Here is a 72,089-nt window from a genome sequence, read left to right as displayed (position 1 = left end):
TGTTTGTATTGTCCAGGTGATTTAAGGCTGTGTGAAGAGTCTTTAAGATTTACCCAATCAATTAAGATTGGGGTTTCTTCATACATCATTTAGGATATAATTCAGTCTAAACTATTTTGGGAGTTTAGATCTTGTTGAAGCAAGAAGATATTATGTTGAAGCTAGAACTTGATCTACATGTTATATAGCTTGAGTAGGAGTTTTTTGATTTGCATTCTCAGAATCAGATTTAATATCAACAGCATCTGTCATGAAATTTGTTAACTGTTGTGCTTATCCTTATTAGAACTCACACCACCAGTTTAGGAACAATTACTACCCCTCGGCCATCAGCCTCTTGAACCAGTGGGGATAACTTCACTTGCCACATGATTGAAATGTTCCCACAGCTGATGGATTTACTTTCAAAGACTCTTCAACTAATTGTCATGACACTTATTGCTTCTTTCTTTCTTTCTTTTTGTATTTCCATAGTTTGTTGTTTTGGCACACTGGTTGAACACCAAACTTGGAGCAGTCTTTCATTGATTCTATTATGGACTTATTAAGTATGCCCACAAGAAAATTAATCTCAGGTTGTATTCTGGAAGGAAATGGATCCATCAGGCAGACACAGCATGGATTCAACAAAGGCAGGTCCCGTTTGACAAGCACAGTGGATAGAGCGGAACAGATGGATGTTATTTACTTGGATCTCCAGAAGGCGTTCAATAAAGTGACGCATAAAAAATTTATCCATAAGATAAGGATTCACAGAGTTCGGGGTGATGTATTACTCCTGTATTACCCCGGCGACCCCTGTTTCCATCCAGGAGGTCAGTGTGGACATGGTGGAGGATTGCAAATGCCTGGGGATACGAATTGACAATAAACTGGACTGGTCAAAGAACACTGAGGCTGTCTACAAGAAGGGTCAGAGCCGTCTCTATTTCCTGAGGAGACTGAGGTCCTTTAACATCTGTCGGACGATGCTGAGGATGTTCTACGAGTCTGTGGTGGCCAGTGCGATCATGTTTGCTGTTGTGTGCTGGGGCAGCAGGCTGAGGGTAGCAGACACCAACAGAATCAACAAACTCATTCGTAAGGCCAGTGATGTTGTGGGGATGGAACTGGACTCTCTGACGGTGGTGTCTGAAAAGAGGATGCTGTCCAAGTTGCATGCCATCTTGGACAATGTCTCCCATCCACTACATAATGTACTGGGTGGGTACAGGAGTACATTCAGCCAGAGACTCATTCCACCGAGATGCAACACAGAGCATCATAGGAAGTCATTCCTGCCTGTGGCCATCAAACTTTACAACTCCTCCCTTGGAGGGTCAGACACCCTGAGCCAATAGGCTGGTCCTGGACATATTTCCTGGCATAATTTACATATTACTATTTAACTATTTATGGTTTTATTACTATTTAATTATTTATGGTGCAACTGTAATGAAAACCAATTTTCCCTGGGATCAATAAAGTATGACTATGACTATTAGCATGGATTGAGGATTGGTTAACTAATAGAACACAGAGAGTTGGGATACATGGGTGTTACTCTGGTTGGCAAACAGTGGTAAGCAGTGTGCTGCAGGGGTCGGTGCAGGACCTGCAATTGTTCGCGATATATATTAACGATCTGGAAGAGGGACCGAGTGTAGTGTATCTAAATTTGCTGATGATACTAAATTGAATGGAAAAGCAAATTGTGCAGAAGATATGGAGGGTCTGCAGAGCAATATAGATAGCTTAAGTGAGTGGGCAAGGGTCTGGCACGTGGAGTACAATGTTGGCAAATGGCAAGGTCATCCACTTAGAAATGAAAAATGTAAGAGCAGGTTATTATTTAAATGGTAAAAATTGCAGCATGCTGCGGTGCAGAGGGACTTGGGAGTGCTTGTGCATGAATCACTAAAGGTTGGTTTGCGGGTGCAGCAGGCTATCAAGAAGGCAAAAAGAATGTTGGCCTTCATTGCTAGAGGGATTGAATTTAAGAGCAGGGAGGTTATGCTGCAACTATACAGGGCACTGGTGAGGCTGCACCTGGTGTACTGTTCCATCCCTAGACCGCATTTCAGGAAATCTGACCATTTGGCTGCCCTCCTTCTACCTGCATACAGGCAGAGGCTAAAGTGCAAGACTATAGAGATAAGGACAACAAAGAGGTGGTCATGGGATGCAGAGGACCGGCTAGGGGATTGCTTCGAGATGGCGGACTGGGCCATTTTCAAGGACTCATCAGAGATGCGAATGTAAACATCACGGTTGTTACAAACTTTATAAAGACTGCACCCACAAAATCATTCAGAGTTTTTCCTAACCAGAAGACCTGGATGAACCAAGAAATCCGCAATCTGCTGAGGGCCAGATCAATGGTGTTCAGGAATGGTGACTAAGTAAAATAAAAGACCTCCAGGTACAATCTCTGAAAAGCCATCTCACATGCAAAGTGGCAATTCAGGACCTGAAGGAACAGTTGTGGCAGGGCTTGAATGCTACCAACTCTAACAAAGTGAAACCAAATGACATAGATGATAACAAGATGCTTCCAGATGAGCTCAATGCCTTTTATGCTCACTTTGACCATCAAACTCCCATAGCCCCCAAAGATCCTGTGATTTCAGTATCTGAGGCTGACATGAGAGCATCCTTTAGGAGGGTGAACCCACAGAAAGCATCCAGCCCAGACGGGGTACCGACCAACAATGTTCCCTTTAATTTGTAATGACCAGTGTGCACAAAAATCTTGTGCTGTGCAATTTTTTGCCAGTGCTGCCAACATGTACGCACTGAATAATTTTTTCAATAAAACAGTATAAATAAGCCAGTTCTAAAATCTGAAGGCAAATTAACACAAACTCCATGGGTAAATATGACCTGTGGAGTGAACCCTCATTCTAGATATCTAAGTTAGGAGCAACTTCATCCCAGCATCTCGTTTATTAATCCCTCCAAGAATATTTTATTCTTCAATGAGATCATGTTATATTCTTCTAAAATTAAACATGTATTGCTCCTGTGTGCTTAATCTCATTTCATGGAAATCAATCTGATAAACAGTTGTTGCAGTACCTCCAATACTATTTATGTTTATCAACCAGATGGGGATCCACGTACAATATATGCAAGTTTGTTTCTGGTAGTAGGCTGTGTCATACTGAGCTTGTGAGAAGGAAATGGAGAGGCTTCAAGGATACAATAGAAGAATCAGAATCAAGTTTAATATCACTTGCATATGTCATGAAATTTGTTAACTTTGTGGCAGCAGTACAATGATAAATATGATAAATATAGGAAAAAACAGATACATTAAGTACATACATATGTAAGAAACATAGAAAACATACAGCACAATATGGAGCATTCGGCCCACAAAGCTGTGCCGAACATGTACTTATTTGAGAAATTAGGGTTACCCATAGCCCTCTATTTTTCTAAGCTCCATGTCTCTTAAAAGACCCTATCGTATCCGCCTCCACCACCGTTGCTGGCAGCCCATTCCATGCACTCACCACTCTCTGTGTAAAAAAACTTACCCCTGACATCTCCTCTGTACCTACTTCCAAGCACCTTAAAACTGTGCCTTCTCATGCTAACCATTTCAGCCCTGGAAAAAAGCCTCTGACTATCCACATGATCAATGCCTCTCATCATCTTATACACCTCTATCAGGTCACCGCTCATCCTCCGCATCCTCTACATCCATAATATAGATTAAGTAGTTGTTGAATAAGTAATACAAAAACAAAAATAAATTTTAAAAAAGTAGTGAGGTGGTGTTCATGGGGTTCAATGTCTATTTAGGAATCGGATGGCAGGGGGGAAGAAGCTGTTCCTGAATCACTGAGTGTGAGCCTTCAAGCTTCTGTACGTCCTTTCTCATGGTAACAATGAGAAGACAGCACGGTGATGGTCCTTAATGATGGATGCTGCCTTCCTGAGTTTACAACTTTCCGCAATTTACCTCAATCCGGTGCGGTAACCCCGCCCTATCCATACCTGACTCTGATGCAGCCAGTCAGAATGCTCTCTATGGTATATCCATAGGAGGTTTCGGGTGTTTTAGGTGACAAACCAAATCTCTTCAAGCTCCTAATGAAATATAGCCACTGTCTTGCCTTCTTTATAGTTGCATCAATATGTTGTGATCATTAGATCCTCGGTGATACTGACACCCAGGAACTTGAAACTTTCACTTTTGATCCCTCTATGAGGATTGGTTTGTGTTCCCTTGTTCTACTCTTACTGAAGTCCACAATCAGCTCTTTGGTCTTACTAATGCTGAGCGCAAGATTGTTGCTACAACACCACTCAACTGGCTGGTACATCTCGACCCGAGATTCTGCCAACAATAGTTGTATCATCAGCAAGTTTTTATAGATGGCATTTGAGTTATGCCGAGTCTCGCAGACATGGGTGTAGAGGGAGTAGAACAGTGGGCTAAGCACACAGCCCTGTGGTGCACCAGTGTTGATTGTCAGCGAGGCGGAGATATTAATTCCAATCTGCACAGATTGTAGTCTTCCGGTTAGGAAGTTGAGGATTAAGTTGCAGAGGGAGCTACAGAGGCCCAGGTTCTGCAGCTTTTCAATCAGGGCTATAGGAATGATGGTGTTGAACGCTGAGTTATAGTCAGTAAACAGCATCCTGACATAGGTATTTGTATTATCAGGTGATCCAAGGCCGCGTGGAGAGCCATTGGAATCGTGACTGCCATAGACCTATTGTGGTGATAGGCAAATTGCTGAAGGTCCAGGTCCAGAAACAACAGACAGGAGTTGTTTCTATCCATGACCAACCTCTCAAAGCATTTGATCGATATTTTTATTCATATATAAAAATACAGGCTGAGTGAATGGGTGGGAACATGGCCTCATGGAATTTATTGTAGAAAAATGTGAGGTCATCCATTTTGGTGCAAAAAATAGAAAAGTGGAGTACGTTTAAATGATAATACAAGAGACTCTGCAGATGCTGTAAATCCAGAATAACAGCCACAAAATGCTGAAGAAACTCAGCAGGTTAGGCAGTACCTAGGAAAAGGAATAAAAAGTCAACATTTCGTGCTGAGAAGGGTCCTGGCCTTGAAATGATGATTCTTTATTCCTTTCCATGAATGCTGCCTGACCTGCCAAGTTCCTCCGGCATTTTGTGTACATTTAAATGATGAAGGGTTGCAGTGCTGGTGTTCAGAAAGACCTGTGTGCCCTTGTTCACAAATCACTGAAAGATAACATGCAGGTTCGTCAAGAAAGAAAGACAACCTGATGGCCTTTCTTATACAGGGCTCCGGAATATTGTGTAAAGATCCAGCCTTCCTGCCCATAGCAGGAAATACAAGGAGTGCAATGAAGGATCACCGTATTAATTCCTAGTTTGTCCCATGTGAAGAAGTTAAGTAGACCATGCTTATGTTCATTGAACTTTGGGAAAATGAGAAGTGATCTTCTTGGAACAGAATGTTCTGATAGGGCTGCCAGGATAAGTGACTCAGGGTTAAAGTGAGAGTTTGGCCGAGCTAGGACCTTATTCCTTGCAATATATGAGAATGAAGGGTGACTGTACAGAAATGTTTAAAGTTATGAGAGTCATAGATAAGGTGGATGGCCCTTTAGTTTTACTCTATTTAAATTCCTCTTCAAAGTATAAACAAAAATGCTAAACTAGTAAGGGTAATGTTATTGAAATAAACAATTTTTCACACAAACCATGTGGCTACAGCAAATATCTAAGCCAGACAAAAGAAGATGCACGTAGACATGCACTTTGTATGCTCCTGTGATTTTCATTGTAAGTGACATTTACTGCTACAAACTCAGTTTGCCCTGTTTTCCACCAGTCAACCACATACTGCAATGGCATAAGTTGCTTACATATTTAGGGCAAAGGTACATTTTAACAACGAATTTTAGAGAGAGATATGCATTCCATAGGATTGGAAATGTGGTGATATGTGATTAGCAATTAAAGATTACTCACAGTGCAGTTAACACTTTCCTAGAACTGAAGCTTTCTGGTTAGATTTTAGTGGGCAAAACATCAAACGTTGGCACATTACATTCGCACTTTCATTTCACTACAGTTAGAAATGCTTACGTATGATACTTTTTAGAAGTATGTAGGTCTGAAGTGCTGAGATGGGTCAGGAATTAGTAATGATATAACAGAAACAGAAACATGGAGTCAAGGGAGACTGCAGATACTGGGATCTGGAGCAAAAAACAAACTACTGGATAAACTCAGCAGGTTAGGCAGCATCTGTTGAAGCAAAGGGTTAATTGATATTTTGAGTTGAGGTGCTACATCAGTAAAAATGCAGAAAATGTCTTTCAGCCCAATTCAAAAGAAACATTTCCATAACTCCTCTTGCAGAATTATATTAGAACCATTATGTGCTGAATGTATGGATACAAATATCAAAAGACTAGATCCCTTGTTCTCCAATGGAGCTTAATCCATGTACATAAAGTTAACCCCGCTAATTTTCTATTAAGATATTCGGTATTTTGAAATGTATTTTGTAGGTCTCTTTTAGAGAACAAGTTTGAAAATCCATTAATTGGTTCAAAGTTGAAACCATGGAAGGATCATTAACATCTCAGATGTTCTGGAATGGAAAGCCTCATCCTGAGAACAGATGTGGCAGAAATGGAGGAGCTGAGAAAAGGGAATGGCATTTTTACAAGCGACAGGGGGAAAGAGGTACAGTCAAGATAGTTGTGAGATTCAGTATATCGTCTGCCCCCGGAGATGGAAACAGAGATTGAGAAAGGGGTGAAAGCCACCAGAGAAGGACCAAGTAAATTTGAGGGCAGGGTGGACGTTGGAGGCAAAGTTGATGAAGTTGATGAGCTCAGTGAGCATCAATGTACTGTAGAAAGAGCTGGGGAGCATTTGTCACTGGGTTTGGATATGGCCCAAGTGTGGAGTGAGAGACACTGAAGTGGGTCGATAGTTCACAGACTTTAATGCAGACAGTGTTGAAGGGAAAAGAAAACAATTAATGCTAGGCCAAACAGGGCCATTAACTAAAACTCTCAAAATGAGAAATGAAGCCTACACTGCGGCTGAAAAGAACAACTAAGAATAAAATGAATACCGCTAGTCTTCAGAGTCGGTTGATTCGACTGTTCAATTTCTACTGCAAGGCTGAATGCAAACAGGCAGCGAAGCGTTGCTGTGCTGTGGCCAAGTCTCAACAAATGCTACAACGGAATGAATGGAGTTAAATGCTAACACAATGAAATAATAATTAGCTGACACGTGTATATTCACGAGCGCAATTGCTGTATCTGCTGCGTTGCCAAATTCATGGTTGTGACAGCGTTACCAGTGTAAGCCTGGAACGTGGACTGTTTCTGAAAATGCAGGCATAACTGGGGACCATTTCGGTGTCCAGGGCTACACCTTAGGTTTGGAGAAAGTGGCAGAGCAGAAAGAGAATTTTTTGTGGATAAGCAACACACACAAAATGCTCGAGGAACTCAGCAGGCCAGGCAGTATCAATGGAAAAGAATACAGTTAACGTTTCGGGCTGGGAACCTTCATCCCATTCTATAGATGCTGCCTGGCCTACTGAGTTCCTCCAACATTTTGTGTGTGTTGCTTGGATTTCCAGCATCTGCATATTTTCTCTTGTTTTCGTTTTTGTAGTTAAGGACCAGTTCCACCAAACAGAGGAGGATGGTGGTGGAGGGCAACTAGTTAGATCTGTTGTCTAGAAAAAAATGCAGAGTTTTAAAGCTTTCCTGATGAGGGATAGAAGTGTACAGGGACTGGAAATCCAGTGAAAATGAGGCGATTAGGGCCAGGGAAATTAAAGTAATTGAAGAGATTGAGAGTGAAGTATCACAAATGTAGATGGAAAGGGAATGAACCAAGGAGGACAAAATGGAGTTGAGTTACGGACACAAGTCAGTTGGGCAGGAGCAGAAAGAAACAATGGATCAACATAACTCAGTGCTTTCAGCAGAAGGGAGAAATAAGAAAAAAACAAAACTAAGCAAAGCAAGTACATTTCCAACCTGCTTATTCTCTCAGAGATAGACCTTTTGTACAGGTTATGATTTATGCTTTCTCTAAATCCTTTTTAGAACACCCCAGCTAAGTTCCAAATGAGACCATGTTATTAGGATTGAACTGGGTAGATTTTGGCATCTCTTTATCAATACCATTTAGATTGGTCCTAGAGTAGCTAAAAGGAATTGGAGAGTGCTATTCATTTTGGACTCATGCCCTATAATTGTGAACTTTATCCATGCAATACCCACTAAGGGAGTGAAATATTTTGTAACGAGAGGTGAACAAACAAGGTTGTGGCTGTTCTTATATATTTGCAACTTTCTGAACTGTACATCAAAAATATAGAGATCGACTACTCGAATATCGAATTTGGTTCAATAGGCTCCTTGTTTAAGTCACAGCGAGGTTGGCACAGATAATTTGTCTGCATGAGAGGCAAATGCAAAATGTTGTTATCTGTGGTAAAGCTACAGAGCAAATGCCAGTAACTGATGTCAATAATGGGGACAATGTCAGTGAATTAATACCAAAACTGAAATCTTAGGCCCATCCCATTCCATTTCATAATCTGGTGCTCATATCATAAAATCTCATATCATAACCCCCAACAATAATATATGACTGGACTAGTAATCTAACATACAGAAATCACAGGGATTATCCTTCATGGACACAGAGTGTTCTGTGTGAGAAAGTAATTTTCATTCTGCAACTCGGATTTGTAGCTTTTTATTTAGTCTGTTGCAAGTTTCATGAGGTTAAAGTCAGTTCCTTATTGAAAGAATGATGGGCACACGTGACACATCTGAAATCAAGATAAATATGCTCTGATTCTATTCAATATATAGGGCAGACATAGGTCAAGGAAGTCTTTAGCATTAGTCCAACACTCTTTTCAATGCTCTCTCCACTCCATAACTGAAGTTACTCCAGCTTCAAGCTTCAAACTTCAAACTGCACTATAATTGTGTATATGTAGCTCAGAGGCCAATGTCTAAGTCATTGTTAACATTCACCAGAATGGATGAGAGAATGGCCTTACCTTAAGACCATAAGATACAGGAGTACAATTAGGCCATTTGGCCCATCGAGTCTGCACTGCCATTTCATCATGGCTGATCCATTTCCCCTCTCAACTCCAATCTCCTGACCTCCCGTATCCCTTCATGCCCTGACTAGTCAAGAATCTATCAACCTCTCCCCGAAATATACCCAATGACTTGGCTTCCACAGCCACCTGTGTCGACAAATTCCACAGATTCACCACTCTCTGGCTAAGGAAATTCCTGTTTAGAAATCTCTGTTCTAAAAGGACATCCCTCTATTCTGAGGCTGTGTCCTCTGGTCTTAGACTTCCCCAACATAGTAACTATCCTGTCCAAATCAACTCTATGAAGGCCTTTCAACATTCAATTGGTTTCAATGAAGTCAATCCTGTTTCTTCCGAATTCCAGTGAGCAGAGGCTCAGAGCCATCAAACGCTCCTCATATGATAAGACTTACATTAAGCATCTGTAAAAGAAAAGCCCTTGACCAACTTTCTCACAAATCCTAACCAATCAAAGTAGTAGAATGCCAGAACCTTGGAAGACATAGGTTATTTTCCATATCTCCGTAGCCACCTCAGCAAATCCAGAGAACAATGCCAAAATATATTCCAAAACACCTTCTGCACATCTGGAAATCTAAAGTACTTTCAGATCACGACCTGAAACTTGACATGAGTATCTATAAGTGATCCCCACCTTCATACAATTTTCATAAATACAGCAGGTATCTCAAGCACCAGAGAGTATCTTCAAACTCCTCTATGATCAGAGGTGAACAGATTTCAGCATCCACTCCCTGCCAAGTTCCCTAAGCATTGACATATAAATTAGATGCAGATAGCTCCATTAGGTCACCTTATCTGCACTTCAGAACCAGGCACTATGTTTTGAGATTAATATGGCCAAAACATTTGCAGGGAGATAAAGGCAGATGATTCAAGAATATTCTCAATGCTTTCTTGCAAAAAACTCAGTGGCTTCACTGACCCCTGGGAGTCTTTGGCTGGTGATTTATCAAAATGGAGAAAGAGCATTGGGAATTTACTGAGATACCGGAGTCATTTTATTGAGAGCATGTGAGGGGTGGGGTCACCAAAAAATGGCAGAAAGAACACACCATCTCTCAACCAACCTACCAGCCTGCTTGACAAGCTTCACCTGTGATCAAATATGTGGATCCTACACAGGCCTCATTTGGCCACAGAACTGGAGTGGGTGGAGGATATCCAAGGCCCTGGTGGGGCTGCAGAAGAACCATAAGATCTCAAAGTAATGTACGTGTTGATAAATATTTGAGTCTTGCAGTACAGGAATGTCAAATAACACAACACATTTTCATTTGCAGTATCTATAGATCAGAAATGTTTCTTCACTATAAGAATATATGTATATGTTAATGCGTGGCCAAGTGGTTAAGGCGTTAGTCTAGTGGTCTGAAGGTCGCTAGTTCGAGCCTCAGCTGAGGCAGCGTGTTGTGTCCTTGAGCAAGGCATTTAACCACACAATGCTCTGTGGCGATACTGGCGCCAAGCTGTATCGGCCCTAGTGCCCTTCCCTTGGACAACATCGATGGTGTGGAGAGGGGAGACTTGCAGCATGGGCAACTGCCGGTCTTCCATACAACCTTGCCCAGGCCTGCGCCCTGGAAAACTTCCAAGGCGCAAATCCATGGTCTCACAATACTAACAGATGCTTATATATGTTAATACCTACAGGTTCATTATTTGGTGCAAATTAAAGAAATTTTTACACAGTATCCATATGGCATGAAAAAACATTTGAAAGGTTAATAAGCTATTTCAATCATTTTGAATGGATTCAGAAGCTGTATCAACAAATTAAGTTTTTCAAATTTTCTACGTAAAATGCAGATGTGAAAAAAAAATCACTTGCACTGTAACACACATAAAAGTTGCTGGTGAACACAGCAGGCCAGGCAGCATCTCTAGGAAGAGGTGCAGTCGACGTTTCAGGCCGAGACCTTTCGTCAGGACTAACTGAAGGAAGAGTGAGTAAGGGATTTGAAAGTTGGGGGGGGGGGGGGAGATCCAAAATGATAGGAGAAGACAGGAGTGGGAGGGACGGAGCCAAGAGCTGGACAGGTGATTGGCAAAAGGGATACAAGAGGATCATGGGACAGGAGGTCTGGGAAGAAAGACAAAGGGGGGGAGACCCAGAGGATGGGCAAGGGGTATATTCAGAGGGACAGAGGGAGAAAAAGGAGAGTGAGAGAAAGAATGTGTGTATAAAAATAAGTAACAGATGGGGTACGAGGGAGAGGTGGGGCATTAGCGGAAGTTAGAGAAGTCGATGTTCATGTCATCAGGTTGGAGGCTACCCAGACGGAATATAAGATGTTGTTCCTCCAACCTGAGTGTGGCTTCATCTTTACAGTAGAGGAGGCCGTGGATAGACATGTCAGAATGGGAATGGGATGTGGAATTAAAATGTGTGGCCACTGGGAGATCCTGCTTTCTCTGGCGGACAGAGCGTAGATGTTCAGCAAAGCGGTCTCCCAGTCTGCGTCAGGTCTCACCAATATATAAAAGGCCACATCGGGAGCACCGGACGCAGTATATCACCCCAGCCGACTCACAGGTGAAGTGTTGCCTCACCTGGAAGGACTGTTTGGGGCCCTGAATGGTGGTAAGGGAGGAAGTGTAAGGGCATGTGTAGCACTTGTTCCGCTTACACGGATAAGTGCCAGGAGGGAGATCAGTGGGGAGGGATGGGGGGACGAATGGACAAGGGAGTTGCGTAGGGAGCGATCCCTGCGGAATGCAGAGAGAGGTGGGGAGGGAAAGATGTGCTTAGTGGTGGAATCCCGTTGGAGGTGGCGGAAGTTACGGAGAATAATATGTTGGACCCGGAGGCTGGTGGGGTGGTAGGTGAGGGCCAGGGGAACCCTATTCCTAGTGGGGTGGCGGGAGGATGGAGTGAGAGCAGATGTACGTGAAATGGGGGAGATGCGTTTAAGAGCAGAGTTGATAGTGGAGGAAGGGAAGCCCCTTTCTTTAAAAAAGGCAGACATCTCCCTCGTCCTAGAATGAAAAAGCTTCATCCTGAGAGCAGATGCGGTGGAGACGGAGGAATTGCGAGAAGGGGATGGCGTTTTTGCAAGAGACAGGGTGAGAAGAGGAATAGTCCAGATAGCTGTGAGAGTCAGTAGGCTTATAGTAGACATCAGTGGATAAGCGGTCTCCAGAGACAGAGACAGAAAGATCTAGAAAGGGGAGAGAGGTGTCGGAAATGGACCAGGTAAACTTGAGGGCAGGGTGAAAGTTGGAGGCAAAGTTAATAAAGTCAATGAGCTCTGTATGCGTGCAGGAAGCAGCGCCAATGCTGTCGTCGATGCAGCGAAGGAAAAGTGGGGGACAGATACCAGAATAGGCGCGGAACATAGATTGTTCCACAAAGCCAACAAAAAGGCAGGCATAGCTAGGACCCATACGGGTGCCCATAGCAACACCTTTAATTTGGAGGAAGTGGGAGGAGCCAAAGGAAAAATTATTAAGAGTAAGGACTAATTCCGCTAGACGGAGCAGAGTGGTGGTAGAGGGGAACTGATTAGGTCTGGAATCCAAAAAGAAGCGTAGAGCTTTGAGACCTTCCTGATGGGGGATGGAAGTATATAGGGACTGGACATCCATGGTGAAAATAAAGCGGTGGGGGCCAGGGAACTTAAAATCATCGAAAAGTTTCAGAGCATGAGAAGTGTCACGAACATAGGTCGGAAGGGATTGAACAAGGGGGGATAAAACCGTGTCGAGGTATGCAGAAATGAGTTCGGTGGGACAGGAGCAAGCTGAGACGATAGGTCTGCCAAGACAGGCAGGTTTGTGGATCTTGGGTAGGAGGTAGAAACGGGAAGTGCGAGGTGTGGGAACTATAAGGTTGGTAGCAGTGGATGGGCGATCCCCTGAGCGGATAAAGTCGGTGATGGTGTGGGAGACAATGGCCTGGTGCTCCTTAGTGAGGTCACGATCGAGGGGTAAATAAGAGGAGGTATCCGCGAGTTGTCGCTGTGCCTCGGCAAGGTAGAGGTCAGTACGCCAGACTACAACAGCACCCCCGTTATCGGCGGGTTTAATAATAAGGTTAGGATTAGTGCGGAGGGAGTGGAGAGCAGAGCGTTCCGAAGGAGTGAGGTTGGAATGGGGACAAGGTGCGGTGAAGTCGAGACGGTTGATGACACTTGCACTGTGATAGGTTTATGCTCTTTCCCTGATAGTGGAGAGTGTGCTATTTTATACACAATCAGAAACATGATATAGTATTTTGTAAATTTTCACCTGATGTACAGATATTTTCCGGTTCTGATGTGTCCCAATTAACCAGGATCCACAGTACTGCATTATTTACTTCCTTAAAAAATCTCCCATTATCACTCTGGAAATCACATAGCAGAAGTTTCTGATACATTCACCAGTTGTAAACCAAGACATAGTCAAAGTCGGGTGTCAGGAAACTGTGTTTGTCAATACTTCCATATTTTCAAAAAAAAACCAGGATATGGCTTTCTTTAAAAAAAACACATTGAAGTCACTTCATTCTGCAACTCTCTGCTTTCTGTCACCAGAACTAATCTGATTACAACACAATTGTCATTATATTTTACCATTGGGTTTTTGATTGCAAAAGATGAACTAAATGAAATAAAATTTCTAGGGGTTTAGGAACACAAATAATAGTATTTCATATTGATATTAAAATGCTGTTATGGAACAAATAATTTGAGAGATAAAGCTCTCCTTTACTTAGCAATAAATAACCAAAGGAACTGAATGAGAATTGTGGTGGTCTGCTCCTATCCAATGTATTATCATGCATGTATTAAATCTAAAGCTGTGGCTGTATAGCTGATGAAAATTTACAATCTGAGCTTTTAATGCACAGCCTTCTAGAATGGTAACCCTTTATAGAAACTGATGCATTGGTTTTACTTTCAAAACAAGCAGGTCCTTGCAAGTATAGACTAGTTATGGAAAATATAAGCCTACTTATTAAATTGAAGCATATGATTATTTCAATGGGCTCCTAAAATATGTTTTGTCTTTTTAAGTTTGCTGTAAGCTATAGACTCCTCATATAAGGGATCATTTTCTATATATCTGTTTCATAAATCTGCAAAAAATGGCCAGCTTCTGCAAAGCACTTTTTCATTCAATATATTAAAACTCTTTAATAATGCATCAAATAATACATAATCTCAACCTCCAAAAGTCTTTATTCCTCAGAAATCTGCTTTTTCATAGAATCATAGAGTACAGGAAACATGTCCTTCAGCCCAACTCACTCATGCCAACCAAAATGTCTATCTACATTACTCATTTACCCAGATTTAGCCCATATCTCTATAAACCTTTCTGTCCATGTAAATACTATTAATGTGCCTGCCTTAACCACCTCCTTTACATTTGGTTTGTGATATGAATTCATTTTTATTATTATACCAATAGATAAAAGTAATTTACCTGAATTCAGTGGAAAACCACTTTAAAATGTTAATGATCAGTATCTTTCATTGCTGTGAGGCAAAGTCTTGTAGCTGACTGTTTCTCCCACGTGCTATCAACCACATGTGCTGACAGTTTGCAAGGCTTGATTGTCAATTGAGCAACCTATTCAAACAGTTTTCTTAATAGCAGAAAACAAATTTTGAATTTTACAAGAAGCAGTGTTCTAACACTGCAAATTATTTTAAGTTGGACATGATTTGTTCCCCAGTCTACTCCTGATATTACTAAGCAAGTTGCTTTATGACTTGCTCTATTCAAATCAGCTATTAGTTCAATAAGTGAGCGCATCTGCTTTAAATTTGTCAGTATAAGCAGTTTGTGAATTGTAGGTGGGTTAACTTACAGTTTACAAATTAATTAACACATTAATTTGAAGGATGAAACAATGTTTTTATTTAAAATTCACATTGTAGTTTCAAATCCCTACATGGCTTCAGCTCTTATCCATGTGTAATCCAACCCTTAAACATCTGCACTCTGGAAATACTGACCTCATAACTATGGATTTTTAAATTTCTCCATCATTAAAATGCCAAGGTACTAAACTCCTTAACATGTTGTTTCCTTAAACATGCTTGCCTTTCTATCTTTACTCCTTCCAATGCAACATGTATCAAAACCCACCTAATCATGAATTTTAGATCCATCACCGAATTATATGAGTTGATGTCAAATTTCAATTGATAATACCTTTGGAATGCTTTACTTTATGAATGCCGTAAGTAATATAAATTCATATTGGTACTCGAAAAAATATGAAATTGCTGATGAGACACAGATAGGTAAGAGCGTAAGTTTTGAAGAAGCCAAAGTGACGTAGATGGGTTAAGTGAGTGGGCAAAGATTTGGAAATGAGGTTAATGGGGAAAATATGAAGTAATCCAAGTTGACAGAAAAAATATCAAAAAGTTGTTCAGTGAAGGTTTAACTAAACTAGTACCTGGAACGGTTAGATTATCTCCAGAGAAATAATGGACAGGCTTAGCTTGGTGATCTGATAGAAACTTCTGAGATCCTGAGAGGTTTTAACAGAGTAGATGAAGAGAGGACGTTTTGTCTCAAGGGTAAATCTAGAAGCAGTCACCCTTTAAAGGCAGATGAAGATCATATTCTTTCTCTCAATGTGTAAAAAAATTTTGGAATGCTCTTTGTCAAAGAACAGTGGCATTAAATCTTTAAATATTTTTAAATCAGTGATGATGAATACTTGATAAATAATGGGGTGAAAAATAACATGGGACAGCAAACTTTTTCGAATGTGTTGCTTCCTCAGCAATTTTGTTTGTTTATGATAGACCCCCTGAAGTTGAACACAAATATAATTTCAGACAGCCTATATCACGTACAAATTTGGAGAAACAAGAAATTAACTTTTATTGAATATAATGCATTTAATTGCATAATAGTGCTGATGCTTTGCGATCAATCAACTCAGTTAAAATGTTTTGTTGATGGGTTTGTTTGTACTCAGTGTCTGAGTATTCTTACTTAAGTGTCCATCAATAATCCGGCAGCATTGATGGATTCCAGTTGCCCTGATACTGTTTCTCCATGACCGTAATGTCCTGGTGAAAACTTTCACCATACTCATCACTGACAGTGCCAGGATTTGCAGGGAAGAAGTGTAGATGGGAATGCAGAAAATGAACCTTTAGTGGCATGTTGCATTTTGTGGTTTTGTATGCTCTTGAAGCATGATGTCTACCAGCTGCATGTACAGGTAGATCAGCTGTACCTGCTGCCAATGTCATTCCACATAGGGTTTAGCCGTGATATGGAAGAAGCCATCATGAGTTACTTGGCTGATCAGGAAGATAACCCTACTGACCCATGCTTTGCAGATAACTGAGGAGTCATTAGATGATCTACTTGCCTCAGAATGTCCGGTTGCTGACTTGTACATGTTAGCAGCACGCACTTTGGTGCTCTGTAGTTGCCAAGAAAATTTTCAATAACATTCTAGAATCCCTTCCATGTGATTTTCTCTGGTCCCACTAGAATTTTTTTGAGTGGCTTGTCACTGATGACCTGCTTGATTTGCGACCCAACAAAAATGCCTTCCTTAATCCTGACATCAGTTATCCTGGGAAACATCTGTCTCAAATATCAAAAACCTTCATGAAAATTTATAGCTTTCTAAAACCTGTTCTGCCATTCAGAATCTGCCCTGCCTAAGTATGCCCAAACATGCCGGGACAAGATAGAAATCTCTTCAGCTTACCTTGTGGGAAGCATTTGAATTGACTTGAATTATGAACTGAAATAACGTGTATGGGTGATTTTAAAAAATGGTGCATGATAGGGAAATTTCATAGTGATTTTCATGATCAGCAGCCCAAAATCCATAAGAGACACCCAAAAGTATTCTGGAAACAAAATCTTTGTCATCCAATGTAATCATGGGTGAAAAAGAATGCAGACTTGAGATTACACCCAGCCATAATCTTATTAAGTAGTGGGGTAGGTACACTTCCGCACTTGATTTGTATGATTGTATGTGGGAAATCAAAGATAAATGAAAAAATGGCATAACTAATGGGGGAAACCTAAGATCAAGGGTTATCTTCACAAAGGGAGATTTTTTTTTAATACAGTGTGATAGAATGTCATACAGATATTCAAATGGAAAGTACGATGTAGTGCAATGGAATGTAATATAGATATTGGATGTGTAGCATGAGCTGAGGCACTTGAACACAGTTAATTAAAATGAATCTGGAATAATAAAAATAATTTATTAGAAATAACTGATGATCGTTATGGAAGCAGCTCTCCTGTGCTTTTCCTGTTGTCATCTAGACCACTTAAAGTAATCCAGGAAACCACTCTCCTGTTTCAAGCAGTTACAAAAATAAGGTCAGGAAACGGACATGCTGAATATGACAGTGCAATGATGTTAGAGCATTGATTTCACGATAACTCCCTTTGTCTCTCCATGCTTGCTGCGGATCTGCTGAGTGTTCCCACCATTTTCTGATTATTTGTCAGCTTATCACCATCTACAGTTATTTCTTTTTCTTGCTTTTCAGTTGACATTAAAGTATTATTTGACAGTGTCTGGAAGGAGCTCTATAAAAGTAAGTCATTAGAAATCAAGGGAAAATCTCCCTGCGTTGAAGGATGATTAAGATAAAATGATAAATTAATGTACTTCTCATATCTGACATGATTCAGTTGCATATTTATAACCTTACCTTCATTATAACATCAAAAGTGGTCATGTACGATATTCACTGAATGGTGTGCATATACAGGTCATTTCCTGGCCATTCCGAGGCAGGTAGCTCATCTACTGACTCAGGTGTCTACAATACATGAGTCAGTGCTGTGATCTTCCTGATCAGCCTAGTAACTCATGATACCTCTTCCATATTACCCTAAAACCTACGTGGAAGGATATTGGCAACAAGTTCAGGGAACGCAAAGCTGAAAATTCTCCACTTGGTGAGATGTTACCTCCTTTATCACTACTGGGTCCTAATCCCAGAACTCTCCTCCGAACGGCGACAAAGGGACCTTGAAATTATATCACTGTTATTCTTGAAGAAGTATCAAACATATTTGCTCAGGTGTGAATAGCCAGAAATATTAATACATTCATGGGCATGTTGATATTGCGCGTTAGTTTTGAACGATCCGTTTCTTCCACTAAAACGAAGAAAAAGTTTGTCCCGTATTTCGCAATGAGGATGACGTCTTTAAGATGCAATCCATAATATTATTACAACGTAACATCATTTCTGATGATTTCTTCCTTATGTAATCCCAAGAGAGACCCAATTTAATTCTTTGGGAGTCTATGACGTCGCGTCAGATTGTGCTTCTGTTGTTTATGTGCTGGGAGATAAGAACTCTTCATTTACTCACGCCAAATTGAACGGCGATAGGCGCTTCTGTAAAAACTGAAACTAGGCGTCCTAAATCTAAACGAACACTCATTCGACAACTATAATAATCGTTGTGTGACAGACGTCAAGTTTTCATGATAAACTATAACAGCAACAGCCAACACTTATTACAGTACATGGTTAATTGGTCTATCAGAATACGCAATATTTACAAATTATTTCCTTGTGGAGAAATCCCTGCAGATTCTTTTAACACTACCTTCTTTCAAGTGATAATTCTTTATACCAGATTTTAGATCGGGTCGGTTTAACAGGAAAGCATTTCAATTGTTTATTTATTAGCGAGCTTGGTGTTTTGGTGGAATTTTTGCTATTACAAGGCCTATGAAATTCAAAGAACCTTTCTTCGAACCTTTCTTCAACTTGTCTTCAACGTTTAACTGATAAAGTTGCGCATTGCATTTGTGTTTTCCAATGACAACCCGGCATAGACTTGTTTGTAATGGTTATTTGTTTCCGGAAGAAACTAGATGCTGCCCTTGCAACGAAATGTAGAACATTTCAAGATATTTTGCTATTAAGGTAACAATTTCTGCATAAAACAGTTCCTTCACGTGTAACATAAATATCATCACATGAAAATGATTTCAAAGGTTTATTCAGTTTTATAAAGCCACTATCTTCGACTTTCTGCCATACATGAATAAAAATGCATTACAAGTGACCATTAGCAAGGCAATGCTGATTGCTACACAAAAATTACTGTAAGTAATTACAATGATGTGTATAACATTATACACAATAAATACATCAGAAATAAATACTTCCTTGTTAAGTTAATAAAACATATTTTTTGGGGAAACTAGTACTGTTTCCTTGCGTCTTGGTTTGCTTTCCTCAGTTATCAATCGGTGATTTCCCCTGGTGTCCGGGTTTCCATCCTGGTGTTGAACAGCGGCTCGTTATCTCCTGCAGGAGGATGAACAGCTCCCCGACAACCTTGGCCTCACTCGCTTCGCCGAGCTGGAGTAAACGAACCAGAGTAACAAATTAACATCAGTTGAATTATTTCAGTGCAGGAAAACTAGGAAATCTTCTACACGAAACATAGCGCCGAAAAGATGGTTACAGAAAGTCACATGAATACCGAATGCTGAACTCTACTGAGATCAATTCTTTTTCTCACTCTTGATTGTGTCACATTGTTGAAACATAATCGAATTTGTACAGATGATTCCCGAGTACCTCACTAGGAGCACAACAGTTTTATGTCTTGAATCTGATCTGCACAATGTGCATGAATTCTTAGTAAATTACCTTCTCCACTTTCTGTTTCAGTCGTTCGATGTTTTTGTTGGCTTTCGTTTTATCTTCAGTATCCTGAAAAGAACACAACCAATTCAATCACAAGAACTCGTTTCAGCGCCTGTTCCAGTCAGCAGTACTTTCGTATAGTTCCTCTCCCTTCTACTACTGAGCCCGAATTTGAGCTGTCTGCCCACCAGCAGAGTCATAACACTGCGTACTTAATTACTCGTTTGAAATGCAAGCGGTATCAAGTCTATGTTATCTCGAATTGGTTCAATCAGAACTGGAAACACTTACGCAGTCAGACATGTGCCGTTTCATGAGAACGGCGAGAAACTCTTTAACGTCGCTTAGATGCAAATATTTGGCGTGCAAATGGTCAGACTGGAGAACGGTTCCAAGATAGAAGTCAATCACCTCTTTGAGAACGTAGCAACTACCAGATTTCTGCAAAGCAAACCATAGATCTTACAGGTATTCTCCAAAAAGAAACGATACTGTGAATTGATCACGTGCGTTCGGTGAGATTAAAGAGCATCGCACCAATACAGTGTCATACCTCCAGTCCTCGAAATAGATCCTTTCCCACTAGTCTCGTCTCCGTATCCTCGTCGTGCTTTTGAGCCTGTGAAATGATGGATATGGATTAGAGATGTTGTTAAAAAGCTTGAAACAACATTAATTTGTATGCAGAATGAAAGGCAAATTCCTTTACTTACATCTTTAGACAGGACATGAAACTTATGTCTCATTTGTCGTAGTAAATGTTCTTCTACGTGACAAACCGCACTCGATCTCCTGGATTTCAGACTCGGGGCACTGCTCCCCAGGACTGCAAAGCAACCAAGTACCAACACAGCTACAGACGCGAGGGAATACATTCTGAAAACAAGCTATCAGACAGATCTAGCTCACTTGCAAGTCAAAACTATCTTAACTTCGCTGCACCTTAATCAAGATTGAGATAAGGCTGATAACCACACGTGAAAAAGATGTGTTGAGCTAGCCCGCTATCTGCTTTTCTGAACAGACTGCCTGTGTGCAATGTTTATATATCTATCAAAGGTAGTACTGAAATTTCCCTCAATGATCTGATGACGTGTGGAGTTTATTCGATAAATTTCCGCTTTCTAGCAGGTAATTCGGATCTGCCGATTGTGCAAATTCAAACGTTCTAGTAAGATCAGCATTTCGAGCTAAAAAAAAACTATTTTATGACCATTAATGGTAGGTTTCCTAATTAGACACCTCACCGTGACCAACTTCCTCCAACCTCACCCCAAAAAAATGCTCGAACATTTATTGTCAAAAGCTAAGGTGACCTAATCAGCTGACTCCAGTCAAGTTAGAGGGTGAACGGACGGATTTTGTTTTGTGTCCTTTGGACAGGCTTATTTCAAAGACACAGAGAATTTTTTTTTCTTTGGGAATATAAGATCAATAGGTCTACGTTTCAATTGTGCACAAACATGTTAAGCCCAGAGATAAAAAGAAATTCAATGTCATCTGATATAACTAACTGGTAAGAGAATGGCCAACTGAATCATTAAACGAGTTAAAAGGGCTAATTTAATAATATTGTAAACCAATATGAAATGCAAGTTACCCTCACCACCAGCTGAACTGCAGCCTTAGTACTGCATACAGTTCTGGTTGCCAGACTACAGATTTATTAGGATGATAGCAAGATCAGACATGTTTACGAATTGAGAGATTGGACAGGTAGGTATTGTTTCATTTTGAAAAGAAGATGCTAAGTGGAGATTTAATCAAGATATCCAGGTCTCCTTATAAGATCACAGAAAATTGGAAGGACCTGTTACCTCTAACTGAGGAGTGAAGGTCAGATGACATCCTTAAACTGATTGACAAAAGAAGTAAGCTGTTGGTGGTTTGGAAATCAGTGTCTGAAAAGGTGGTGGAGGCAGAAGCTCTCATCACACTTAAGGAGCACCTGGAAGTGTGCCTGAAGAGTTTTGACCTGCAGGGGTACAAACCTAATGCTGGAAGTTAGGATAAGGCTGACATCTGTTACTTAGCTGGCACAGATACAGCAGGCAAAATGGTTCTTTCTGTGTTTTAATTTTCTATGATTCAGTAATTCATGCAAAAATAAATATCTATCTACTTTTCCCTTAGACAGATTCCAAAATCTGTCACATTTAATGGTTTTCAGCAAGATCATCACTAATGCATCAGAGGATTTCTAGCTATTGGTATGCCCAATTTTAAAATCTTGAAACAGGTAATCTATTCCAAAGTCCATAACAGAAAGAAAATATCAGGAAGTTCAAATGGCCAAAGTCCAAGTGTGGCGACTACCCAAACAAATCAGCGCCACTGTTAGAGATGAAATAAGGTGATTTATTCTGTATGACAAACTCCATGATCCAATCCAATACCAATGTTCAAAAAGTCAAAGAAATGTATTTGATCCTTTATTAGTAACTAGTAAAACATACAATCTTGAAGTGTAGAAACTTATGAAACTCAAATCAACGAAATGCAATGTACTTAAGTGGACTTAAGCAAAGTTAAGTAGAGTTAAACTATTTCAAATGTAATTAAGCGGTCAATAAAATATATCACACCTGGTGGTCCCCAGCTCTAAAACTAACCAGAATAAAGCATGAATAGGCAACTTATTCTCTTTGCTTTTACCATGCTCTCACCCACATGGGTAGCTACCATAATAAACACTGCACACAGAATACGATGCAGATAAATACCAGATGCATGGCTCCTACACAAAGTAAATTTAATATCAAAGTATATACCTGTCTCCATATACTACCTTGAGATTCATTTTCTTGCAGGCATTTACAGGAACATAAAGGAATAAAATAGCATTCATGAAAAGCTATAAATAACAAATACTGGCGTACAACAAATGCACAAAAGAAGAAAATTTAATGCAAATAATAAAGCAGCAGAAAAATAGTACTGGGAACGAGTTGTAGAGTTGCAGAGTTAGAGCAGCTTCTGTTAAAAAAATGTTGTACCTTCAATGACTTATGGAATTCCAGGCTCATTATTGCCCAAAATGGAGTAGGGACATTCAGGATAACACCTTGAATCTTTTGGGAAGCAGTTTGAATTCAGAGAGAAGTGGCAGAAAGAGCACACCACTTTGCTAAACTTCCCACTCCATCAAATACTTCCTGCCCTCCATTGGAGTAGAAGCAACTAATCCTACAATTCAAGAATGCTCAAGAAGATGATCCAGTGTGACACAAACTACCAGGGGAGTATTTAAGAAAAGCAAGCAACCCTGTGACTGTTCAACCAGATTGAAGTATCATCACTTAAACCATGTAAAATAACGAAAAATATCATTGACTCACAGTACAAAGAAAAAAGGATTTAAAAATGTAAAAATAAAAGCAATTTTTAATATTTATTCACTTCTCAAAGTCCAACCCTATGCCTGCACCATGGAGAGGTGGAAAGGGTTAAGGCCAGCCAACAGGGCTCTGGTGAAGCTGTATAATCCACTTCCCTGTACAGAGAATGCAATAGGTTGCAGAAACATTGCTGAACTCCAAACATACCTCTCAGAGGATGATGGAGACAGGAGGTCAGAGATAGCCGAGACCAAGGGTCCAAGTAAGTAAGTAAGTAATATTTAAGCTGTTTTTAACTCTATATAAACTCAGATCGAATGAAATTTCATACTTCAAAAAATTAGGTGTTCCATACCATAAGACCATTAGATATAGGAACTGAATTAGGCCATTTGGCCCATCGAGTCTGCTCCACTATTTCATCATGGCTGATCTAATTTTCCTCTCAACTTCCTACTTTCACCCTGTATTCTTTCATGCCCTGACTGATCAAGAGTCTGCCAACCTCTACTTTAAATATCCATAAACACTTGGCCTTCACAGCTGCCTGTGACAAAGAATTCCACAGATTCACCAGTCTCTGGCTGAAGAAATTCTTTCTCATCTCCATTTTATAAAGATGACCCTCTATTCTGGGGCTATGTCCTCTGGTCTTAGACTGTCCCACTATAGGAAACATGCTCTCCACATCCACTCTATCAATCACCCCTCATTCTTCTGAATTCTACTGAATATAGGCCCAGAGCCATCAAAAGCTCTTTATATAATAAGTCTTTCAATGCTGGAAGCATTTTCATGAAACTCCTTTGAACCCTCTCCAGTTTCAGCACATCCTTTCTAAGATAAGACAGATAGATAGATATTTTATTAATCCCAAAGGAAATTACAGTGTCACAGAAGCATTACAAATGCACAGATATACAAATATTAGATGATAAGTAAGAAAGAATAAAAATAAACTACCTCAAACAGACTAACAGAAGGGTGTCATCACTTCCCCAGGCTATAGGTTGACTCATTATAGAGTCTACTGACTCATTATAGAGTCTAGTGGCCAAGGGTTGGAAAAGCGCAGTTGTTTTAGTCTATTACTAAATGTGCTTCTTTGTTCAGCCAAGGTGGCATGCACAGGGTGAGAAACATCGCCCAGAATTGCCAGGATTTTCTGTAGAGTATTTGTTGTACCACAGCCTTTAGTGTGTCCAATTTGACTCCTATAACAGAGTCAGCCTTTCGAATCAGTTTATTGAGCCTGTTGGCATCACCCGTGTTGATGCCATTGTCCCAGCACACCACCACATAGAAAATTGTACTGATGACAACAAACTGGTAGAACACATGAAGGAGAGGCCTTCATACTCCAAAGGACCTCAGCTTCCTCTGGAAGTAGAGGTGACTCTGGCCCTTCTTGTTGGTGCTCCACTCAAGTCTGTCACCCAGGTGCACCCCCAGGTACTTGTCGGTCCTCACCACACCCGTGGCCTAAAACTGCTCATGTTACCACAGTTTGTGTGAATAACTACTATTTATCACACTTAAAAACTAACTGAAGACTAAAAACCAGAGTGGCATAGTAGTGAGGCAGTTAGCGTAACGTTTTACAGCGCCAGTGACCCAATTTCATTTCCTGCTGTTGCCGGTGCGTTATCCCCATGGGTTTCCTTTGAGTGCTCCAGTTTCCTCCCCATTCCAAAGCTATATGGGTTAGTAAACAATGGGCATGCTATGTAGGTGCCGGAAGCTGGGCAACACTTGTGGGCTGCCCCAGTGTATCCTCGGACTGTTGGTCGTTGACACAAACAAGATATTTCACTGTATGACTAATAAAGCTAATCTTTATCTAATAGTTTATACACCAGTTTCATTTATCCTGCACATCTAGTGAATAATTAACGGCCAGGTGTGGCAACTTCATCCTATACGTGGATTTCAACCCTCACTTTGAAATACTGATACTGTGTATTTCCATAACCTGAAATAAACACTGAGGACTCTGCATTGATTTTACTTGACTTTAACCACAAATACTGTAAAACATCCATTTGAAATGTAAAACACAAAAGTAAAACCAGTCTTAGTTCGATTGCAGTTCAGAGAAGGATGGAGGCACAATGTGCTGGATGGACAAGTTCTGAGTTCCATGAAAATCTGAATGTTATCCCTAAATATCACCAAAGTGGTGAATATTGGTAGATTGGGTTGAGGCATCTGATGTTACAGTGTTCACTGAGCTTGGCAATTAGCTTTCAGATGTTTCATCACCAGTTACAGTTGCTGGTGATTCTCTCTGGGAGTGCTCGCATTTATATAGGCTCCTGTATGCATTTGCTTGCCTTGCTCCTGATTGGCTACCCCTTGCGTTGACCTTTGAATTCCTTTGGCTCGCGTTTCTACGAACTCCTAAGAGCCACTGAGGATGTTACCTCGACTGTGATGAAACATCTGCAAGCTAATTGGCAAGCTTGGCGAACACCACAACATCAAATATCACCATGATACAAATTTCACAGCACAGATTTATCAATGATAACAAATTATGTAACTTGACTATGGTTGCTTTTGGTAAATTTTTCTACTGAAGTGGTTTCCCATTGCCTTCTTCTGGGCAGCATCTTTACAAGATGGCTGACCCCAGCCATTATCAATACTCTTCAGAGATTGTCTGCTTGGCGTCAGTGGTTGCATAACCAGGACTTGTGATCTGCACCAACTGCTCCTACGACCACCCACCACCTGCTCCCATGGCTTCACGTGACCCTGATCAGGAGGCCAAGCAGGTGCTAGACCTTGCCCAAAGGTGACCTGCAGGCTAGCGGAGAAAGGAGTACCTTACACCTTCTTTGGTAGAGATGTATCTCCATCCTACCACCCAAATGTTTCAATGTAAGTGATAAATAAATCTGAATCCAAATCCGGTATGATACCTGACCTGATACCGTGAAATCTTATGTCTTGAATATAAAAGCCGTCCACTTTATTGCACATTCACTTCAAAGTATGGAACCAGTTTCAACCTGGAAGTTGAAAAATAATGTGACTTTTTTAAGGTTTAAAATAGATGCTCAACCTACAGTACTACTGCCAAGATGTTGCAAAGTGTTCTGTCACGTGCTGAGCCTTGAAGCAAAGTGTCTGATCTCAGGTTCTGTGGCAATCATGTTAATGGAAATTGACAATTCTGTATACAGCAAATAAATGAGGGCAAGTAATTGTTAACGCCTAAGATTAATTTTTCAGTCATTGGGCATAATAGAGCAAAAATAATTTACTTTTAATTAAAGGGAAGAATTCTTAATATGTATGCTTTGTTTATTCTCACATCGGCTTTCCCAGAAGATTGACCACCAGTATTTTCATCAAAATCCTTAATTACCACATGGGCTACTCTGCCACAAGCATTTCAGTAGTTTTAGAGATAGATGTGATAGACACAGAAAGGAGAACAGGCTTTAGCAAGGCATCAGTCTGCAGTTACAATGTTTCCATTAAAGCTGACAGTCCAGTGAAGGACCACATAAGCATTTTATATTGTTTATTTTTAATTCATCTACATTCAAAAACAATTATACACAACTGCTTAAAAATTCCTATATATATATATACTGTACCTTTAAACGTTAGAAATCAATTAAGTTCATTAAGGCAGTCACAGCATGAGATTTAGCTAAGTGGCAATGCACAACAGAGAATGATAAATATTGAATACCTTATTTTTCAGTCTTACTTTGTTTTAAATCATAGCTTTTCAATGGTAATCAGAACTATAAGCAGCACATCTGTTGTGCTCCATATTTAGTGCCCTTCTGATGATAAAGGATGAGTAACATCGAAATGCATTTTTGCATCAGCTTGATTAAAACCCGCTGTTACGATTAAAGTACTTAAAGGTCTCATTTTGAATCAATTTTATTATTATCATCTAGAGAACAAAAAAAGAATTTTTACAAGCAAAACACAAACCCTTAGGTCCAAACAACCTAACCTGTTCCTGGCAGCTTTGAGTGAATGTTACCATAGAAACGAAGATGGAGTGAAGACAAAACTACTTATAATAAAGCAGTTGGATTCAATTACCTTAATGGGTGAGAGAGCACAAGTCCGGGTATTTTTAGCATTTTTAAGGGGTACAGGGTTTTTTTTATAGAATATGACGAATAAACAGGAATAGGATACTAGGATGGTCAAAGATGGGAGGGTGAAGTGTAGGTTTGTATATATATGTGTGTGTGTGTGTGTGTGTGTGCGGCGCGCGCGCAATTGGGTGAAGGGATTTAGAATGTATGTCTAGTGCACATTCTGGAGCAGAGGGTGGCGGTAATGCACCATTAAGCTGGATGCCAACCGCAGTAAAACAAGATACAGACAGACAGACAATTACCTTGATTCTATGAAAAGGAAGTTATTTCCAACAGGGGTCAGGGAAAAGTCAATTCATGGACGTTAATTTACTTTAGTTAATTGGATATGAACTCTTTCAGCTTATGTTCCACGCAAGACAACATTATAAACCCCATTCAAACTACTGTCCTAGCATCTGAAAAATGTAGGCGAGAACTTGAATTGTCAAGGCACAGGGGACTATGGACCAAGTGTTGGTAAATGGGATTAATATTAGATAGGTGCTTGAAGGTCAGACTAGACATGGTTGGGGGGGGGCAGGATGAAGTGCTTTTTGCTGTGCTGTATGATTAATGACTGAGCTAATCAGATGGATAAATAGCAGTTGCATATTCCATGTATCAGCATTAAGCGTGCTTGACTGAAAAATGAGTGAACAGAACATAGCACTGATAATTAAGAATTTGAACAACAAGAGACTCACAGAAATATAATGCTCTATTGCTGAGTAATTTTAGTTTTTAAAGAACATTTGTGATCCGTAGGAACTTATCATAGATTTTCATTCAAGATGATAAACATCCATTTATTCTTCTTCCACATGTGCTCATCCAGGTTTTCCCCAAACTGTTTTTTTTACTATTTGACTTATGTACTCCTGAAGGTATCACATCCTGTATTCCAGGTAAATAGATTTTCTTGTATTCCTTTTGTACTTATTAGGGTCTAAATGATAATTCTATGGCCCCAGTTCAGAAGTTATGGAAACATCTTCTCTACAGTTGTACTATCAAACATCCTTCATAATCTTGAAGACTGTCACTTCTGTTAGTTTGCCTTTCAGATCTGTTCTTTTAGAGAGAAAGTATCAAATGTGTTACTTATATTAATAATACTTAACTTTTAAAATACACTCACACCTTCACTTAATTCACTTTCTATTGAGCTAGAGCTGAAATTGATTTATTCCAATGAAAACAACTGACTATGTCACTGTTCCCTCTATGCTACGTGGGTGTGCTGCTGTGCAATAACTAAAGTGCTCCTGCACACATTGCCTTTGTTGCTGCGCAAATGGAACTTTTTAATATTATAGACAATATACAATTTTGAAATTATGCTAATATATTTTTGAAATCTATGTTAATAAAATTGTGAAATACTTTGTAATTTATGTATTAGTGAATATAATCCATAATTTTACTAAATTATAAATGTACCACAATCTTTACTTGGAAACATTTTAGAGCTTCAATGTACTTACATTGCCAGTGTTTCAATTTACATCACTGTTACAAATTCTGATGATAAGTACTGAATGCAAGTTGGTAGCTCATTGTTAATAAACCTGCTGAACGCTGATGCCATCTAGTCGAAACATTTTATTTTTTCCATTGTGTCTTTCAGTTGTTTTGACTGTCTGACATTGTTTACCTGTGTTGTGAGTTGTAGTTAGTGGTGGTTTGATGTGAAAAATTCTATATTCTGATCTCTTGACATCATCGGAAAATTTCAAGCTTCTGGAGCTGACTGCAAACATGGATTCAGTGTTATGAATTCAGTCAAATGAAAATTCAGAAACAGACTAAAAGAGGACCATTTTGATAATCTAATGAGGATAGAGACATATCTTTCACCTGGATGCAAAGTTAATCTGGACAGTATTTATAGACAATGGATTTGTGATAAAGCCAGACAAGGATAAGTTTATGAAACTTTAAAGATTTTTTTGTTGTACTATATTTCATTTTACCCTTCAATTGATAAAGAATATGTGGTTTTTCAATTTCTATTCTAAATATTCATAGTATGCATATTACAAAAACATTTAAAGTGCTGCACAGTTTTCAGTCTGAGGAAAAATTTACTGCTCAGAACAATGATTGGTCCATGCAGCTGTAAAAAAAAAGAGGGAAAGCTGGATTCTGTGCCTAGTCCTTTGATGAGTTTTCATCTTTTGCTGGTTACATTAATATTTTGTCAACTAGCAGCTAAAAAATCGTGTCTGTTTGGGGGTTGGAGGAGGTTGCTTAATGAAAAGTGATAATTGGGCACCATGCTATTAGTTTGCTCAATAGCTTTAACTTTGTATTTGATTCTAATTGCTACATTTTATTATTCTGAACAGATTCTAAAACACATGCATTTGATAATTTAACAGACAGGCACTGGTTGCACACAACTTTTATGTGGAACAGTAAACACAGGGTTAAAATATTCACTTCACAGGAGGTACAGTCTGTTGCTTGATGTGCACTGGGACCTTTCATGTGGGGAGGGGGTGCTGTTGGTCATGGCAAGAAATCAGATGAAGTTGAGGTACCAATCAACCATCAAATAATTATTACAAAAGTACCAATTTTGATTTTATTTTTCTGCAACTATGGTCTAATGAATTATCTTCCTTTACCTATCTTCATTTATTACTCAGTGTCAATATAGATGCATATTAATTAATCTATTGTGAGATTTATGATCAGGTTCTTCTGGTGTTGAGCGAGTTGGGGAAACAAAAGTAATGAAAGGGTGCCACAGTGTGCAATGCCATCTCTATCTGAATCACCTCAGCTTCTCTCCCATTTCCCCAGGTCATATTAAAACAATAACTTATGTAGAAGTCTTTGGAATTTCTATAAAATTAAGTCTATTTGATGACATTGATCATCAAATGATTGGTGAAACGAATTAGACACACACAAAATGCTGGAAGAACTCAGCAGGCCAGGCAGCATCTCTGGAAAAGAATGGAATCGATGTTTCAGGTAGGGACGTTTCAGCCGGACCCTTCCATAGATGCTGCCTGGTCTGCTGAGTTCCTCCAGCATTTTAAGTATGTTGTTTGGATTTCCAGTATCTGCAGATTATCTCCAGTTAGTGAAACGAATTACGTAGTTTTGGAAAATATTTAATATCAATTATTGCTCACATCTAGCAACTTTACATTAGCTTACAAAGATTGGTTGTCATGGATTGAAAACGTGCTCTTAATGAATTTTTTTTTGTTTTAGTTTCATTGCATGTTTAGGCAAAGGTGCAGTAGAAACTAACACACAATAATTTACAGAACATGTCAGCTTTTGCCAAAACTAGCCAAAATTATACTGAAATTTAGGACAAATTCTGCAATAAAGTTGCCACTAGATACTAATTCACTTACCAGAAACTTCCTGCATAAAAAGTATGTTGTGTACAGTATATCTGTTTTATATTGTTATTAATCGTGGGAAATTACTAAGCGTAGGGTGTTAAACACCGTTCTGAAACATTTAATAGCCTGGCACAAAGCAGCAAAATTTACATAATGTGGGCTACAAAGAATGAATCGCAGATGAATTAGTCTATTAGTACACAAGGCGACAATGAAACAGAACGGCCCGAAGCGGCAAGTTTGCAGTTTGTAGTTCAAACTTTGATGCTTCAAGTTGGTTATTCATGGAGGTTCACTGTTCAGCTATGTCACGTAATCCAATTTTATGTCTTTCCGTTTTTTGAGTAGAGGATTTCGCCGCGCAAGCCTGGACAGGCACCAACACGATTTCTCAGCCTGGTCTGTCTGTCTATATCTTGTTTTACGGCGGTTGGCATCCAGCTCTCAGCCTGGTGAAAGTACGCGGTCTCTTTAAGCGTGAAGCGCTGAGAAACCAGGCTCCTGATTGGCCGAGAGCCTGCGCGTGCGCATTCGGGGGGACGCCGTTCTCGCCAGGGAAACGGGGAAGAGCAACACAAGCGGTGGAATCTTTGAGTTGACAGGGATCGAGGTAGCACCGTACACCGACACCCTGGTAGCTCTGGATCCAGAATGCCTGTGAAATTCAAGGTAAGACCTCCCGCTCTTGTACGTTGGGGATTTAACTATGTTGGCAGAGGCTGGTGTCGCCTCGGGCCAGACCCCAGGCCCTGCTGTTTGTTTTCCATCCCAAACGGTGCCCAGCTTTCCAGACACCCTGCACCGTAACGGCATTTATATGTCAGCACCGACACTCGGACGTAGCTTTGATCTGAAGATGTTCATGAAGTGACGAACAGAATTTGTTATTCTCTTTAACACAGGAACTCTGCCAGAGTTTGCACACCAAATCTTAGTAGACTCTTGGGGGGACCCCACATATTTTAAAAGGGGTTATGGACGTCACATCATAATCAGGGTAAAAATAAAAATCGGTGTGGTTTCTACTTCACATATAATCCTGTAAAGCCATGCTTTAGTAGATGAATATTACAGTATGACTTCCTAGGATTATACTAAAGCCTGGAAAAGATTGAATCCAGCTACCGCAGTGCAAGACCTATATTTACATTCACCATCTGGCGTTGCATACGGTCTGATGATAATTTTTAATTGATGTTTTGTCCCAAAGGAGATAGTTGTAGCAAGTTATACTCAAATATTTCACTTGTAAATTATACTTTATTAAATGCTTAACACTGGAAGATGGAAAAAGTATCAGATGCAAAGCAGCATTTGTTATTGATATGTTTGCAGACAAATATAATCCAATAAGCCATATGTTCCTACTTTAAAGCTGAGATCAAGATTATGAACAGATCAGTTTTAAAGAGGGCTCAGGATGTTTTTCTGTAGAAGAGGAAGGAAATTGACATGTGTAAAAGCACATTCATCAGAAGACAGTTCACAAGGCAACAGAGAGAATAGTGAGTGGTAAAGCAGTGGATTCAGATTGTCAAATGGACTCTGACAATGCTGCACAATTCACTGATGAACAAGGTTAGAGAATGCAGAATTACAGGCATATTGTAGAATGAATTCTTTATTGGTTTCAGGACAGAAAGAAGAGTAGAAGTAAAGGTGTCTAGTTGTTTGTGAGCAAGGTGAATATGGCAGTTACCAAACTAAATTAAATTTTAATACAACTATCTGGTATGTTATTCACCTAAATCATAGAATGCAATGCTTGAGGAAATGGAGAGATAAAGAGGGTATATCAGAAACACAGTGTTCTGGTGGAAAGATTAGGGATGCATTTCCTTGAGAGGAGCTACAAGTGGTAGGGAATCAGAAAGGCACACATTAGTGTGGGTGGAAATCCAAAACCGTCTCTCTTGAAAGCAAAGGCGATGCATCTGTCCGGGTGGTGGGATCTTTCAGAGAAGTATGTTCTTTGTAGGTTGAAAGTAAATTACAATTGCAGAGGACCCAGCTTTCACAAAGCAGGTGCAATAGCTTTAAAAAACCGTGACAAGTGCATGCTACAAACCATAGGAATATACCGAACCCCAGGTTGCAATCCTGTTCTCCTGTGTCAGGCCAACATTTATTCTTTAACTAACTCCATAAAAAATTATAGATGATTCTTATAAGTGAAAATTGCTGTCGTACCATCTACTAATAATAACTCTGTTTTAAAAGTAATTCCTTGACTATGAAGCCTTACTTTTTGATATCTTGCACAAATATTTGACAGAATTCCAACTCTTGCTGATGTTTGATCCTTCTATTAAACTTTATGTTGTCTATTTACTCATTTTAGGGTTTAAGTGAATACAAACGTAACTTCAGTTGGAACGAATCCAAGAGATCACGCTCTAGTAGTCCTGTTTCTAAGCAGAAAATACCATGGGCAGGTCTCCCTTCAGAACTGCTTGGTAAGACTTTAATAGGACAGGTTTCCTCAAGGACCACTTTAGTTTAGTTGTTTACTTTGTGTGCAAACCTCAGCATCCAAACTGTGATATTAACCAAGTTCAGCAAGTTGATGTAATGGCTCTAATAATCCTCCCAATCTTTCACTCTGCAGTGCTGCAGCTTGCTTTGAAAAAGCTTTCAGTGGGGTAGACCTAGTTTGCAGCATGTATGGAAATTGTGCAACCAACATCACTCTCGCTCTCATGACCCCAGCCTTTTTCATTGAGCTGAAGTGTGCAGATGACACTTGTGAATGTGCAGGTTGAAGGCCAAGGCTAATATACAGTAAAGTGTATGAGAAAATAGGCATTACATTTTGTGATGGAGTACTAAACACTCCACACCCCCTTGTCATTCTGCTGTCATTGCACTGAGTGTGTGCACTTCAGTGCCTTCCCCTGTATATTCTCATAATGGCTGATGCGCTCAGGTTGGTTTTATGATGACTTTCCTGCCATACACCGCAGAATATTCCATTTCTTTAGTAATGGGGATGTGTAAATGTGTATATGTTGTTTGTATACTCTACTTAAGGTTGTTACTTCTTTTTATTTTGAAATATGATTGTACCTGCATTGTGGGGTGCATCATATTCTAATTCAGGTGTAGTCTTAGGTTAACCTTGTAGGTAATTAAATATAGTATGTCCTGCTGCCTAATAATTGGGGCTCAGTGGGAGATAGTGATCGGGACTGCCAGGCGTTTACCCTGGACAAAGTATGGAACTAATATTGAGTTTTCTGGTGGATATCTTTTTGTAAATATTGACAGTATGTTTGATTTTTTGACGCATCCAATAAACATCCTTGCACTAAAGTGCTAAGCGACTCCAGCTATTTTTCCTTTGGTCAAAACCCACATGTCTAACACATTTTATACCTGTAAAGCAAAAGTTCTTTAATAACTTTTCTCTCACTATGCAACTCTGTTCTCATACAAAAATCTTGGAACATTTCACATTTAAGACTGTAAGATATAGGAGCAGAATTAGGCCATTTGACCCATCGAGTCTGCTGTGCCATTTCATCATGGCTGATTCTCTCAGCCCTATCTCCTGCCTTCTCCCCGTATCCCTTCATGCTCTGACCAATCAGGAATCTATCAAGCTCTGCCTTAAATATACATGAAGACTTGGTCTCCACAGCTGCCTGTGGCACAGAATTCCACAGATTCATCATTCTCTGGCTAAAGAAATTCCTCCTGATCTCCATTCTAAAAGGATGCCCCTCTATTCTGAGGCTGTGTCCTCTGCCTGTAGACTCTACCATCATAGGAAACGTCCTCTCTACATCCACTCTTTAAAGGCCTTTCACCGTTCAATAGGTTTCAATGAGGTCACCCCTCATTCTTCTGAATTCTAGCGAATCCAGGCCCAGAGCCAATAAATGTACTTCATATTGCTAAGGCATTCAATTCTGGAATCACTTTCGTGAACCCCCTTTCAACCCTCTCCAGTTTCAGCTCATCTTTTCTAAGATAAGAGGCCCAAAACTGCTCACAATACTACAAGTGAGGCCTCACCAGTACTTTATAAAGTCTTAGCATTACATCATTACATTTCTTGGAAGTCGGTATTAATAATGTAATTCACCTTTGCCTTCAGTGTGACAGTGCAATCGTTGTATTTGAAGAACAGGTTTTTTAAACCTATCACAAAGGGTGTGATGATCAGTAGTGTTTGCTGTCTTTAACGATTATGCAACATAGACTTACGGCAGGCAGAGAGACACTACCAACGCACTCCCTGTAACATCTTGCAAATCAGCAGGCAAGAGAAACCAACTGATTTAACAGCTTGTCCTAGGCTACTGTTGCCAATGCTGAGGACTCATAAGACAACTCTTTGCATGACTTAACACCAGAATTCCAAAGCAGGCACTCTATTGCAAGGTAGCTGTTGTGAGACATTACAAGATGAGTAGGAGATAACTAAAAACAAAGATGTTCTTAAAGCTTCCATTAAGTCATGGGTATCCCTGGCCCATAGGTATTGAAAATGGAGAGGCTGTATTTGGGCTGTAAGGATCGTGAATCTACTTTTGGGAGCCAAAGGAACGTACACCTCTCAGACAACTCAACTGCTTGTTTAGTCAGTCATCACCTGCATCATCTGTGCCAGAAAATGCAGACTCATATTGGACTCATCAGTCACTTCAGAACCTACAACCCACAAAACTAAGATGGAATCAAACCATCCAGAGTCCTAAAAGGACTGACTAAGAAGTACCAAATAAATTCAAAACGGTCATCTTTGGTTATATTATGCTGAAAACCAAAATAATGTTGGAAGTACTCATCAGATTGAATGATTTCAGTAGATAATGAAATTGCTGGTGTTGCAATTTCAAAGATATTCTCTCTAGTTTTAGTCTCCCTAAATAAACAATAGGTTTGTGGTGAGAGGTTAAAGTCAAAAGTCAAAGAAAAAATTATTATCAGAGTACATACATGTCTCCACATTCAACTCTGAGATTCTTTTTCCTGTGGGCATACTTGGCAAATGTATAGAATAGTAACTGTAAACAGAATCATTGAACAGCAACTATGCAAATATAAATAAACAGCAGTAAATAGCAAGAGCATGAAAGAACAAGATAAAGAGTTCTTAAAGTGAGACCATCAGTTGTGGGAACACTAGAAATAGAATGAGTACAGTTATCTCCTTTTGTTCAGGAGCCTGATGGTTGAGGGTAGTAATTGTTCATGAACCTGGTGGTGTGAGTCCTGAGGCACATGTACCTTCTATCTGATTGAGGAGCAAGAAAAAAGCATGGCTTGGGTGGTGAGGATCTTTGATAATGGATGCTGTTTTTCTATGGCAACGTTATATGTAGATATGCTGAATGGTTGGGAGGGCTTTACCCGTGATGTACTGGGCCGAAACCACGATTTTCTGCTCCAAGGCATTGATGTTTCCATGCCAGGCCAGATCAGTACACTTCCCACCACGCATCTTTTGAAGTTTGCTAAGGTTTTTGATGAGATGCCGAATCTCCGCAGACTCCTGAGGAAGTAGAGGTGCTGTCATGAAAGATTTAAAAGGAACCTGAGGGGCAACTTCTTTACACAGTGGATGGTACATATATGAATGAGCTGCCAGAGCAAGTGCTTGAAGCAGATACAATAATAATATTCAAAAGACGTGGGTAGGAGGCATACAGAGGAATATGAGCCAAATGCAGGTCAATGGGTCTAGTTTAGTAGGCACCATGCCCAACATGGACGTGTTTGGCCAAAGGTTTTCATGCCATATTACTCTATGATTCTAGTTTATTTATCTTTTTATCTTAGTATCTTTATTTTTCATAATTCTTGTAAAGAACTTTTACATTGATGGTGAGCCAAAATTCAAGGGCATTCCAAACTATGAAGAAGCATGCAGGAGTAAGCAGATGGGTCACCACTGTGGACAGGTAAATGGAAGGTGCGGATCATTCTACAGTATAGGGAAACAGTTGAAGACAGAAAGGTCACATTAATGCCAAATGGGATAACTGACCTTAAAATATAGCAATGTCTAAGATTCATCATAAGTTTTATAAAGCCTGTTAATTTGATCACAGTAGAATACTGCATACTATTATGAGTGTACTATCTTTGGAAGGATATTAGAGATTTGGACAAGGTAGCTTTTTAGTGAAAGGATAGGAAAAGTTGCTGCCTTCCCATTTTCTTATCCATAGACATTAGAAAATGGGGAAAACATTTTACAATTGTACACTAACCACAATTGAGATGAATTTTCTGAGGTACTTTGTGAAGGCATTGTGAGATATATGGATGCTGATGCAAAGAAAGTTGTATTAACAGGGATCATCAGCAACTTGGTGAGAGATATGGTGGGAATAGGTTGTAGGAGTTGATAGTAGTTTTGACCACAAATGTTTCTTGAAATATGCAAATCATTGATATAGTGTTATAGTGAGGGATAACCTATAGCATGATGTAAACTATCTACTATAAAAAAGATTTTGAATATCTTTTTTATTTGTATTTCAGGAAATACTAGGGAACCAAACTTCACCTCAAAGAAACGAGTGCCATATTATAGTCCTCAAGTTTCACAATCTTTTCATTGGAATGGGAGTAGTAATTCAAGAAGTACATTTCATAAAGCAATACCAAATGCGAAATTGCAATCTTCTGAATTCAATGGCCAAGCAGTTGAGAAGAGTCAAGAGAACCAGAAAGAACGTGAAACACCTGATGATGCTCGAAAGCCTAAAGTTCCAAGATCACGGTCTGCAGACTGCCATTTGCACTCAGTATCTGAGCCAGTTGTTGTCAAAGATAAGGAATTGGCTGTAGAGGTACACAAAGCAAAGGACAACAATATATCTTGTAAGAAGGAAGTTGCAGATAAAGCGGTTGGTAATGATGTAAGTAGGAACAGTGACTATTGAGCTGATTTATTAATTCCTTTTAGTCCCCTTTCGCAAAATATAATAAGATATAACAAAATTCTGTATTTGCAATCGTATTTTGGTTCTTTTGATAATTTTCAAAGGCAACTTCCATTTTAAGGACATTTTGCCCTTTTTAACGTGACAATTTGTTATACTTCTATGTTACTACATCTTTATTTATTACATGATAAAATGATAAGCATAATGAATCATAAACACAGAAATCCAGAGCAAAATGCTGGAGGAACTCAGCAGCTCAGAAGTGAGTGAACAGCTAATGTTGCAGTCCGAGACCCTTCATCAGGTCTGGTCAATCATACCTTTTGTAGAACATTCAGTTAAGTTTCTGAATGAGAACAGATCATTAAAATGATTTTAAGCACACAGATTTTGAATAAAGAATATTTGGTTAACAGTTTGTTAAATTCAAGTTTAGTTGTCATTCAACCATACATGAATACCCATAAGTACAACCAAATGTAACAGTGTTCCTCTGGGGTCAAGGTACAAAACATAGCACCAAGTGTCATACACAGTACAAGGCACATATAGCACATATAAGATGGCAATAAACATATATTCAGTCACACAAAAAAATATATCGCCCAAGTCCCTGAATGACACGTCCTGCAGATTGGTGGCACATGAGTGTTGTCAACAAGAAGAACCAAATCTCAGCAGTCTTCAGAGAATATGCTCTCGCACATCCGGCTTGTCTAACACTGAGCGAACACCGGAGAGCAGCACTGCTGGATGGGACCTGTCGCCAATCCAGCATGGACACCATGTCGCACTGCCTCTGGCGTCTTCCCCCTGGCCTGCTGCAACAGTTAGTCCATGGCATGAGGGCTAGTCCTCGCTACGACCTAGGCCACGCAGCTCCCCTGCTGTCGGTCTCACCAGTAAACCAGTGAACCACACTTTTAGTATTTTATATTACTGATGTCCAATAGGGTCGTGCAATAGCAAGAAAAACATCTAAGACAATGACCCACTGTTAGATTGCACACCGTCTTTGCATACCGACTCCAATGACTTTCTGTAATAGGCAACATTGTGGTCCGCATCAGGTCGAGCTCCTCCGCCAAGGAGCAACTCACTGACAGGGTATACCTGCAGTACTTGCAGTTCTTACTATCCAGCATTGTCTTGGAATCATAAACAACATGTTTAAAAAAAAGAGATAAATACACCTTCGGTGGGCCCCGAAGAGTCTGCTGTGTCCGAGTGTGTTGCTATCATACCGGAAGATACTTTTTAAAACTTTTGCAACTTTTGAAATTATTTAGAATAATATCAGAACAAATGTTACAAGTGGGGAACTTTCTTACTGTTGCTTTTATTTCTCACCTAAAGTAAAAATACTTTTAAAACAGAAAGGGCAAGATTATCAAAGCTGATGAAAAGCTTTAATAATCTGGTAGTGTCTGGAAATGCTGTAATTTTTTAAAATTGAAAGTGATATAAATAATTTAATCAAAAATATATATGATTTAGTGTTTCATTCATTGTATTGTAGCTATTCATCTTCATTAGAAATAGTTGAGCTCAAGTTGGTTCAAAATAGTTCCGGAGAGTTATCAGAAGCTCATATTGCATCATATGCCATGATCAAGTATAGTTAATAAAACCTCAAAATTAAGAATCAAGAATCATAGAATTACACTGAATAGGCTCAATTTGCCTTTGCTGACTAAAATTCCCATTCAAGTTAGTCCCATTATCTTCTAAAGATTTCCAAGCCTTGTATCTGTCCAATTTGTCTCTTAATTTGTTATTGTACCTGCCTCAACCACTTCCTCTGGAATGCCTGACAAAATACTCAGTGCCTCTGTTGCTCACACTGGGGCAGAAATCTCACAGTTCTTGACACTCATGCAAGAAGATGCTCATGTTTCTCCAGAAAATTCAGCACTATATATACATCTTTTGGGGCCATTGTTTTAATGAACCTTTGGGAAGTGGTAAACCCACTTTAATTCAAGCATAAAGTTAGTGAATGATCAACAAACTTGAAAATGTGAGAATATATGGTTGATTTTCATAGATGATGATGATTCACTTTTCATCTACTTTCAACCTTTTATACCTTTCCTGGTCCTTACTCTTCTATTTCTCATTCTGTCAATTTTCCCCTGGCATTCTTTTTTTCTTAACTTCAGTCCTTTCTCTCCCAATTATTTAATGCTTACAAACATACACAATTATATATGTTGTGTATTTAATATGCTTATAATATTTTAATTTGTACTTTGATTAAGTACTCTTGTTTGTTTAAATAATTAATTATGGGTTTTATGTAAAACACATTAATTGCATACATCATCACTACCACGTGATACATGCGCGCCTTGCTTAAAGTAAAGATGACGTTAGGAAGGAATGGGTACTTATGTAGCTTAATGTCAAGACAACAGTGATGTAAAATTTTATTTAAATAACAACAAGGTAATTTTAACCTCTTTTAGTTTAAGGAATGAGAATACAATTACTGTATAAGGAAACAATAAATTTTTAGATTAGAATATGAGAACACTCAGTCTTCTTTTATTGTCATTTAGAAATACATACATGCACTAAGAAATGATACAATGTTTCTCTGGAGTGATATCACAGAAAACAGGACAACCCAAAGACTAATACTGACAGAACCACATAATTATAACATATAGTTACAGCAGTGCAAAGCAATACCATAATTTGATGAAGAACAAGCCATGGGCACAGTAAGTAAGGTCTCAAAAGTCCCCGAGTCGATCGACTCCTGAGTCCCCGATAGCGGCGGCAAAAGGGAGAAACTCCCTGCCATAAACCTCCAGGCACCGTCAACTTGCCGATGCCTTGGAAGCAGCCGACCACAGCCGACACTGAATCCATCCGTCCAAAAACTTCAAACTTCCAACCAGTCCTCTGATACAGCCTCCTGAGTGCCATCCTCTGCCGAGTGCCTTCGACCTAGCCCCAGCCGCTGAAACAAGCAAAGCCGAGGATTCAGGGCCTTCTGCTCCGGAGATTCTGGTTACCACACAGTAGCTGCGGCAGCGAAGCAGGCATTTCATAAGTTTTCCAGATGTTCCTCTGTACTCTCACGTACGTCTCCATCAAATCAGAATTGTGCACGGTCCCCTACTCGACAGATTACGGATATCATTCACCGGAGAGGCTGCGCGTGCTGCTGTTGCGCCACCATCTTCTCCTCCTCCTTTTGGTTTGCTATCTGTAGTGCATTTTGTGCAGTAATTCAGTTTTCCACTTCATACTGTACTGTCAGTATTAAGATGTGATTCTGTTTTGTTGTTTATAGGTTAGCTATGCACTCCTTAAAAAGTCAGGATTGAAGTCTGCACCACGGAGGAGTTTAGGGAGAAGCTCTGAGTACCAACGGCAATTTGCTTGGAAAAATCAAATACCTAATTCTCCATTACTGGCTGCAGAACAGGTAATCTTCCCCCTTGCTAGGTACGTAATTCAACAGTCTGCTAAGGAAGTATCCTGTTGACGATTTCAGTCATCTAAAAAGATTGCTTAATTTAACCTGGTCTGATAAAGATGTTTACTTAACCGTTGTGTTAGTTTAAAAAAATTGGTTTGTTGTTTTTCCAGTATCATTATGTACTGATGTTAATTTTACCTTACACTTTTTAACAAAACTGGAATCAGTTTCCCAGTTGAGTTGTTGGTATAATTAGGTGTTTAGACCATAAGATATAGGAGTAGAAGTAGGTTATTCAGCCCATCAAGTCTGCTCCGCCATTCAGTCATGGGCTGATCTAATTCTTCCAGTCATCCCCATTCCCCTGCCTTCTCCCCATAACCTTTGATGCCCTAGCTAATCAAAAACCTATCTATCTCTGCCTTAAATGCACCCAGTGACTTGCCTCCACAGCTGCTCGTGGCAACAAATTCCACAGATTTACCAACCCCTGACTAAAGTAATTTCTCCACATCTCTGTTCTAAATGGACATCCTTCAACCCTGAAGTCATGCCCTCTTGTCCTAGATTCCCCTACCATGGGAAATAACTGCCATATCTAATCTGTTCAGGCCTTTTAACATTCGGAATGTTTCTGTGAGATCCTCCCTCATTCTCCTGAACTCCAGGGAATACAACCCAAGAGCTGCCAGATGTTCCTTATACAGTAGCCCTTTCATTTCTGGAATCATTCTCGTGAATCTTCTCTGGATCCTCTCCAATGTCAGTATATCCTTTCTAAAATAAGGAGCCCAAAACTACACACAATACTCCAAGTGTGGTCTCACGAGTGCCTTATACAGCCTCAGTATCACATCCCTACTCTTATATTCTATACCTCTAGAAATGAATGCTAACATTGCATTCGCCTTCTTCACCACCGACTCAACCTGGAGGTTAACCTTTAGGGTATCCTGCACAAGGACTCCCAAGTCCCTTTGCATCTCTGCATTTTGAATTCTTCCCCCATCTAAATAATAGTCTGCCCGTTTATTTCTTCCACCAAAGTGTATGACCATACACTTTTCAACATTGTATTTCATTTGCCACTTCTTTGCCCATTCCCCTAAACTATCTAAGTCTCTCTGCAGGCTCTCTGTTTCCTCAACACTACCCGCTCCTCCAGCTATCTTTGTATCATCGGCAAGTTTAGCCATAAATCCATTAATCCCATAGGCCAAATCATTGACATACATCGTAAAAAGCAGTGGTCTCAACACTGACCCCTGTGGAAGTCCACTGGTAACCGGCAGCTAACCAGAATAGGATCCTTTTATTCCCACTCTCTGTTTTCTGCTGATTAGCCAATGCTCCACCCATGCTAGTAACTCCCCTGTAATTCCATGGGCTCTTATCTTGCTAAGCAGCCTCATGTGTGGCACCTTGTCAAAGGCCTTCTGAAAATCCAAGTACACCACATCTACTGCATCTCCTCTGTCTACACTGCTTGTAATTTCCTCAAAAAATTGCAGTAGGTTAATCAGGCGGGATTTTCCTTTCAGGAAACCATGCTGGCTTTGGCCTATCTTGTCATGTGCCTCCAGGTATTCCGTAATCTCATCCCTAACAATCGATTCCAACAACTTCCCAACCACTGATGTCAGGGTAACAGGTCTATAATTGCCTTTCTGCTGCCTCCCACCCTTCTTAAATAGCGGAGTAACATTTATGATGAGTTTCTTATGTAAAAATGAAATCTAGGAACTGTGCCAATTCAGGCCAAGTGGGGATGCTTGATGATCTTTGTAAGATATATTATATAACCATAAGAGGTTCTGCAGCTGTAGGAAGTCCGGAGCAGCACACAGAATGCTGGAGGAACTATGCATTATATGCCAAATTCTTGACAGAATAGCTTTACTTACATAGATTTAGGGAATGTTGCTTATGAACTGCAACAACAGCTTGTTTTGTATAGCATATTTCATAAAAGGAAACATTTAAAGTGCCTTACAAGAATATAGACAAAGGTTATAACTTATTGACAAATACTAGCCCATGGTCAAGATAATGAAAACAGAGGTGCTATTGGTTTTTAAGCAGGATCCCAGGATGAAAGGGTGCCATGCTTTATGGATTGCAATGTCTGAACAGTTAAAACGATGGTCACCAATGGTGAAGCAAAGGGAGTACTAGTGCACAAGGGACCAGAGTTGAAGAGGTTAATGGGTAAAATTAAACTTCAGAAGTGGAATGTCACATGTAACTGTTTCTTTTTCTTTGCATCTTGCACTTGTGACTGAAGAGATTACAGATAGGAGCAGGTATTGGTTTAGACCATGGAGAGACTTTTATATGGAAATTTAAAATTTAAGGCTTTGGTGGAATTTAGGAATGATTAGTGATTGGATCTCATGGGTGCAAGTTGAGATATAGCAGCAGATTATTGTCTGATTTAGAGCTTCGTGAAGGAGAGTGTGGCTATAAGAGAATCTGAATTGTCCAACAGAGAGGTCACAAAAGTCAGCATGAGTGTTTCTGTAGCAGGTAGGATGAGGCAGAGAAGTGGAGATGGGTTATTATAGAGGGGAAGCTGGCATATTTTGTGACTGAAGAAGTAGTAGCAAAATGGTAGAGAGTTTCAGATGCAAATGTGGTGTTGCAAGGACGGAAGGAGATAGATTAACAAGGGATACAAACAGACTCAGACCATGACTGAGATACGGAAAACAGAAGTCCTGTGAGATAGATAGTATAGTGAAGGGGTTAATTATGAATAATGAGGCGTCCTTGCATTCAAATGATCTTTTTCCCCTCGATGTTGTCAGAGGATGGTGTCAGAGCAAGGTTTAATTGATGCATTTTGTGGATTGTGGACTCTAATTCACGTATGATGTGTTTCTAGTTTTTCTGATCGCTTCTATTTTTGTTGCTTAGTTGGGTGAATTTGAATCAGGATGGCCTGCAGATAATGAACAGTGAGCTGAACTGAATATGCCTTTTGACTTAATGTTTTATATTCTGTGTTTTTGCTCCTTTTTTGCCGTTTGCGATTTGTTGTATTTTTATGAGGGGGAAGGGTTGATTTTTTTTCTTTGAAGAGGTTGCATGGTTCTTCTTTGTTTCGTGACTGTCTGTGGGAAGATGAAACTCAGATTTATGTAATGCATACATACTTTGATAACAAATATATTTTGAACCTTGAATTTATGCAGCAAGTTTAAAGCTGGGGCAGAGATAGCAATGTTGTCAAACAAATTTAATTGTAAAGGTGGATAGAATCGTTAGGGATGAGGAGTCAGTGAAACACAGATACTTATGGAGGCGTTGATTGAAAATATTTGGTGAGAACTTTGTAGAAAGTTAAGAATGAGGATCTTATGACTTTTTTCAGTGCCTTTGGAGTAGTTATGAGTATTTTCACTTCAGTTTGAAACAAATATACAAATCTCAGTTTGATGGACTCTTGCCACATGGGATACAGTGGTGAAGGGATTTAAGGATCCTGATTCATTTGATGAAAGAGAAAATGTGTTATCATCTAAATGAACAACACAATCAAATTGATGCACTAACAACCTGGCTTTCTTTCAGATCAAATGAAACAAATACTTTTGATAATGTTTCAACAATATTTGAATTAGATATAAATTAATATCCCAAAATTGGATAGTTGAGCAAGTGTATGTTGTCACATTCTAGATTATTTACACCAAAAATCCGGATATTCCTCCACTTCAAAAGGGTAAGATGACCACCGAAACAGAATATTCAAGTCAGTTTAAAGGTATGCAACCACCTAAAGGACCACGCTTGCGTAAAGATTTTGAAGAAGAAGCTTTAGCATTCGAACTGGGAAGCCTTTCTCCACGGAAGGTAATTGTATATTCCTCATAATAGTGATAAATACTATCCTCTGTAGTATCCAAGACATCTGCAAGGAGCGGTGTCTCAAAGGCAGCATCCATCATTAAGGACAGTCACCTCCCAGGACATGCCCTTTTCTCACTGTTACCATCAGGTAGGAGGTACAGAAGCCTGAAGGCACACACTCAGTGATTCAGGAACAGCTTCTTCCCCTCTGTCATCCGATTCCTAAATAGACATTGAACCCGTGAACACTACCCCACTTTTATTTTTATTTCTGTTTTTGCACTACTTATTTTAATGTAACTATTTAATATACACAGATACTTACTGTAATTCTTTTTTTCTCTATGTTTATCATGTATTTCATTGTACTGCTGCTACAAAGTTAACGAATTTCATGACCTATGCTGGTGATATTAAACCTAATTCTGATTCTGAAATTATTTGTAATCTACTGAAAGCTTCTCAGCATTTATTTTTTTCACTGTTATGCTTTTGCTACCCTTCTCCAGCTAGAAACATTGACAGGGAATGTGCTCTGTAACTGATGTGCAGACACATTTTATTGACAACAGGATAGATTAGAAATGAAAACTGACAATGCTGGAAACACTGAGCAGGTTGGGCAGCATCTGTGGAGAAAGAAACAGAGTTACTTTTCAAGACAAAAGACCCTTCCTATTTAAAAAAAGATCATTTGCAGAAAAACAGAGATAATGCTTCAGGTTGCTGACTGTTCATCTAAACCAGATCAGGTAGATTAATTCAAAATAGATAAGGAATTCATGATTACAAATAATTGCATTCCTTGGTACAGTGTGTTAAACATACAAAGTTGTGAATTAGGGGCAGGAATGGAACCTTTGAACCTACTCCACCATTCAGTTTGATCATGGCGATTGGAGTGCAATCCCAAATACAGCTTCCTGTCCACCTTTCCTAGCCTGCATATCAGGTATCTTTCTCCCTCTGGCTTAAATATTCAAAGATTCTGTTTCCACCACAAGGGGGAATTCCGAAGACTCGTGACTTTTATGTCTGTTTTTAATAGGTGACAAGAGAAGCAATCCACATAATTATATACTCTCCACTGAGAGGAAACAATCTTTCCACGTTCATCCTGTAAATTCTGTTCAGGCTGTTGCCTCTTTTAATCTTCTGTGTTTCAGCAGATAAAGACTTAACCTGGCAAGCATTTTCTCATAAGACAACTTGTTATCCTAGGCATCTGTCTAACAAACATTCTTTGAATTGCTAATGCAATGACATCCATTTTTTAAAAGCCAAAGACTGTGCACAGTGTGGCTTTAACAAAATCCTACATGAAGCATAACCTCTATTTAACATTCATTTTTCCTAGCAACAGGCAAAAATTTTCTGCTGATTTGCTCATTTTTTTTGCTGTTCCTTTATATAAGTTGTTTTTTTTTGAAATCAAGAACTATGTTATCAGTATCTACATAAAATGTGGAACCAATATGATTTAACACTCTGGTATCTATTCATGAAAAGAACATCAACTATTGAATAGGTTTGGATTGTATAATTAATGGGTCAAGATATTTCTGACATGGACCAACTAAGTGCTCTAATCAGCTGTCACCAGCCCAAAATTGAACTTGTTTGATTTGGATATGAAAGGCCCCTTTTGCTGACCCAGAGTGTCCCAGCCTCTGAGTGGTGTTGGAACCTCAAACAGCACAGTTGAGAGTCCTATCCTGATACCCCTTGAAAACCTTGGCACTTGTAGAGACTGTCACCCCCTTAACCCAGCAAAGGATATAGAAGCCAGATGCTGGAGAATCTCAGCACACTATAGAGCTAATACAATGATAGAATAATTGCAAACTATGACTCCTGCTCCTACTGAGTAAGCCTGGGACTTTTTGTTTTTAAATACAAAAGGATATCCTGGAAGTTATGACACTTGCCAACAATGCCAACACTTGCCAACAATGCAGGCCGATATTCTTTTCCTTGTTTATTCTTCAAGCACAAACTCCACTCCCACTGGAATCCTGTTTTCATGGCTTCCTATTCTCTCCCCAAAAAGTAATATTTTGTATGAAAATAAAGGTGAGTATTGTATATAAGAAAGAAATGGAAGTTTATTTTCTACAATGTTGCCTAAAAAGAAAATGAGCAAATTCTTTGTTGCCTGCATCTGATTGAGTTTTCATGTATTTAGAATAATAATTTGAGATCTTTGCTTCCTAAGTTGACAGGGCCCACTTCTAGAGAACAGAGTCAAGAAACAGAGACACAAGGCAAACAGTTTCAAAATGAACAGAAATCACAAAAACCTGTTTACTCATACAAAGGACTTAGGTACATACTGTTTATATTTAAAAATACTATGTGCAACTCTAAAAAAATGATTTATAACATTCATTGCTGTAAGATATAATTAACTCTATTTTGGTGCCTTTTCCAGAAATGTTAAGTCTGAATACAAGACTAATTTTCGATCTCCTGTCCAGTATGAATATAGATCTAATGGGGTAGGTAAATAGTTACATACAGTACTTACTACATAAATGTCAATGCATTCTTATAAGTGCAATTCTTTGTTTTTTTTATAAAGTCAGTTCGTTATGAATAGCTTAACCTTTGCACCTAAATACATTATTGGTGATAATTTTTAATTATTTTATCTTGTGAATATTTAAATAAATTTAAATGCACTTTTAAAGTTTTAGAGGTTCTGATTTAACTATTATTGAAAGCTTTAATCACTGTATCCTGTGATTTCTAGTTATTTCATCACTTTTAATTTTTAATGTATATTCTTTATTGAATTTCCAAAAGTTAAGTTATACTAAGACCTACTATTCTTTAAACAGGAAACTAATACTAACCTAATTTCCCCTTGGTATGCAGAGGTAAGTTTTTTGATTACATTTGAATGATTTAGTTTTAGTTTATATGAATATACAGTATAATTAGCAGGAACATTAAAATATGCTAGAAGCTTTGCGCTGGGTTAATAAGTGTATTTTTTTGTGGATAAAAGGAAAATTATATGAAAATAATCTGTTCTGATTTGAGTAAGTTTTCGACTACACTGTAATGAGCACAATCCAAGCAGAGCAAGGTTACATTCAGTAAAATATGAAAAATTTCATTAGGAGTTTGAGGAGATTTGGTAAGTCACCAAAGGTACTTGCAAGTTTATACAGATGTACCATGGAGAGCAATCTAACTCTCTGCATCTCCGTCTGGTATGGGGAGGCCATTGCTCAGGATCAAAATAAATTACAGAAAGTTGTAAACTCAGTCATCTCTATCATGGGCACTAGCCTCCCCAGCATCCAGGACATCTTCAAAGTGTGATGGCTCAGAAAGGTGGCATACATCATTAAGGACCCCCATCACCTAGGACATGCTGTCTTCTCATTGCGTGAAATGGGCAGTCGGCGATGGTGGTCGATAGGGTCTTCTAAAAGACTCCGGAATAGGTACATGGAGTTTAGAAAAATAGAGGACTATGGGTAATCCTAGGTAATTTCTAAGGTCAGGACATGTTCGGCACAGCATTGTGGGCCGAAGGACTTGTATTGTGCTGTAATTTTTCTATATTTTCTATATTTCTATGCTACCATTGGCGAGGAGTTACAGGAGCCTGAAGACACACCGTCAATGATTCAGGAATAACTTCTCCCCCTCCCACTCTGCCGTCCAATTTCTGAATGGACATTGAACCCATGAACACTACCTCACTACTTCTATTTCTCTTTTTGCACCTACTTATTTAATTTACCTTTTAAAATATATATTTACTGTAATTTACAGTTTATTATGTAGTGCAATGTACTGTTGCTGCATAACAACAAATTTTATGACATATGCCAGTGATATTGTACCTGATTTCTGCTTCTGATATTAAAAATCTCCTCTGTTCTGATGTGACAGGTGAAGGAGCTTAGAGAGAGAGCTGAAGCATATAAGAGGAGAGCACTTGGTACTCACTTCTCCCGGGATCACCTCACCCAAATTCTTTCTGAACAAAATAAGCTATGGGATGTGTCCTCAACATCTGATACCGAAGAATCAGTCAGTGATTGTATCAAAGCTCTGGACCTTGCAAGGTATAGATTAATGAGACAAATAATCCACATCGAGTTCATTAAGAGAAATATTGAAATTTATATCAACCAAATAAAAAGCATGCTTTCGGAGTTTGTGTTTAATCTGTACTTTTTGTCAACAGTTTATTAGTATCTTGTATTTTATTGTGTCCCAAAATGCTTTCATTGGCAACACTACAAATGTCTTGTTGCGTAACTATGAAAATCCTTTAAAATATTAATGTTATATATATATTTTATATATTTATGAATTTTGTGGCTTTCTTTAATGAAATACATGCCATGAGTGACATGTAAATGTTATATATTCAAGACCCACAAATCATTTCATACTACTGATAATGTGTAGAGAATATTCCCTAGCAGTGAAATATTTATTTATATTCATAGGGCCAGAGAAACACCCAACATTTCCAGCATTCAAAAAAATCAGAGCTCTACAGAACAAAGTGCTATATTATCACCACGGGCAACTAAAAACTACAGTGAAACAGTGCAGAATGGTATTTCAGATGTTCCTACTCTACCAGTCAGCAGAAAATTGGCATGGAGTGATGAGGATGATAAGCCACACGAAACAGAACTAAGAGAAGGTGACCAAGACCAAAATTGTGAAAGTAAGGAGATGGTTGAGGGAAATGCAGAAGTGGAAGCAGTTGTGGAAAGGTAGATAGAAATTTCTATCAAATTGCAATGGAAGGGTGTGGGAGAGGGGCTGGAAAGTGAATGAGGAAGAAAAAAGTATTGTTTAAATAATGTTTAGACCTTGGAATAAAAGTTTAGCAAAATTAATTTAATGCAGTCAAATTCACCTGATTTTTTTCAAATGTTTACAAATATAAAACTTCCATGTAAATGATCTTTATTTTTGTATTCATATAATAGTTATTTGAACGAATGAAAAGCTGTGTATGGAAATTTGACTTAAGATCTCAAAATTTAAAGTGGTCCTTAATCCAGTTTTTCAAAATTGAATGTCGCTGACAACTATGAACTTTGAGCAGAGTTTTTTGTTTTCATTAACTGCATGGTCTATATTATAGTGGCATTGTGTTTTTTTTTAAAGCTTTTCTTCCATAGTTATTAATTATACAATTTGGGAGAGCTGATTGTTGAAACATTTTCATGCACAAGTTCTTTTCTCAATAATTTAAAAACTAATTGTTAGAAGAGGTGTACAAAAATCAATGTGAACTTCATTAAATTTCTAGAGAAACAGTCCCTGTAAATGGACAGGATGTGGTAACAGGAAATTCAGACTCAAGTGGACAGTCTGAATTTGGATCTGATGCAGGTGGGCGACTGCCTACTCCAAAGCTGAAGGCAACTGGTGGAGTCCAACGAACTCATCATGATCTGACCACGCCAGCCATTGGTACAGTCATTTATTGATGTAGTGAAAATGTCATTTTTAAATTAATGACTGTACAATCTTTATTAAGTAGCAATGCATTTAATTGTATGTTCAAAAGTTGTGGAAATCTGTGTGAGTAATAAATTGACTGGCTAGCATGATGCTGAATTTAAAAATAATTTTGTACGCTACTTTAAAATGATTCTTTCTGAAGCCTGTTTTAATTTGCTTTGCTGTGGATTATATTTTGTTTATGAGCAAATTCCAGCTTGTCAATTTCTTCTTACTTATAGTTGGTGTTCCTTGCACCATGTTCAATCTCTTGCTTTCTAAATCAGCATATTATGACAAGTAAATATATTTATACTGGTTGGGACTGTCAGCATAAATTTAACTAAATCGCTCATTTATGGAGAATCAGGGGAAGTTAAAACAAAATGCAGGAAATGGTCCAAATTTATGGGAATGTGGGGAAGAGACAGAGAAGTATTTTGAAGTTCTTCAAATTTCTTCACAGGAATATTGATGAGAATTTGGACATAATAAGGTCAGGCTAGGAGTTCTAGGAGTTGGTTCAATGTGCCCTAGAATTTTAGCTGAGCATATAAGGTCTTATGGAAGATATAATTTCTAAAATCATAAATATTTGTTGTGTTGCTGGTTTTAGGGAAGGAAGGAAGTAGAGGTGGAGGATTTAAATAGAGACAAATAACTAAATATCACCTACAAAACTCAGATAACTACATGCAGCTAATTAATTCTTCATTTTAATGATTTTAATCTACCAGGAGGTGCTGTTTTGGTTGATCCTCGCCAAGTCAGATCACCATCACCCCATCGTAGGAAAAGTCAGCCTCCATTGGGAAAATCATATTCACATTATAAACATATTTCAGAAGCATCAGACATGAAAAAGGTACAGAATTTCTATGTGAGGCATTTGAGAGACTATGATTCTTTTGGCTTAAATAGTCTGCTGAAATTTCTGGATCTAGACACTTCTGGGCAAAGTAATCAAAGACATGTGGTGCACTAGGAAACTGTTTGGCATTGTAGTGCTACTTGTTTACTTCTCCCTTGGAGAATGGAAGATCATAATTTACAAATACCTAAGGTATTTATACCTCCATTTTATACTTACCATAAACTGCAGTCTTGTGTGAACTATGATGAGAAATTTGTATGGGCAGTACACTTATTAAAATTCCACTTATATTATGCTATTTTAAGTGTGTCATTTGAAATTTGGTAAAAGCAACGTGAAATTTTGATTAATAGGAAGTACCATCTGGTATATATGAAGTAATTAATATTCTAATTAAAAGAGGCCCAAATTAAGAACTAAATAACATTTGGGAAATATACTAATATGCATATCCATAAATTTGCTTTAAATTGGGTGGAAGTTGCTTGTATGCTATCTGTTGTGATCTATTCCTGGGGCTATTTTTTTGAAAATAAGATGAATTCAGGATGCTCACTAATGTGTTTGTAGATAAATAGTTTTTTTTTAACATCATACCCTGGTGCTTTCCAGCAAGCGTTACTTGATTACAATCATAATTGGGAACTCCAGATAATTTCCACTTTTTCCTATTTATCCAGCTTCAGCTCTTTCTTGAGCTGAACTTAGATAACAATAGACTTGAGTTTAATCCTGTAATTTTCAGGTCTATTATGATATTACATATCCAATAAGTCATTGAGGAACGTAGTGCAACCTTTGTTTTTATAGTAAAGCCTTTAAAGAAGATTTTAATAACACTTAACTATATATTATCTTTCTTTACTACTTAGACTGAATTGCTACGACATTCTCCAGCAGCTGGTGTTTTGACGCGTGATCCTATCCCTTTGAGGGAAGAATGCATGCCTGCGGATTACAGAACTCCTTTCTATGCAAAGACCGCGTTTTCTGTTAAAACATCATTAAAGCCTCATCTTCCTTTTGATCAAAACTCTGCTTCACTTACTCCTTCGCTGTCTAGAACCTTCCCTTATCAGATACAAGGAACACTTAGACATCCAGAGTTCCAGCATAACGGTAACTTGTTCAACTCATTATTAAGGATGGTATAAAGAGACAGCTGAAACTGGCAAATGCAGAGATTCATTGCAGAAAGAGGAAAGGCAATATACAGAAGCTGCAAATAGCATGCGCTAAGATTTCCAAAGAAGTCTAGAGGGGGAGCCACTACAAAGGTTAATGGGGAAAATGAAAACCCATGGTGTAAGAGGTAACATGTTGTAACATTGACTAACGAGAACAGAAAATAAGCATAAACGGCCTCTTTTTCAATTGACAAGATGTAATGAATGCTGTTCCACAGGGACAGATAATGGGAGCTAATCTTTCACAATTTGTGTAAATGATTTGGATGGATGTACTGATGGTATGATTTTGTGCTTCCCTGGAATTTTTAGTTTGCTAGCACAACACTCCATGGGTAGCAGTTCAATTATTCATGCCCCTTAATGTTCAATTATTGATACATTGTTTACTTTTGTTGTGGCAGTGAAATTCAGTCCTTCTGTAAACATTCATAGTGAATGTGATGTGTTAGTCAAAAGTCAAAGTCAAGTTTATTGTTCTGTGTATAAGTTATTTTCAGCAACGTACAGGCTTTAGTGAGCAGGGTCGTTCCAGTTGCTTCAACAATTTAATGGTTCAATGAAAGTAGCTGCTGTTGAACCTAGAGGTGTGGTACTTCAAGCTCCTGTGCTTCCTGGCTAATGGTTGCTCTGACAGGATGGTGGGGTCTTTAGTGAACAACGTGGCCGCCTTGTGGCAGCACCTCCTGTACATACTACTGATAGAGATGGATGTGCATGTGTTGGGTTTTGATGGTGTCCATGCTATGAATGGAATAAAATTTCACTGTAAAATTTCTCTTGTAAAGTTTCTAGCATTATAAGAGTACTATAATTGAAAATAATTCAATTAAGTATAAATGTGTCCTTTAAAATAAGTAATTTTGCTGGGGGTAATGGATGTTTAAAAATCTGGAGAGAACTGTGTAGTGAAATTCAATATTAAGTTCCCACTTTAATTCAATTGAAGGTAATACTGGAGGACCACGGGCCAGCCTGCTGAGGTTACAAGCAACAGATCCAGATGCTGCAGATAATGGTATTTGTATAGTTTTTTTCCAAATATAATTCAAATCTCACTTATTATATTGTTTGAGCTATATTTATTAAAGAATTTATACTTTGGCATACCAGAGCTTTTTTTGAGTTGATACTGAAGCATTTCAGTGACTTCTCACCATATTGACATAGGAAAGAAAAGCAAAGAGGTCCCAAAGAGAGAATTTAGAGCGTTAGCCAGAAAGCTGAGAAGTAGGACCTCTAAGGTAGTAATTTCTGGATTGCTACATGTCATGTGTCAGTTAGGGTAGAAACAGAATAATTTGGCTGATAAATGCTTGGCTGAGAATTATCTTTATTCCAAAATTATTATATACCATTTTGTTCAGAGTGATGAAGCTTGTTCGGTTAATAAAATAACAAGTGAATTTTCAAGCAACACACACAAAATGCAAAGTGAATTTTCAATTACAGTTCATACTTTTCTTTTCAAATACAAATTTAATGAATTTAAGAAATAGCATTAGGCACTATAAATAAGATAATTATTGAATTCATTTAAAAATCACTTTAATTTTATGTAACTTATGTATCTGACAGTGAAATAAGATGAAGTTCTCTGAAGAGATTCCAGAGTATAGTGCTGATAAGTAGATGCAGGGTGGACAGATTGCAGTATGGGTTGTATCCAATTACAGAACAGAAGTCAGTCAATCAGACCAATTGGTCAAACCCAGCCTGTGATCCATGGGAACCGCCGCATACCCTTGTCCTTCATCTCATTTTTTCAGCGTAACCTAACCTGGTTGAAGGTTTCTTATGTTCTGAATATAATCTCTTGTAAGACAGGTTAAGTAAGTTAAATGCAGCAACACTGAGATGAAAAGTATCATCGATACTCAACATGAATTTCAAAATGGAAGTTCATGTTTGACCAACTTCATTGATTATCGTTTTGAAAAGGTGAAGAAGAAAATAGTATTACTGAAGGTTTAAATTATCTAGATTTTCAAATGCCCTTTAGTAAAATATGACATGATATACTAATGCATAAAGTCAGAGATTATGGAGTTGGAGGACAACCAGCAGACTACAAAGCAACAAACACAAAACGCTGGAGGAACTCGGCAGACCAGGCAGCATCTATGGAAAAGAGTATACAGGTGATGATTTGGGCTGAGAACCTTTATCAAGTACCATAACCCCCGAAAGGTCTCAACCTGAAATGTTGACTGTTTACTCACTTCCGTAGATGCTGCCTGACCTTCTGAGTTCCACCAGCATTTTGTGTGTGTTGCTCTGGATTTCCAGCATCTGTAGTTTTGCTTGTGAATGGATTACAAGCTGTTTTCAGGACAGAAAGTAGAGAGAATGACTGAAATGTATCCATTTGCAGTGGAACAAAATAGATAGTAGTGTTCCACAATGGTCAGTGCTGAGATCACTGCTGTTCATAATTTACAGTGATAGTTTAGGATAAAAATCAAAAACATGAGTGGGATAGAAGAACAAAGGGGATGAAGTAGAAATGCATAACCACTAAAAGCTGCACCATGTGTGAGCAATAACTTGAGTTAGGGTTCATTTTTAGAGAGAATTGAAAAGTGAGGAAATTACGCCAAACCTTATGAGACCTCAAACTGTTCTGATGAACAATCTTTAACCTGAAATGTCTGTACACAGATGGTTCGTGACTAGTTTAATACTTCCAAAATTTCTAAATTTATATTGAATTAACAGTGTATTTTAAATTTTCATTCCATTTTGGACCTTGATTAATTCAAACTTAGAACACTGCATGCAATTCCAGGTCTGGTTGTCACATTATATAAAATATAAAAACACTGGAGAAGGTGCAGAGAATATTCACAAGGATGAACTCAGAAATGTTAAGGTATACAGAACGAAAAGCAATGAGCAAACCGGGTATCTTTTGGTGAAGGAAAGCAGACTGAAGTTCTTTTAAATTAGTTAGTATATTGGTAGATGCATTGAAGAGGAGGTTGGATATCCTTATGAAAGATAAGGAAATAGAGATATTCACTGCTGGAGTTTGATGAAGAATGATAGGAAGAGCGTAAAGTCTTCACTCGAGAGTAATGAACCTTTCCAATTCTTAAACCCAGATGGCTCACTGTGGAAGCTCAATTGAGAGATTGACAGATTTCATGGCATTAAGGGAATCAAGAGAAATGGGGATAGTGCTGGAAAATTACTGTACTGAAGTAAAGTGAAAACTTTGTTTTGCATGCCATCCACATGGATCATTTCATCATTCGACGCATTAAGAGAGTACAAGGTAAAACAATAAGGGGGTGCAGAATGAAGTACTGCAGCTACAGAGAAGGTGCAGTGCAGGTAGACAGTAAGGTGCAAGGTTATAATGAGGTGGACTGTGAGGCCAAGAGTCCATCATCGTACTTGCAACCCATTCAACTGTCTTATAAAGTTAGCTGTCCTTAGTAGTCATGTGCTTTCTAGAATTTATATATTCTGTCCGGTGGTAGGGGAGACAAAAAACAATGTCTGCTAGGGTTTTTGATTATGCTGACTGCTTTACTGTGACGGTGAGGAGTGTAGTCAGAGTCCATGGCGGGGAGGCTAGTTTCTGTGACTTGCTGAACGGTATCCACAACAGCACGTTTGGAAAGCGGTGAAATCATCGGACAAAGTCAGCATGGATTTGTGAAAGGAAAATCATGTCTGACGAATCTCATAGAATTTTTTGAAGATGTAACTAGTAGAGTGGATAGGAGAGAACCAGTGGATGTGGTATATTTGGATTTTCAAAAGGCTTTTGACAAGGTCCCACACAGGAGATTAAAGTGCAAACTTAAAGCACATGGTATTGGGGGTATGATATTGATGTGGATAGAGAATTGGTTGGCAGACAGGAAGCAAAGAGTGGGAATAAACGGGACCTTTTCAGAATGGCAGGCAGTGACTAGTGGGGTACCACAAGGCTCAGTGCTGGGACCCCAGTTGTTTACAATATATATTAATGACTTAGATGAGGGAATTAAATGCAGCATCTCCAAGTTTGCGGATGACACGGAGCTGGGCGGCAGTGTCAGCTGTGAGGAGGATGCTAAGAGTACAGGAGCAGGGAGGTACTACTGCAGTTGTACAAGGCCTTGGTGAGACCACACCTGGAGTATTGTGTGCAGTTTTGGTCCCCTAATCTGAGGAAAGACATCCTTGCCATAGAGAGAGTACAAAGATAGTTCACCAGATTGATTCCTGGGATGGCAGGACTTTCATATGATGAAAGAATGGATGAACTAGGCTTATACTCATTGGAATTTAGAAGATTGAGGGGGGATCTTATTGAAATGTATAAAATCCTAAAGGGATTGGACAGGCTAGATGCAGGAAGATTGTTCCCGATGTTGGGGATGTCCAGAACGAGGGGTCACAGTTTGAGGATAAAGGGGAAGCCTTTTAGGACCCAGATTAGGAAAAACGTCTTCACACAGAGAGTGGTGAATCTGTGGAATTCTCTGCCACAGGAAACAGTTGAGGCCAGTTCATTGGCTATATTTAAGAGAGAGTTAGATATGGCCCTTGTGGCTACGGGGATCAGGGGGTATGGAGGGAAGGCTGGTACAGGGTTCTGAGTTGGATGATCAGCCATGATCATACTGAATGGCGGTGCAGGCTCGAAGGGCCGAATGGCCTACTCCTGCACCTATTTTCTATGTTTCTATGTAACACTGTGCAGTTTCTTGTGGTCTCGGGCAGAGAAGTTGCCATATCAAACCATGAAGCATCCAGATAGGTGGACTCAATGGTGCATCGATGAAAGTTAGTGGAAGTCAAAGGGGCCATGCCAAATTACCTTCTTTCTTCTTATCTGACAGGACTGAAATGCCTACAGTCAACACCAGAGATTCTGCAGCTGCTAGAAATCCAGAGCAACACACACACAAAATGCTGGAGTAACTCAGCAGGTTAGGCAGCATCTATGGAAATGAATAAACAATTTATGTTTTGGGGTGTAACCCTTCAGAACTGCCTAGTAAAAACTGAAGGAATTTCTTGATTCCAACCAAAACGCAGCTTTTACTAGGTAATTCCAAAATGTGTTGACCCAAAACCTCAGCTAATTGTTGACTTCCGTAGATGCTGCTTAGCATGCGGACTTCCTCCGGCATTTTGTGTGTGTTGCTCTGAATTGTCTATATCTATTTTTTTTAATCCAATATAGTTCTGAATTGTATTTATTTCTACATAATGTAACATTACTTACATCAGCATAGTATTATTAAAACTAGGACTGTGACCTTTTGTCCAAAGATCGGTCATTCATGAATTTGTGATAGTGAAGGTGTTCTAAAACTCATACAAAATTATTAAAATGTGATTCAAGCCTGGTTCATTCTCTCTTTCAGAGGATGATCGAATGTCACAAATATCTGCACGGTCAGCAGCGTCCAGTTCACTCGCCTCTCAAGTCCTTGAGCGTGCTCAGAAAAGGAGAGACAATTTCTGGGGCAAGAGCCTATGAACTTTTAGATAGTAGTTCTTATCTAGAAGGATGTGTGGGTTTTGGTAAGGTGTAAGAATTTTTTAGTCTGAAAACTATATCCCGTTCAGATTTGAATTTTAATTTTTACTTTGTGCATAATAAATCTTGCACTTCACTCTCATTTTGTTATTTTTTAAAAAAAAATGTTTTATTTATAGTGTTCTATGTGTAGATGCTGAGGACTAAAATTCAGGTGTTGATGGTTGCTAAAATTTCACAATAAAAAAGACACATTGAATTAATTTCAATTACACAGATACAGTAAAGCATTACCTTTTAATGTCTGTAAAAATAGAATGTACAGTGTAGTTTTAATAAACTATTTTTTTAAAACATGAAGGATAAACTTGTGTAAATGTCAGTGATTATTATGTATGGCTAATTCTTACCTCAATGCATTGTTTTAAACACTGATTTATTTACACATATCATATGCGCAGAGGCCCAGCTTTCCTGACTTCATTGCTGACATAAATGAGAAAGCAAATGTATGCTTTTGTCCAGTAGACGTGGTGCAGAGCAACCTATCGATTCTGGTTGAATCCAGCGTAGAACATGGCGGCTACTTTGTTTAAACTGTAGAATCATTTCAAGAACCTAATTTTTACCATTGCAAATATTGCACCACTGCAAAGATTGGCAACAGCAGCAATAATCACATTGCACTTCTTTAGAAGTTGCTAATAACTACTGTTTGTCTTCCTTTTTTCTTTTCCTTTCCTGTTTGTCTGCACACTGTTATCTTCCTTAACACAATCACAAGATACCAGTATAGTTCATCTAGAGCACTGGTTTTCAGACTTTTTGGGTTACCATCCCCTTGGTTCCCAGCCACATCCCCAGTGCCCTCTCTCCCTTTCTGGCCATTACATAAAAACTATAAAGAATTTTAATTTATGATGCACAGTGAAAGAAAATAGGAGCTGCAAATTTAAAGCAGTGATAATTAATTTCAAAATTTACATTGATTTAAAGCTACAAATAAAATAATTTATTTAATTACAGTATTTTTTTTTCATCAACATTTTACAGTGTACTTTTCACCTTCCTATGAGATGGATGGAGTTGGTGCAGTGGTATCAGCTTCTCCACATTAGGCTGAGTGCCATCCCCACACTCAGTAATTTGCAGTCTGTTTTGCTGCCTTGAAAGAAGTTAGGTGACTGCACTGAAACCATGCTCTATTAAATATGCTGTTGGAAAGGTCATCCTGACCCTTTTCCACAGTGCAGGATAGCATTCAGAAATTTCTTTCTGCCATCAAAAGTCTTGTCGCTTTAGCCCTAAGTCATTTTGTAGCAACTTCAGTTCTACCTTCATCCTTCATGTTAATTCCTCATTACAAGTGTTCAGGAATGGATTTATCACCCAATCTGAAATTTGGATCGAGAGAAGATCCTGAAATCTCTCGGATGTATCCTTCACTCACGTGGTCACAGTATACTTGAAGATCATGATCTTGTGTTCTTTCTTTCTCTTTCAACTCAGAGATGCTTGGAAATTGGAAAAGGCTACAGCAGCTAATGTTGAACTTAAATAGGGTTAAATTGGACAGAACTGTGGAGCCAACTGATTTGATTTTGATAAGATTCACATAATTTCCTTGCAATTGAAGATTAATTTCATTAAACTTTATGAATAAATAATTCTGACAAATAAACAATGTCAAGAATAATATTCTTGAGGTGATTACTGAATTGAAGCATTTGTGTCTTCAAAGAACTTTATCAGTGTCAAAAAGCGCATAAAAGTGTCTCAAGCAGTTTCCCTCTGAGAGCTATTTGACTTCTGTGTGCAACAGCAAGCGTTCAAATTGTTCATCATTCTCAATTAAAAAAAACTCTTAATTGAGAACTGAGAGCATTGGACTTGAATTTATTTATTGATGTGATAACAGCATTTAGTGTTTTTTGCAACTGATTACTTGGGTTTCTTGTGACAAGATGGTGTCTATGAATTACACAGTGAATGGTAAATATGTCTGGTACAGCTTTTTTCAAGAAAGTAGTAACCCCTTGGCAGCATCCCGTCATTGATGGTGCCCCATCTGTTGCACAAGCAAGAATGTTGGTAAGAGCAATGTCCTTCTCTTTGAAAAATTGCTCAACAACCCAAAATATTGACTCCCCCTTTATGTCTGTTTCTAGTCCCCTTACAACAACACCTGAACAATGCTTTCATCTAACAGGAAGCAAACATAACCAAGAAGCAAAAATTTGTTGCCTTTCAAAGTTGACTCATCCAACCTCAGAGCAAATTTTGTAGTACTATTTTGCACAATGTGTTTTCCACAGTCTCACACATTTCATCTGTTTGTCTTTGAACAGAGCTGTCACTGAGCACCATCACTCTTAATTATTTGGTCTGGTGACTAGCGCAAATCCATACTCAGAACCTCCCCTACTGCTGACAAAATCAGTTCTCCAAGCTTGTGGGGCTTTCCAGTTTTAGCAGCGAGCAATAAAATGTTGTATGAAGCACACAAAACTTTACTCTTTTGTTGTGAAGTGTTGGCAATATGTATTGAAATGTTTTCCATTTCTGAAAGTTTTCACAAAGTGACTGAATATAAGCCAAGTTCTTGTTTGTTTAATCAGCGTATATTCCCTCCAAATGTTCAAGGAGCCTCATTTGAAAAAACTCTTTCACACAACTGACACATTGCTTGCTCAACACAAAACACACAGAGGAACTATGGAAGGTCTCAACATGAAACGCCAACTGTTTACTCTTCCATAGATGCTGCCTGGCCTGCTGAGTTCCTCCAGCATTTTGTGTGTTTTGCTTTGGATTTCCAGCATCTGTAGATTTTCCCATATTTGTGACATTGCCTGCTGTCAGTTGCTTGATGCTTGAATAAATCTATATTTCAGATATCACACAATTTTGCTTAGTTCCTTTGTATAGATGTTTAAACCTTAGGATGATGATATTGAAAATTCTAATTTATATTTTTATGAATAAAATTAATAGCAAACGGGAGTCCTGATGAAGGGTCTCAGCCTGAAACATCGACTGTTTATTCCCAACTATAGTTGCTGCCTGACCTGCTGAGCTCCTATAGTATATTGTGTGTGTTGCTCTAGATTTTCAGCATCTCTGTCTATAATAGCAAATAACAACTTGCTATATCAAACTTTGGTTAAATACTGAATTAGAATCCAGGAACAAGAGCACTGGGGTGAGTCCCCACCAGATTCAGGCAAATGAAACAACTGTATATGCCTGTTCAGGTGCAGCAATACAGTGAATGAGGTTAAGTCTAATTGGTGTGGGAATTGATTTTGGAAAGAAATTGGAGAAACTTCGGGAGAAATCCTACTTGGACCATTACAGGGTATAATAGAGTTTAGAGTCTTATATTAAATTGGAGAACATGGGCATTTTAACAGTCAGGAATGAGAACATAGTGCTTGGAAATTGCAACATGACAACCGGAATGATGCGCAGTGCATTTGGCGCGGTCGGGAAATTTTAACAGTCATCCAGGTTTACCCGTAACCTGATCTTAAAATAAAGTGATAGAGGTACTGTATGGAGACAGACTCTTCGCCCAAGGAGTTCACTCTGATCATCAACCTCCTCCCCCCCCCCCCACCGTTTATGCTAATCGTACCCTACCCCATTCTCCCCACGGTCCCATCAACTCCCATTCCCACCTAATTTAGGGCCAATGGCTGTGGCCATTTAACTACAATCTCACACGGCTATGGGGCGTGGGAGAAAACCGGATCACCAGTGGAAACCCACCCGGTTAACGAGACAACGGGCCAACCCCTTACAAACAAGGTCTGTATGAGGCAGCAGCTGTACCCGATCTGTCACCCCCACTATTGAAGTTAAATATCAGTGCTGTTAGCTCGAATGGATCAAAAACAAGTTAATTGTTGATGTCTTCCGTTTTAGTTGATGATTAATAAGTACAATATTTCTTGGCGAAAGAAACCCCGTGTTGATCCAAAAAAATAAGTCCTTGGGCAACTTTTTGTAAAAAAAATACATACTTGCAGATTCAAACTCCCGTGCATCTGATTATGCCGAGAACTGACGCTTATTTGTTTAATTTGCAGAATAAAAGGGTGTTTTTTTTTCGTGTAAGTAACCCAGGATATTTGCATACTGTACTTAAAGATCCTTCCAAGAAAACAGATTATCTCCTCCGACGTTTCCTCTGTCGGCTGCAAGCAGTGGTTAAGAAAGGTACGCGTTGGTTGCAGAGACTTTCTTCCCACGGTACCTGGACAACTCAGCTGGAATCGCTGCGTTCATGGTGGACACCGGGAAACTCCGTGTGCGGCTGGCTTTCCATTCCACCAGTACGCTGGAAACGATTCAGAACTGCGCCGAATGGACAGTGGCCCCAAGTTCTGCCTCGGGTACAAAACCTGTGTGTGCACTTGTGCACGTGAAGAGACGGTGCGTGCCAGTTCATCTACAAAGTCAAATTTCAATTCCCCCCTATTAAAGGGTTATATTTTTTAAAAAGTCTTTAACATTGTTCAGGGTTTAATGGTCCTCCAAGAGGACCACAACCTTGTCGTGGTTTGGAGGCTTGCGTGCCTCCTGGAGAGCTGTGTTGGTTGGAGTCCGGGCTTTGTGCTTTGACTCTTGGTAGGGTCACCCACGCCAAACAGGTCAAAGTGTAGAGGCTAGACTAAGAGTGGTCCACTGGTCATCCAGGTTTCATGGTTCAGCTCAGGGCTAACAACCCTGGCTGCTAAAACTAAATTGTCACGGAAACAGCAATGAGGAATCCTTCTACATCTGAGTGCGATGCTATTCCTGAGTCTCTGCCCAGAACTTGCATGACTGACAGTGTAGAAAACGGCGCCACTGACACGATGAAGGAAGCCCTGAGCACTGCCAGAGATAGAGGACATTTATTGCTGCCCTAAACGCCAGCGGTGTAATGGGCAATAGAGAAAGAGAGAGATTAATAGTGTTGTATTAATTGTGAGTGACATCAGGGTCAGATTTATTGTCAGTCTTATACGACACGATATTTGTTAATTTCTGACAGCAGAGCGAGGAAATATAAAATTACTACAAATTACTAAGTAAATAAATAGTGCAAAGCAAAGGTAGTGCTCATGGGTTCATGGGCCTTTCAGAGCTCTGACGGGGAGGGTGGGGAGCTGTTTCTGAATCATCGCGTGTGGATCTTCAGGCTGCTGTATCTCCTGCCTGATGGTAGTGATGAGAAGAGTGCATATTCTGGATGGGCACATTCTTGAGACACTGCCACTTGAAGACGACTTTGTTGATCGAGAGGGTCATGCCAAAGACGGGGCTGGGCTGACGGTGTGTGTCCACGACTCGCTGCAGCCTCACGCAATTCTCTGCATTTTGGTTTCTATATGTAAATATAGAAGGCACGTATCTATTGGGAGGTAAAATTAGAAAGAAGATCTGCACTTGTATGAAGTCTCACCATCCTACCGGGATATCGGGTATTTGCCAATTTAATAAAAGAACTTTGAAATGTTGACCTTTAAAGTTCAATTTATTATCAAAGAACATATATGTCACCATATACAGCCCTGAGATTCATTTTCTCATGGGCCTACTCCATAAATCCATAAAAAGAATAACAACCATAATAGAATCAATGAAACACCACACCAACTTGGGCATTTAACCAGTGTGCAAGAGGTGACAAACTGTACAAATACAAAAAGAAATAAATAATAATAATAATAAATAAATAAGCAATAAATATTGAAAACATGAGATGAAGAGTCCTTGAAAACAAATCCATGGGTTGTGGGAACATTTCAATAATGTGGCAAGTGAAGTTACCCCTTTTGTTCAAGAGCCTGATGGTTGTGGGGGTAACTTGGTGGTGTGAGTCCTGAGGCTCCTGTACCTTCTTACATAGAAACATAGAAAATAGGTGCAGGAGTAGGCCATTTGGCCCTTCAAGCCTGCACTGCCATTCAGTATGATCATGGCTGATCATCCAACTCAGAACCCCGTACCAGCCTTCCCTCCATATCCTCTGATCCCTTTAGCCACAAGGGCCATATCTAACTCCCTCTTAAATATAGCCAATGAACTGGCCTCAACTGTTTCCTGTGGCAGAGAATTCCACAGATTCACCACTCTCTGTGTGAAGAAGTTTTTCCTAATCTCGGTCCTAAAAGGCTTCCCCTTTATCCTCAAACTGTGACCCCTCGTTCTGGACTTCCCCAACATCGGGAACAATCTTCCTGCACCTAGCCTGTCCAATCTCTTTAGGATTTTATACGTTTCAATAAGATCCCCCCTCAATCTTCTAAATTCCAACGAGTATAAGCCTAGTTGATCCAGTCTTTCATCATATGAAAATCCTGCCATCCCAGGAATCAATCAATTCTTCCGACGGGAGCAGTGAGAAGAGAGCATGGTCTGGGTAGTTGGGGTTCCTTATGATGGATGCTGCTTTTCTGCGGCAATGTTTTGTGCAGATGTGCTCAATGTTGGGGACAGGTTTACCTGTGATGGACTGGGCCATATTCACTACTTTTCGTGGGATTTTCTGTTCAAGGGCACTGGTCTTTTCATACCAGGCTGTGATGCAACCAGTCAATATACTCTCCACTACACATCTATCAAAGTTTGTCAAACCTTGTTGCTTTGTACACTTACTTCACATGCCCAGTACAATGTTTTAATGATGGGATTTGCATTTTGAAGGTAGGCAGCATTATATTTTATCCCTTAGCTTGCAAATATCTGCATCTCATTCTGTTTATTACTTGTTAGGTTGTTTCATTTACTGTCAATGCCATCATTTATTGTATATCCCCGATTGTCCCCAAATTGAAAAGGGCAATTAGGAATCAAACATATTTGCTTATCTGATTTTTCCATTAAGTTTACCACAGTGCTGCTGCACCCTCAATAACATTGGATGTGTGAGTACTGCTTGAGACATTTACCTTTCTGTTCTGGAGATTTGAATCAATTTACCGGAACACCAGTCTGGTGGTTAAAAGGCTCTACATATCATAAATCCTTTCTGGATAGGATTATCCGTTAGTCTTGCAAGACCATGGAACTGCACCTGGAAGGTCTTCACTCTCCAGGGCACAGGCCTGGGCAAGGTTGTATGGAAGACCAGCAGTTGCCCATGCTGCAAGTCTCCCCTCTCCACAACACCGACAAGGGAAGGGCAGTAGGACCCATACAGCTTGGCACCAGTGTCGTCACAGAACAATGTGTGATTAAGTGCCTTGCTCAAGGACACAACACGTTCCCTGGGCTGGGGTTCGAACTCACGACCTTCAGGTCGCTAGTCCAATGCCTTAACCACTTGGCCACGTGCCCACTTTCTGGATGAGTTTATTTAATTTCATTAGCACCACTGAAGCAATTTCTTGATTATGAGAAGGATCACTGTGACTCTCTGGTATAATGGAAATAATAGCAGGGCTAAATGATTTTTCCAGACATCTGTGGTATTACACAACTCTCAGGATACCTTCCCCTTATCATAATTTGTTGGGACATTTACACCAGGGTAACATGCACTTTAGCCCCACCATCTTACACTGGAGACCCAAAAGACTGCAGTTGCTGGAATTTGGAGCAAAAAAAACAAGGTGGTGGAGGAAGTCAGTGGGTCAATCAGCATTTGTGAAGTGAAACGACCGGTCAATATTTCAGTTCTCTACAGAGATAATTACATGTTCGTAAGTGATATTTGATTTATCCTTAGCATATGCAAAAGCATAGATAGAAAAATAGCTTCTGAAATGGATTGCTATATTTGCTCATCCTGTCTGGATGTTAAATAATTGGTCACTCTTGTACTGTGGCCAGCTGGTGGCGTAGTGGCATCAGCACTGGACTTCAGAGTGAAGGCTCCCGAGTTCCAATCCAGCCGGCTTTCCCTTGCACGCTTTCCATCTGTGCTTGGTTGAGCATTGAACTAGCAACTCGACCTCGTAAAAATAAGAAAGCCTGCTAAAAAAAATGCCATCATGACGGCGTCCCGATGATTCCACTTGGAGTTAAGGGCTTTCTTCTTCTTCACTCTTGTACCGGGCATTGTGGCAGTTTCCCTCCTTCTCCTTCCACTGCCCTGATAGGTGCTTGCTTAAGAAATTTTTAAGTTGTCAGGATGAATTGGCTGCCTGATATATACGTACTGTATCTCTCTCTCCCTCTCTCTCCCTCCCTCTCTTTCTCTTTCTCTCTCTCTCTCTCTCTCTCTCTCTCTTTCTCTCTCTCTTTTTCTCTCTCTCCCTCTATATATATATATTAAAAAACAGGGTCCAGGTGAAGGGTCTTGACCTGAAACATGGTCTGTCTGCTTCCCATCACTGATGCCACCTAACCCGCTGAATTCCTCCAGCGTCTCCTTTTTGTCTCACCATTTTCCACCCCCACTCACCCCTGCTTTCATCAGTATATTCTAGCCTTTGAAAAGTAATGTAAACTGTCAGAGTTGAGTCGCACTGTTCTGCTTGGTTGTAGGCAAAGTGAAAGAAGAAAGCTGAATTTACACTGAATCTCAGAATTTCATATTTTGTAATCAAGGATGTTTTTAACAATGTAATATCTATTCTAAACATAGGAAAATTGGCAGCAGACTTGTATACCATAAGACTATGTGGTAATCTCATTGAAATATGTAAAATCCTAAAGGAGGCCTACAAATATTTGTATGACCTTAAATGGTCACCTTTTGAATTCGCAGACCTTGCCCTCAAGTTTTGGACTCGCCCATGAGAGGAAATGTCTTTTCAACATTTATGTTATCTATCCCTAAGCATCCTATATATTTCAATGAGATTGTAATGTCAGGGCAGATCAGTCCTCTCCCACCCACAGATGTATACTGTTCAATATAATCTTTGAATGGTAGTTAAATTGACCACTAAATTAAAAAAAAATAGAATGTGAATATGGACATTTTAAAATAAAATGCAAATGACAAATTTCAACAAATGTATTAAAAGTAGAGTATTAGTCATGGGTGTGAAGCTGCTGAATTTAGTTTCAAGAGTCCAGTGAATAAATTCTCTAATCTGATGATAACACATCTAATACCAAAAGCATTATGAACCATTGATTATGAGATTGGGTGTAACTGCTGTAATTTCAGAAACCAAAACAGCTCATGTTGATCATCTCAGTGGAATTTCACAACATGCTTATTTGTATCACACACAAAATGCTGGAGGAACTCAGCAGGCGAGACAGCATCTATGAAAAGGAGTAAACAGTTGGTGTTCTGGGCCAAGACCCTTCTTCAGGACTGAAAAGGAAGGGAGAGGTGCTAGAATAATAGCTATGGATATTGGAGTTTAATCAATAATATCATCATTTATTATCCATCCCTAAATGGACTGACTGCAGTAACAAACTTGACCTTTCGTAACAGGACCAAAACCACCAGCAAAACAACACAGTGAAATTATCAAGTACTGTACTTACGGTATTTCCCTGGAACTTTATCAATCAAACCCTGACATGAAGCCACATTAAGAAAGAAAGGGGCAGGAGACCCATTATCTGAGCAAAGAATTGGGTCTTAATAAAATTATTTTGGAGTCATAGTGCCATACACTGCAGAAACAGGCCTTACCAATTATTATAAACTCAACTATATTAACTCCATTTCTGGTCTGTAGCCATCTTTATAAATCTTAAAGGCAGAAAGAAAAGAAAAGAGGTTATGAGTTTTAAGAATGGATTTGCAGACCCTCGTGTTTTGTCAATGGAAGGGTTAAATTATTATGGGGTGATCAAAAAGCCAGTATCAGAGGAAAACAAGCGCTTGGATTTACAGATCCAGAGAAGATAAGCATGATGTAAATAAGTATGATGAGACTGTGTGGCAACTTGAGAACATGGATAAAAGTTTAAAACTGAGGTTTTGTTCGTAGGAGACAATGTGGATCAACTCAGCCGAAATTGAAATGCTGGAAGAATTCAGTGAGCCAGGCAGCATATGTGGAGTCAAAGGGATAGTCCTTGTTTCAGGTTGATCAGCAGTCCCTGTGATGTTAGAGAAAGGTGAGTTAAAGATGATCTTGGGTCAGAATATGACAGTGTGGTTGTTAACACGGCAATCCAGTTTTAGACAGCTGACAGGGAGCTGTGTCAAGATGGTGCCTGGGGAATAAAAACGATTAGTTTATGGATCGAGATGGTTATGTCTAAAGAGAAAGAAATCCAATTAGAGAGATTCAAACAAAACAATTTTGGGAAAGATGGACAGAAATTAAGTATTTAAAGGGAACTTGGGGATTAGGCAATTATTTGCAAGTATAGGAAGGCAAGTGATGGTTGATATAGCAGATTTGATGGAGGGGAACTGTATCTGAGGAGAGAATAATATCTCAAATGAAGGCTGAAATAGATGACATTTAAGAGTTCCTTTGACACTTAAGTGAAAAATTGATGTATGGAATGGATTGATGCTTTCAAGGACTTGCATCTATTCTCCTCAGTTGTGGAGCTACGGATCCAGACAAGTGCTAGCGAGAGGTCACAGGAATATTGCTGCAGGCACTGAACAGATAATGTACAGTGCAGCCACAATAAACTACAATTTAGAATGATGAAGGTAGTGAGACCATGCTGACAGCATTGATGCTGTAGGGCTTCTTGAATATTGTAGCCACCATTGCCCAAGGGACAGGAATGGATAGTATCATACCTTGCTTTGTGCAGTTTTATCTATGAGAATATTTGGGAAGTAAGGAATATATGACCTCTGAGCTTAGTTTAAGAGTCATGTAGACTCTCTGAAGTCTCTGCAACACACATCAAATCTGCTGGTGAACGCAGCAGGTCAGGCAGCATCTCTAGGAAGAGGTGCAGTCAACGTTTCAGGCTGAGACCCTTCATCAGGACTAACTGAAGGAAGAGTGAGTAAGGGATTTGAAAGTTGGAGGGGGAGGGGGAGATCCAAAATGATAGGAGAAGACAGGAGGGGGAGGGATGGAGCCAAGAGCTGGATAGGTGATTGGCAAAGGGGTTACGAGAGGATCATGGGACAGGAGGTCCGGGGAGAAAGACAAGGCGGGGGGGGGGAACCCAGAGGATGGGCAAGGGGTATAGTCAGAGGGACAGAGGGAGAAAAAGGAGAGTGAGAGAAAGAATGTGTGTATAAAAATAAATAACGGATGGGGTACGAGGGGGAGGTGGGGCATTAGCGGAAGTTAGAGAAGTCGATGTTCATGCCATCAGGTTGGAGGCTACCCAGACAGAATATAAGGTGTTGTTCCTCCAACCTGAGTGTGGCTTCATCTTTACAGTAGAGGAGGCCATGGATAGACATGTCAGAATGGGAATGGGATGTGGAATTAAAATGTGTGGCCACTGGGAGATCCTGCTTTCTCTGGCGGACAGAGCGTAGGTGTTCAGCAAAGCGGTCTCCCAGTCTGCGTCGAACTCGCCAATATATAGAAGGCCACATCGGGAGCACCGGACGCAGTATATCACCCCAGCCGACTCACAGGTGAAGTGTCGCCTCACCTGGAAGGACTGCTTGGGGCCCTGAATGGTGGTAAGGGAGGAAGTGTAAGGGCATGTGTAGCACTTGCTCCCTTACACTTCCTCCCTTACCACCATTCAGGGCCCCAAACAGTCCTTCCAGGTGAGGCGACACTTCACCTGTGAGTCGGCTGGGGTGATATACTGTGTCCGGTGCTCCCGATGTGGCCTTTTATATATTGGCGAGACCCGACGCAGACTGGGAGACCGCTTTGCTGAACACCTACGCTGTGTCTGCCAGAGAAAGCAGGATCTCCCAGTGGCCACACATTTTAATTCCACATCCCATTCCCATTCTGACATGTCTGTCCACGGCCTCCTCTACTGTAATGATGAAGCCACACTCAGGTTGGAGGAACAACACCTTATATTCCGTCTGGGTAGCCTCCAACCTGATGGCATGAACATTGACTTCTCTAACTTCCACTAATGCCCCACCTCCCCCTCATACCCCATCTGTTACTTATTTTTATACACACATTCCTTCTCTCACTCTCCTTTTTCTTCCTCTGTCCCTCTGATTATACCCCTTGCCCATCCTCTGGGTTTCCCCACCCCTCTTGTCTTTCTCCCCGGGCCTCCTGTCCCATGATCCTCTCGTATCCCTTTTGCCAATCACCTGTCCAGCTCTTGGCTCCAACCCTCCCCCTCCTGTCTTCTCCCATCATTTTGGATCTCCCCCTCCCCCTCCCACTCTCAAATCTCTTACTAACTCTTCCTTCAGTTAGTCCTGACGAAGGGTCTCGGCCTGAAACGTCAACTGCACCTCTTCCTACAGATGCTGCCTGGCCTGCTGCGTTCACCAGCAACCTTGATGTGTGTTGCTTGAATTTCCAGCATCTGCGGAATTCCTGTTGTTTGTGTCTCTAAAGTCTCTGTCAACTTTGATATCTAGAATGTTGATGTCTTGCTGATGCTGACAAACAGTAATACTCAGGCAGAAGTGGCGAATGACAGATGTAAGTAGGATGTGGGCAGATGGTCATTTGTGTTGTGCAAATATTGCTACTTATCAACCTGTGCAGGATGCACATGGACACGCATCGCATTGCTACTTGAAGAAATATGAAGGGTACTTGCAGCCATCAAAACTAAATGAGCACGGTGGGACCCAAACCAAGCATGGGTGCACAAATTTTAGTAACTAAGTTCTGCTTAATGGGACTATTGTTGATTCTCTAAGCCACTTTGCTAATGATATTACCTGAACAATAGCTGTTTCATGGAATTTCCATGAAATTTCCACATTGATGCGCAGATGGCAGGTTGCAGTTATTAAAGTACAAAGAACATAATCAGAGCCAGGGTAGGCCACTCAATCCCTGAGACCTGTCCCGCCTTTCACCCCAGGCCTTATTTCCTTTCCTGCACCAATCTTATAAAGCCCTTGATTATCCGATCATGCAAAGATATACAGCATTTATTTCTTCTTTAAATAATGCCAAATGATCTACCAATAGCAATGTAGCAATAGTTTGACTGACGACTTATCTACTTTTAAAGTATGGATCTTCCTCACTGCAGCCATGGTATTACTTGTATATACATTTTTGTTTTGTCCGTTGCATTCAACTATTTCTTGATGCCACAAGATATGAATCAATTGGTTGAAGACTGGACCCTGTGATGGTTTGGATGGAGAAGACAGAGAAGGGTCATGGCTGAGAATTTTTGGCTGAAAATCGTTGCAAGTGCTTTAGCTTTGTCATTTGGATTCTTATGTAAAGCTGCACTGTCACTGAGAGCATTGACCAAAGAAGCCTCTTGTTCATCGTTATTTATGATGGAAGAAAGGCAGCAGAGCTTTAACTGATGCAGTAGGTATCAAATCCAGTGCAGAGGTGGACTTCCAATGGTGCTGCAAGAAGAGAGTACGTGACTGTAGCCCTTCCCTACACTCTGCTCTCTTCTCCTTAAGCAGTCTTTCAGGACCAAAAATAACTGATTTACACTCGTTTAAATAGTGGGTTCTGAGTTTGCTATTGGGGTGAAGGTGGGGTTATGCAGACTGTTCCACAGATCGAACAGATGCATCGTTTGTATTCCATCACCTGTTCCGTCACCTATGCAGCCCTTCTGCAACACACACAAAGTTCTGGAGGAACTCAGCAAGCTAGGCCGATCTATGGAAAAGAGCAAACAGTTGATGTTTTGGTCCGAGACCCTTCACTGTATATAGGGTAAATGCAAACAGCTCTTCTCACTGTTTGGGTGGGACTACAACTAGAGATCATGGGTTATGTGTGAAAGGCGAAAAGAATAAGGCGAACATGACGGGAAACTTCTTCAATCAGAAGGTCTTCAGAGTATGGATGCAACTAATGCATGCAAACTCCATTTCAACATTTAAGAGAAGCTTGGGCAAGTACATGGATGGTAGGGGTATGGAGAGCTATTGTTCCAGTGCAGTCGATGGGAGCAGGCAGTTTAAATGATCCAGCACTGATTAGATGGGCCAAAGGGTCTGTTTCTGTGCTGTACTTTTCTATAACTCCATGACAAATCCTTCTAGTATTTTATAAAGAAAAAGCCATGAAGTAGAAATAATAAGAACAATCAAGTTAACAACAACACACCAACTTTTTGTACTGTACCTCCAGTGTTGCTCTGAACTACCAAATCTTCATGTTTTACTGAATCGAAGATAAACATTACATCTGGTGTCCTGAGAGGACTGAGAGGCATGAGGTGCTACTGCATTGTCCTCTGTTGACTGTTTACAGCACTGCATAGCCAGACCTGTGTTTAATCAATTCCACCAAATATGATGACAAGGTCAACTGATATGAAGGAG

General features: G+C 39.5%; 2 protein-coding genes across 4 annotated transcripts; one reads left to right on the top strand and one right to left on the bottom strand.

Annotated features, from left to right (window-relative positions):
- Positions 1–19,250: 19,250 nt before the first annotated feature.
- Positions 19,251–20,522, bottom strand: LOC140203326 (interleukin-22-like). The gene is made up of 5 exons (XM_072269350.1): positions 20,451–20,522; positions 20,291–20,356; positions 20,029–20,178; positions 19,741–19,803; positions 19,251–19,446 (listed from the first exon to the last, which is right to left on the bottom strand). The coding sequence occupies exons 1-5, from the start codon at positions 20,481–20,483 to the stop codon at positions 19,321–19,323; spliced, it is 438 nt and encodes a 145-aa protein (XP_072125451.1). The 5' UTR covers positions 20,484–20,522; the 3' UTR covers positions 19,251–19,320.
- A 10,577-nt stretch (positions 20,523–31,099) lies between these two features.
- mdm1 (Mdm1 nuclear protein) lies at positions 31,100–58,128 on the top strand. Of its 3 annotated transcripts, none has more exons than XM_072267542.1 (15): positions 31,100–31,230; positions 32,903–33,017; positions 37,057–37,436; positions 40,768–40,902; positions 44,578–44,751; positions 46,964–47,073; positions 47,180–47,246; positions 47,589–47,627; positions 48,658–48,833; positions 49,224–49,499; positions 50,045–50,208; positions 50,976–51,103; positions 51,985–52,231; positions 53,249–53,317; positions 57,669–58,128. In XM_072267542.1, the coding sequence occupies exons 1-15, from the start codon at positions 31,213–31,215 to the stop codon at positions 57,782–57,784; spliced, it is 2,214 nt and encodes a 737-aa protein (XP_072123643.1). In that variant the 5' UTR covers positions 31,100–31,212; the 3' UTR covers positions 57,785–58,128. The 3 variants fall into 3 exon arrangements, with proteins under 3 accessions (XP_072123643.1, XP_072123645.1, XP_072123644.1); XM_072267544.1 differs by lacking the exon at positions 57,669–58,128 and adding an exon at positions 55,404–55,535; XM_072267543.1 differs by lacking the exon at positions 47,589–47,627.
- Positions 58,129–72,089: the final 13,961 nt, after the last annotated feature.

This window comes from Mobula birostris, chromosome 9, assembly GCF_030028105.1.
Source record: "Mobula birostris isolate sMobBir1 chromosome 9, sMobBir1.hap1, whole genome shotgun sequence".
Classification (NCBI taxonomy): Eukaryota; Metazoa; Chordata; class Chondrichthyes; order Myliobatiformes; family Myliobatidae; genus Mobula; species Mobula birostris.
This window is presented reverse-complemented; position numbering and strand designations above follow the sequence as displayed.

Coding starts and splice junctions, on each gene's coding strand:
- LOC140203326 (XM_072269350.1), bottom strand. CDS start 20,483: ATGAGACATAAGTTTCATGTCCTGTCTAAAGAT. Junction 20,357..20,450: donor TTCATGTCCTGTCTAAAGAT/GTAAGTAAAGGA, acceptor ATCATTTCACAG/GCTCAAAAGCACGACGAGGA. Junction 20,179..20,290: donor ATCTATTTCGAGGACTGGAG/GTATGACACTGT, acceptor TTTGCTTTGCAG/AAATCTGGTAGTTGCTACGT.
- mdm1 (XM_072267542.1), top strand. Junction 47,074..47,179: donor TACTCATACAAAGGACTTAG/GTACATACTGTT, acceptor TGCCTTTTCCAG/AAATGTTAAGTCTGAATACA. Junction 50,209..50,975: donor TCTGACCACGCCAGCCATTG/GTACAGTCATTT, acceptor TTAATCTACCAG/GAGGTGCTGTTTTGGTTGAT.